Source organism: Zingiber officinale, chromosome 8B (assembly GCF_018446385.1).
Source record: "Zingiber officinale cultivar Zhangliang chromosome 8B, Zo_v1.1, whole genome shotgun sequence".
Lineage (NCBI taxonomy): Eukaryota > Viridiplantae > Streptophyta > Magnoliopsida > Zingiberales > Zingiberaceae > Zingiber > Zingiber officinale.
This window is the reverse complement of record NC_056001.1, coordinates 82,704,491-82,776,579: the sequence shown is the minus strand read 5'-3', so window position 1 is coordinate 82,776,579 and position 72,089 is coordinate 82,704,491. Positions and strand designations below refer to the sequence as shown.

Genomic DNA, 72,089 nt, shown 5'->3' with positions numbered 1-72,089 from the left:
GACAACCACAAACAATGAGATATACAACCATTTCTCTTGTATTTGTATAGTTTTGTTAGGAAGATTGAGCTTTAGTATTTAACATGTCTAGAGCCTTAAGTTCAGTTGTTGTGCTATTGCACATATTGGATATTTGTGTATATCAGATATAAAATCATGCCCTTAACATTTTGTTTGAAGAATCAAGTGCAAGTAAAGACATATACAAACAGCACTAGCTTTGGACACTGATATGACAGACAAATGGATTTGTTCTTGATTTCGTACAATTAACCTAGGACAATGTTAGGATCCTTTGAGGATTGTTGGTTACTTATAATCCTAAGTTTTCTAGTTGGAGCAACATTCGTTTTGAAATTGTTTGATGATTGGCAGTTGGTAATCAGGTCTTACAATGTTTGTAGATTTGGTAATTTCTTGTTGAGACACTGGACGACAATGCAATCCTGGTTTTCTCTTTGCTTTACAATTGTTTCAATGCTAATGCAGAAACAAAGCTACCAGAACTAAGTACAAATGAAAACCCCACTGATATAGAAAAAGAACCTACTGAGGGATCTAAAACTGAAATGGAACAAGGAGAATCACGAACAACAGAAGAACAACCTACTGAAACATACGAAGCTGAAAGAAAGGAAGCAGAACCTTGTGAAATTTAAGAACCTTCAACTGAACTATCTAAACCTGAGCAAATGCAGCAGAGCAACTTGAAATAGAAAACCAATCTTTAACTTGTATATATAAAAATCATACTGTTGAATGCTGGAGTAGCAAGAACAGCAGGCAATTCATACTGTTTTACTATCTTTAACTCATCTTTTCATGCATGCCATGATATGACAAATAAAATTTGCAACATGATAATTGACCAGAATTTCTTTAACTTACTTACATTAACTGATTCCCATATCAATTCTTTAACTTCATTTGGAACTTGTTTCCACGTCTTGTAAGATATCTTGACCTTTTCTCGAGCAAGCAAGCCAATGTAACTTTGCATTGCAATAGCAGCTCCTCCTACTGGCTGTCCAAGTTTATTAAATCTTACCTCATTTCGAATTCCTTGAACCCTTTGTTTAGTAAGCTTATCCAGATGGGTACGACCTCTAGATGTTCTTGTTGTTTCAGTGTCTGTAGATTCCAGCATTGTCTCAACCTGTAAACTGTTGTTAGTGGATGTAGATGCAATTTTTCCTTTGCCCTTCCCAATCGTTGCAGGTTGTCCTTTTCTCTTGCTTGAAGCATGAATTGTGTCATCACCATCAGATTTGATTTTAAGCTTTCCAAAGGATGCCATAGATCTCAAATTTAATCTATTGATAAAAAAGTGAAACAACATATCAATATTTAAAAAAAATACACAATAAGAAATTCACCTACAAAAGAAAATCAACATACATAGATAAAAATTTGAAATACCATCATGTGCACAAAATCATATTCAAAAACAAGATACATATCAATATTGTCTACAAACATATCTTCAAAAAAAAACTATAATTGGTTAAACATTTTCAACCCAAGTGCCATCACAATCTTCACGAAGGCATTGGGGTTCATTGTCATCTACTCCGTAAGCATCCATTGATGGTAACTCTCTGGTAAAAGATTGATAGTGGACTATAGTGTCTTCCAATTCATCCCCATTTGCATATTCAAATGACTCTCTAGTAGGAGTTGCAAGTACAATACTCCATACAGGATCTTCAGGATCTTCAATATAAAATACTTGCTTCGCTTGACTTCCCAAGATAAAAGAATCTGATTTGAATCCAATTCGTTTCAAATTTACCAATGTGAAACCAAGATCATCTACTTTTATACCATTATTATTCTCCACCCAATTACATTTGAACATTGGAATTTGAAATTTGTGGTAATCAAGTAACCATATTTCTTCAATAACTCCATAAAAAATCATGTCCGACACAATTGGATTTTTATCCTTTGCACTGGCAACTTGCATTGTCTTTGCGACTAAGCTTACTCCAGAATTTTGAGCAACTCGTACATCATCACGTTCTTTCGTAGCATAAGTAATCCCATCAATCAAATAACTAGAATACTTTAACACTTTCTTGCTAGGTCCACGTGCTATCCACTTTAATCTTTCAGATATTTGAAGGGTCGAATGGTCAACCGCACGTTCAACCTATAGTTAACAATATAATAAAATTTAAATTTTTGTGTAAGATACCAAGAGTTGTATGTATGCTAATACATAGTAGTTTTGGAACGTACAATATCATGCAACCAGTTAATAAATGTTCGGTTATGCTCATCTTGTAGCCACTTTTTGGACTTAGCTTTTTGAGGAAATCTTGCTCTCAACTCCACCATGTGTGCCCTAATAGAATTATTTTAAATAAATAAACCAATAGAATGAATTCAAATTGCATAAAAGTATTGATAAGTTAGAGAACATACTCGATATAAGGATCAATCTCATCATCATTCGTCAATATGTAACGATGTGCTTGTTGCAACTCATCATGCCTAGCGGAGTGCACTATTGCACCCGATAAAGGCTTAGTACGTTCTACTTTGTGATGACTTGATGGTATCCCAATTGTGTGGACATTAGATAGATAGTCTGAGCAAAATTCGACAGCCTCTTCAGCAATATAACATTCGGCTATACACCCTTCAGGCCGATTGTGATTGCGCACATAACCTTTCAAAATCTTCATGTATCTTTCAAATGGGTACATGTGTCTATACCAAACGGGTCCGCACAATTTGACCTCTCGCACGAGATGAACAGTTAAATGAATCATTATATCAAAAAATGAAGGAGGGAAATACTTTTCAAGCAAACACAATATCATTACAATCTCTCTTTGCAAGTCATCCATCTTTAAAACGTCTATTACTTTACTATATAACGCATTGAAGAAGAAACACAACCGAGTGATAGTATCTCTGACATGTTTTGGCAAGACACCACGAATAACCACTGGAAGTAATTGTTGCATTAAAGTGTGATAGTCATGTGACTTAAGGCCAACAAGTTTCAAATCCTTCATCAACACAAGGTTTTTAACATTAGATGAGTAACCTTCAGGGACCTTTATTCCTGACAAAGAATTACAAATACTTCTTTTCTCAGCTTTACTTAGAGTGTAACAGGCAGCTGGCAGAAACGTTCTTTTCTCCCCAATCCTTGGTGCCAGTTCAGTTCTTAAATTCATTTCCATAAGGTCTAATCTTGCTGCGACTCCATCCTTTGTTTTTCCTGGAATGTCAAATAATGTACCGATGAGACTTTCACAGACATTTTTTTCAATGTGCATCACATCAAGAACATGTCGAACATGTAGCTCTTTCCAATATTCAAGTTCAAAGAATATTGATTTCTTTTTCCAACATGTTTCTCCATCATTCCTCTTTGATGATAGCTTTCCGCTGATTTTTCCCAACTGATAATTATTTCTTTCAACTCTTTCCAAAACTTCATGGCCACTCAATGGCTTTGGTGCAAGGTTAAATTCTTGGTTTCCATTAAATGCCTTCTTTTGCCTTCGATAAGGATGACATAAAGGTAGAAACCTTCTATGGCCTGTATATGACATTTTTCTACAATGCTTCAACCTTGTTGAATAAGTTTTTTCTGCACAAATAGGGCATGCATGATATCCCTTCACAACACATCCTGACATGTTCCCATATGCAGGAAAATCATTGATTGTCCATAGCAGAACAGCTTTAAGAGAGAAACTTTCTTCTCGATATGCATCATATGTTTCGACACCTTTATCCCATAAACATTTTAAATCATCAATCAGAGGTGCTAAGTAAACATCAATATCATTTCCTGGTTGTCTAGGACCAGATATCAACAAAGTGAGCATAATAAATTTTCTCTTCATACACAACCATGGTGGAAGGTTGTATGTGATCATTAAAACTGGCCAACAACTATATGTAGACCTCAACAAACTGTGGGGATTAATCCCGTCTGCTGATATAGCCAATCTCAGATTTCTGGGCTCAGAAGCAAAATCAGGCCACATGCGATCAACTAATTTCCAAGAAGGTGCGTCAGCTGGATGACGTAAGTATCCATCATGAATTCTTTTATCAGTATGCCAGGTTAACTCCTTGGATATCGCCTTATTCCAAAACATTCTTTGAAATCTTGGCATGGGTGGGAAATACCACAAGACCTTTGCAGGAACTCCTTCTTTTATCTTGGATTTGTTGCTCAACTTCCACCTTGATGTCCCGCAAGTAGGGCAATTGGCAAAATCTTCATACTCCTTCCGGTATAAGATACAATCATTAGGACAAGCATGAATTTTCACGTAATCCATCCCTAATGCACGTAAGCTTTTCTTTGCCTCATACAAAGATAAGGGTAATTCATTGTCATCTGGAAGCATTTCTCCTAACAAAATAAGTAAATCGGTAAAACTTTTATCACTCCAACTATATTTTGCCTTCAAGTTAAATAATTTCACAACTGCAGATAACTTTGTGAATTTTGTGCATCCAGGATATAAACATTTTTCGGCATCTTCAAGTAGCTTATTGAACTCGCTTGGATTCTCAACATAACTATCATATACAGCTTGCACCATATCTATAGGCTCCTCGGCAAAATATTTGTATTCATCTTGCCCCACGCGATCATTACTGTTCATTGAGTTTTCTGTCATAGTTCTTTCCCCATGCCATATCCATGTATGATATGTCAAATCTATACCATTACAATACAAATGTGCCCTTATAGTTTCAACATTTTTCTTCTTTATGTTACCACATCTTGCACATGGGCAAGGTATTGCATTAGGATCGTTAGCGTTTTCCAGTGCAAATTGCAAGAAAGACTCTACTCCAATATCATATTCACTAGATAGTCTATCCTTTGACATCCATTCTTTGTCCATTCTTGTTATAAGTACTAATCAGCTAGAAATGAGATAACACCTACCTTCAAAACAATTGTACAGTATACAACAAGATCTTAACACAATGAACAAGAAACATAAGATATTCTTAGCATACAATCTATACAATCAAGTAACTAAATTATTAAAATAAGTGAATCTGCTAATAAGAGAAAAACTATCTATGGATGTGAAGAAAGGGAAGGGTTTAGTGCAAAAACGTGAAGGGTTCAAAACCACCTTAGATGAAAAAATATTTGAAATAAACTATAATGTGAACTCTAGCTCAAAGATAGGACTATTAATGAATACCAAAAGCAGATTAAAAATTTGTCAAGCAAGCAAGCATATTGAAAAACTTGAGGCAACTATTGTTTCATTGAAGAATAAAGAAACAGGAAGCTAGTCTGCAGGCAACTATGAGAAACTTGAGGTAACAATTTGTCAATTAACATTCAATATATGGTGAAATCCTCTAATATTCAGCATATTGAGAAACTACAAGAGGAAGCTATTCTACAAGCTAGGAGGTTGTCTAGTGCCACTGAAACTATTACATAGATTGCTTGACACTTTTAATTTTCCAATATCATACTGATCTTATTTTACATTCATAGATGACCAAATTCTTGTGCCTATCATGTTTGAATAACATCTAGTGTAGGTATATAAGAGCAAATCATTGACAAGAAAAACAAGCTCATGACACATCTTGAAATAAAAGAAGATAATGGAAATTCAGTGGAAACCCTGAAGGAAGCTAGGCAGGAACCATGCTCAAAGAAAGAGTCATCCATGCCTCAGAAATTTGTATCTGGGCTGGTAGTTGATGAAGATACAGATGAAATTGGAGGAAACTAAGATCAACCGAAAAGAAACTGGAGTTATGCTATATGAAGAACACAATAATGCAAAGCAGTCGGTGCTTTCTCACAAGATTGCAATGAATTCAGGGCAAATCAACTACCAGGTGAAGACCATAAGTATGATGAGATGCCATAGGCAGTTCATGATCCTTGTTTGCTGGAAAAATCTATGAAGCAAACAATGCTGCAAGGAGACAAGGAAGTTAGCAGAAATGAAAAGATTGAAAGGATCCTTGCAAACCCAGCAAATCCAGATGTTTCAGCTAGCAGTGACATTTTAAACATAGATTCAGATGCCAGGGGAAGCCTTCTGTTCAAAGATTTGGATGCCCACCCAGAAAATGATGATGATTTATAATTACAATTGGCTAAAGATGCTGCACACATTGACAATGTTGGGCCCTTAAAGTTTACTTCAAACTTTAAGAAGACAGAAGATAATGAAAGTGGAAGAATGGAAGATATATGTAATACATGGCACGTAGGTTTACTTCAAACTTTAAGAAGACAGAAGATAATGAAAGTGGAAGAATGGAAGATATATGTAATACATGGCACGTAGGTTCATGATGCTTCTGATGGTGTGTTCTTTGGCAGTGTGGTTTCAAGGAAATGATATATTGACTAAAAGAGAACAAGACACTTTTATGCCTCCGAGAAAAGCACAAAGAAGAGAGAAAAGCGTTCGGGAGCTATGATTCTTCACCAGATTAGAAGAAGAAAAACGCACCTCGGGACAAAATGAGCCACGGCGATCGCGAACTTGTGAACGGCGTGGACTGGAAGGAGAGAAGATGGCGGTCGCCGTCGGGGAGAAGATGGCGATTAGGGTTAGCGCGGGTTTTTGGTGGCGGTGCGCGCGATGTGGTAAAAAGAAAACGTGAAGTGTTGCTAATCCATCCATCTTAAAACCTAGTTTGATTAAAATCCATCCATCTTAGAGACAACATAGTTTAACATAGGCAAATAACTATGTTGATTAAACTGTTGATTAAAACTAATACACAACATAGTTTAACATAGGCAAATAACTATGTTGATTAAACTGTTGATTAAAACTAATAGACAACATAGTTTCAACATAGTTTTAAACAACACTAATAGACAACGGTTTATTAAAACTGTTGTCGTATGCCAAATAAAGATATCTCATAGACAACAATGTTTAAAAAACCGTTGTCTTTGACATAAAACCGTTGTCTTATGTATGTCAAAGACAACGGTTTTTTAAACATTGTTGTCTTTTTATAAAAAACATGACTAACAACAACAGTTTTCAACAAAATCGTTGTTAAATAACAAAAAGACAACAGTTTCTCAAAAAACTGTTGTCTATTAGGTGTGGTTAAATCTATAATTTCTTGTAGTGGATCAAGAATGAAGATGAACTTTGTGTCTACAAGAAGATTGTAGGGAATATAGTTATCTTCCTCATATTGTATGTGGATGACATACTGCTCATTGGGAAAGACATCCCTTTGCTGTCTGTCAAGACTTGGCTAGGGACTTGTTTCTCAATGAAGGACTTAGGTGAAGCATCCCGCATTCTAGGCATACAGATCTATAGAGATAGATCTAAGAGGTTGCTTGGCCTAAGTCAGAGTACATATATTGACAAGGTACTCCTTCGGTTTGCCATGCAGAACTCCAAGAAGGGATTTCTGCCGATGTCACATGGCGTGAGTCTTTTGAAGACTCAAGGTCCCTCTTCTAAAGAGGAGAGAGACCGCATGGATCAGATCCCTTATGCCTCAGCCATAGGATCTTTCATGTACGTCATGCTATGTACTCGTCCTGATGTCTCGTATGCTTTGAGCATGACGAGCAGATACTGTTAGTTAGAGCCCTAGAGCCAATAATTTGATGATTGTATGGACTCATGTATATCATATTCTTGTATATTAATAAAGGCTTTTGTTTGGTTATTATACTTATTTATATTAGTGCCAAATAGACTAAGTATAATAGCGTCCTTGAGTAGAAGGTTCATACCTATATCAATCGATTAGTTGAATCGATAGTGAGATGATATAGGGAACACTACTCTAAATCATTTCTAGTCGAGTATTAACATTCAGGGACAATGTTAATGCAATAAGACTAGCATGTAGGTCAGCTCGATGACTTGATCTCACAAGTCATGGATATGGAGATATCAAGTTGACACATGGGTATGCATTGGAGAATGTATACTGAATGACCCGCCATGAGAAAGTATCATGGATCGTTATATGAGTGTCATATACTTTCTCATGTGGCTATTAGTATGACTATTAGTCCTTAGACCTGAAGTCACCATGGATCCCTACATAAGGAGTTATGTACTTTAGTTTCGTCAAACGTCACCCGTAACTGGGTGGACTATAAAGGCGATTACTGGGTATGTAACGAATTATGCAGAGGGATGTGAGTGATGTAGATGGGATCTATCCCTCCCATATGACGGGAGCGACATCGCTATTCTTGATAGAGTGAGACCACTAAGTGCATGGCCATGCCCAAATGAGTCAACATTAGATGTTGAGCTCATTTGATCGAGTGCGTCTACTTGGAGTTCAAGATTTAGATTGATTAGAGGATGACACGGTCTATGCCTCACATTGATCAATCTAGATGTCTAGGATAGAAGGACATTTGTCACATATTTTGTGAGTAGTCACAATTGGTAGTCACAAGGTGATGTTGGATCTCAACATTCTTGTAACTTGGGTAGTAATGATGTGTTGCTAGATACCGCTCATTACTTATGCTCCTAAATGGGTTTAGGGCATTGCCAACGTTACAAGAACCTATAGGGTCACACACTTAGGACAATTAGATGGAGATTTGGTTCATATGATGAACCAAGAGGATTAGATTCATTTGATGAATCATATTGGATTAAGAGTAATCCAAATTGGGCTAATTGAGTTGGACTCAAGTTGATTCATGTTTAAATCAACTTAATTTAATGAATTAGATTCATTATATTAAGTTGGCTTGAATCATATGGTTGAATTAGATAAACCATGAGAGAGATTTGATCTAGTTTGACTTGATTTGAGAGGAAGAGAAAAAGTCATGTTTGACTTGACTTTTTGCCACATCACTAGTGAGTTGGCAAGATGTGGACCAATAGGATTGCTCCACATCATCAATGTGTGCCACCTCATGGAGGTTACAAGCCTCCATAGCATTTAATGTGGCCGGCCCACATTAAATGAGGAGGTTACACATGTTGCCATGTCATTTAGTGAGGTGGCAATATGTGGACCAATGGTGTTGATCCACATCATCCTAGAGTGCCACCTCATGGGGGTTACAACTCTTAATGGTTTCATATTAATTGCAATTAATGCAATTAATTTGGTGGTTTTACCATGGAGAGTGGCCGGCCACTTTGGGTGGAAAAAGGTGAATTTGATTTTTCATTCAAGTGGTGCATCTTCTTCCTCCTTCCTCTCAAGCTCTCCCTCTCCCTCTCCTCCTTACTTGGCCGAACCTTACCAAGGTGCTAGCACACCTTTGTGTGAGGTTTTCTCCACCTAAGTTGTCAGTGTGGATACTTCTAGAGGACCGGCGCTTGACGGTCTTGAGATCCGGCAACACCTTGGAAGAGCGGGATTCGCGTAGGGCGCGCATCAAGGGTAAACACTTTCTCCTCGTAGATCTAAGTAGTAGATCAGTTTTTGAACTCGTACAAGAAATAGTTTTTCGAATTTTGTATACGAATCTTTGCACGGATCTACGGCTTTGGGTCCTTCGGGGTTTCCGCGACGCGAAAAAGCGGTTTTCGCGGCTCGAAGAACCCAACAGATACAAGTCAGATTCAGGTGAAAGTCACTGGATAGCGGTCAAGAATATTCTTAAGTTCTTAAGAAGGACTAAAGAATATTTCTTGATATATGGAGGCAATGATGAGCTAGCTGTAAAAGGTTACAGTGATGCCAGCTTCCAGACCGATCAGGATGATTATCGATCGCAGTCAGGGTTTGTGTTTTGCATTAATGGTGGTGCTGTGAGCTGGAAGAGTTCGAAGCAGGACACAGTCGCTGATTCTATAACAGATGCCGAGTATATTGCTGCATCAGAGGCAGCAAAGGAGGCAGTTTGGATCCGCAAGTTCATCACTGACCTTGGGGTGGTTCTTAGCATTGCTAACCCTATTGAGCTCTATTGTGACAATAATGGAGCTATAGCATAGGCGAAGGAACCTCGCTCACACCAGCGGACCAAACACATACTACGGCGCTTCTATCTCATTCGAGAGATTATCGAGAGAGGAGATGTGAAGATTTGCAGAGTACCCACAGAGGTTAACATCGCAGATCCCTTGACCAAGGCTTTGGCACAGAGGAAGCATGATGGTCACACTAGGTCTTTGGGGCTTAGAGCCTACACTGATTGGCACTAGTGCTACTGGGAGATTGTTAGTTAGAGCCCTAGAGCCAATCATTTGATGATTGTTGTATGGACTCGTTGTATCATATTCTTATATAAATAAAGGCATTTGTTTTGATTATTATACTTACTCTTATTAGTGCCAAATAACTAAGTATAATAGCGTCCTTGAGTAGAAGGTTCTTACCTATATCAATCGATTGGTTGAATCGATAGTGAGATGATATAGGGAACACTACTCTTAATCATTCCTAATCGAGTATTAACATTCAGGGACAATGTTAATTCAATAAGACTAGCATGTAGGTCAACTCGATGACTTGATCTCATAAGTCATGGATATGGAGATATTAAGTTGACACATGGGTATGCATTAGAGAATGTATACTGAATGACCCGCCATGAGAAAGTATCATGGATCGTTATATGACTGTCATATACTTTCTCATGTGGCTATTAGTATAACTACTAGTCCTTGGACTTGAAGTCACCATGGATCCCTACATAAGGAGTTACATACTTTGGCTTTGTCAAACGTCACACATAACTGGGTGGACTATAAAGGCGATTACTGGGTATGTAACGAATTATGCAGAGGGATGTGAGTGATATAGATGGGATCTATCCCTCCTATATGACGGGAGCGACATCGATATTCTTGATAGAGTGAGACCACGAAGTGCATGGCCATGCCCAAATGAGTCAATATGAGATATTGAGTTCATTTGATTTAGTGAGTCTACTTGGAGTTCAAGATTTAGATTGGTCAGAGGATGACACGGTCTATGCCTCACATTGATCAATCTAGGTGTCTAGGATAGAAGGACACTTGTCATATATTGTGAGGAGTCACAATTAGTAGTCACAAGGTGATGTTGGATCTCAACATTCTTGTAACTTGGGTAGTAATGATGTGTTGCTAGATACCGCTCATTACTTATGCTCCTAAATAGGTTTAGGGGCATTGCCAACGTTACAAGAACCTATAGGGTCACACACTAAGGACAATTAGATGGAGATTATGTTTATATGATGAACCAAGAGGATTAGGTTCATGTATTGAACCAAATTGGATTAAAGTAATCCAAGTTAGGCTAATTGAGTTGGACTCAAGTTGATTCATGTGTTCAATGAGTCTAATTTAGATTATGACTCATTGAATCAATTTAATTAAATGAATTAGATTCTTTATATTAAGTTGGTTTGAATCAAATGGTTAGATTAGATCAACCATGAGAGAGATTTGGTCAAGTTTGACTTGACCATTTGCCACCTCATTTGTGAGTTTGCAATAGGAGGACTAATGATGATGTGCCACATCATCAAAGCAAGCACATGTGTGTGCCACATCATGGAGGTTACAAACCCCTTTCCATTTAATGTGGCCGGCCACATTAATTGTAAGGGAGTTACAATTGTGGCCGGCCACTCAAAATGAATGAGAATGAATTTTTTCATTCAAGGCATTCATTTTATTCTTCTTCCTCCTTGAGCTCTTTCTTCTCTCCCTCTCATCCTACCTTGGCCGAACCCTTCTAAAGTGCTAGCACACTTTAGTTTGGTTTTCTCCCTCTTTTGTTCGTGTGGATACGTGTAGAGGATTGTCAACTTTGACAATCTTGAGATCTGGCATCTTGGACGAGCGGGATTCGTGAAGGGAGCGCATCAAGGGTAAAAACTCTTAACCATCTAGAACTCTAATGTAGATCTAGAGTTAGTAAACTCATACTCGAAGGTTTTTCGAAATTTTATTCTTCGCACGGATCCGATGACGGGGGTTTCGGGGTTTCCGCGACGCGAAAAAAGCGGTTTTCGCGGCCAGAAAATCCCAACACAATAGCTCCAAGAGAGGGATGAAACCGGCCACTAAAGAAGAAGAGAAGAGGAGAAGAGCAAGGTCTAGGGCCGGCTACCACCAAGGAAGAGAGGGAGGAAAATAGAATAGAGTTGTGTCTCATGAAGAAACCCCTACCCCCTCTTTTATATTCCTTGGTCTTGGCAAATATGGAAAAATTAAATAAAACCTTCCGTATTTCCTTTGCCATGAAAAGGAAAATTTAATTGATTAAAACCAATTTCCTTTTTCTTAAATATCATGGCCGGCCACCTCATAGTTCCAAGCAGGGAAAGTTTTAATAACACAAGAATTAAAACTTCCTTATTTTTTTCTGGAAATTTTTAAATAAAAATTTCTCTATTAATTTTCCCTTCATGGTTGGTTATAAAAGGAATTTTATAAATTAAAAATTTTCTATTAAAACATGTGGATGATTTCCAAAATGGAAAGTTATCTTTAAAATTAAAATCTTCCTCTCAAATATACAAATAAGGAAAGATATCAAATCTTTTCTTAATCTTTTGTAGAGACTTATAAAAGTAAAAAATTTATAATTTTAAAACTCTCTTTTAAATTATTAATATGGTTACAAAAAAGGAAAGTTGTCTCAAAATTAAAATCTTTCTTTCAATTTACAAATAAGGAAAGATATCAAATCTTTTCTTAATCTATAAAAGGGAAGATTTAAATTTTAAACTCTCTTTTAAAACCATGAAATCCACATAAGATTTTTTTTCAAAAATGTTAAAATCCTTTTAATTTGATGTGGCCAGCCACACCAAGCTTGAGTTCAAGCTAGGGTCGGCCACAACTTGGCTCATCCTATTTGCTTTGTCGGCCCAAGCTTAGGTTCCAAGCTTGCTTGGTTGGCCACCTTAGGATGGGTATAAAGGTGGGTATAGGTGGGTATAATACTTTATAAATAAGAGGCTACGATAGGGACCGAGAGGAGGAATTGGTTTTGGTCTCCCGATGAAATTAAGCTTCCCGTGTTCGCCCTGAACACCCAATTTAATTTTATCAATAATAATTCATACTACCAAAAAATTATTATTGAACTACCGCACCAATCCCAAATTACATTTTTGAGCTTCTTCTTATTATGAGTGTGTTAGTCTCCCTGTGTTTAAGATGTCGAATGTCCACTAATTAAATGAGTTACTGACAACTCTCTTTAATTAATATCTTAGTCCAAGAGTAGTACCACTCAACCTTATTGTCGTGTCGGACTAAGTCCACCTGTAGGGTTTAACATGACAATCCTTATGAGCTCCTCTTGGGGAATTATCAACCTAGATTACTAGGACACAGTTTCCTTCTATAATCAACAACACACACTATAAGTAATATCATTTCCCAACTTATCGGGCCTATTGATTTATCGAGCTAAATCTCACTCTTTGATAAGTCAAAGAAATAAATACTAAATATATGTGCTTGTTATTATATTAGGATTAAGAGCACACACTTCCATAATAACTAAGGTCTTGTTATTTTATTAAGTCAGTATAAAAAGAACTTACCTTAAATGGTCTTGCTCAATACACTCAGAGTGTACTAGTGTAGTTTATCAGTCAAGATAAACTAATACCTAATTACACTACGACTATTGCAACGGTTTGTTCCTTTCCATCTCAGTCGTGAGCTACTGTTTAGAATTTTTAAGGAATTGATAACATGATTTTTTGTGTGTGACACCACACACCATGTTATCTACAATATAAATTAATCGAACAACTACATTTAACTTATAAATGTAGATATTTGACGAATATGATTCTTATTTCTATGTAAATGTTTATACAAAAAGCTAGGCTTTTAGTATACATTCCAACAATCTCCCACTTATACTAAAAGACTATGCTGCCATATATCCTGCCATACATCTGATTCTCATCCCTTCAACATGCCCATCAAAAGCTCTTACCTTAAGGGCCTTAGTGAAAAGATCTCTCAGGTTATCACCTGATGCAATCTAGGTGGCAACAACTTCTACTTGTGCTCTATTATGTTTACTTGCCTTATGAACTTATGGTTTCTTTGAGTTTGCTACTGTACCACTATTATTATAATAAATTGTAATAATTTTTGGGCAAACTAGAAATCATGTCTAAGTCCATCATGAGGTTTCTGAGCCATTCAGCTTCTATGGTGGAATCCGAAAAGCACCAATGCTTAACACTCTTCCATTGTTATGGCTTCACTTCCTAAAGTAAACACAAAACCCCGAGGTCGACTTACTATTGTCCCTATCTAATTGGAAGTCAAAATCTGTGTATCCCATAGGGAGCAAATCATCTGCCTTGTAAACTAGCATATAACCTCTAGTCCCTCTAAGATACTTTAATATATACTTTACGGCAGTCCAATGTCCCTGACCAGGGTTACTTTTGATATCTGCTAACCATGCCCATGGCAAAGTAGATATCCGGTCTCGTGCATTGCATACATTAGGCTTCTGATAGCCGAAACATAAGGAACTGCCTTCATGTCCTCTATCTCCTTTGATGTCTTCGGAGACATTTCTGTAGATAAAGTTGCTCCATGTCTAAAAGGTAGAAAACCTTTCTTGGAGTCTTGTTTGCTAAAACGAGCTAGGATCGTATCGATATATGAAGCTTGGAATAATCATAATATTCTTTTCTTGCGATCTCTTATTACATTGATCCTAAGAATATGTGCATTCTCCCAAGTCCTTCATATCGAATTATTTGGACAACCATACCCTTACTTCCTACAACACTTTGATATTGTTTCCAACTACCAAATATGTCATCTACGTATAGTACAAGAAATACCACTATATTTCCATCACACTTCTTGTATACACAAGACTCATCCGGACAGTGAATAAATCCATAGGTCTGGATTACTTCATTAAACCGGATGTTCCAAGACCTTGAAGCTTTGCTTTAGTCATAAATAGACCGATTGAGCTTACATACTAGATGCTCTTTGCCCTTTGCAATGAACCCTTCTAGTTGCTTTATATGGATGCTTTCTTCAAGACTTCCATTAAAGAAAGTTGTCTTGACATTCACTTGCCAAATCTCATAATCCATATGAGCAACAATAGATAAGAGTATCCGGATAGACTTAAGCATGGCTACCGGTGAAAATGTTTCCTCATAATCGATACCCTTTTCCAACAAGCCTTGCTTTGAAAGTTTTTACCTTCCCGTCTGTCCTTCTTTTTCTATTGTAGACCTATTTTCACCTAATGACTTTTACACCATTTGGTGGTTCTTCAAGCTCTCAGACATTATTAGAATACATAGATTCTATTTCTGTATTCATTGCTCTTTGCTAAGATGTTGCATCTTTATCTTGGAGTGCTTCGTCATATGTCTGGGGATCAGGTTCATGTTTTCCAGGGATCAAGTCCAAAGACTCTCTCAAAACATGAATCTTTCAGGTTTCTTAACAACCCTCTCACTACGACAAGACACTGTCTGTAATTGTGCATTATTTGTGACACGTGTTGCAGTTTCTTATGGTATCTCATCTTGTACTGTTGGTACTAGATTAGACATGTCCTTTATTATTTCCTTAAGAACAAATTTACTTATGGGCTTCTGGTTCATTACATAGTCCTCTTCTAAAAATTGGGCATTGGTGCTTACAATGACCTTCTAATTTTTAAGACTATAAACCTCGTTTCGTTTCTCTAGGATAACCCATAAACAAGTGAACTCTTGTTCTTGATTCCAACTTTATCAGTGTCTCCCTTCAGCACATGTGCTGGACTACGCCAAATCTGAATATGTTTCAGACTAGGTTTACGCTCATTCTACAATTCTATGGGAGTAGAGGGTTCTGACTTTAGAAGGTACTATGTTCACTTCCATTTCCAAAGTATATCCTCAAAACAAATTTGGTAATTCTGAATAACTCATCATTAATCTAACTATTTCCATAAGAGTCCTATTCCTTCATTCTACTACACCATTTTGTTGGGGTGTACCAGGTGCAGTCAGTTGGGATTGAGTCCCGACTTATGATAAGTGACTCCTAAACTCTCCTAAGAGGTACTTGCCACTACGATCTCATCGTAGTGTCTTGATACTTTTACCTTGACGTTTCTCCACATCAGCCATGCACTCTTTGAAATCATCAAAGCACTTAGACTTGCGGTGCATCAAGTAAATATACCTGTATCTCGAATAGTCATCTATAAGAGACGAAATATTCAAAACCACCTCTTGCCTGGATAGTCATAGGTCCACACAAATAAGAATGAACCAATTCCAACACTTCTTTAGCTCTATACCCCTTAAACTTAAAAAGCCTCTTGGTCATTTTTCCTTCTAAGTAAGACTCCAGGTTGGAAAGTTTTCCACCACCAATGAACCCAAAAGTTCATTGGCTATTTTCCTTTGAATCCTACTTAAGTCAATATGACCTAGTCTTAGATTCAAAAGATATGATTGATTCATTTCCAAAGGTTGCTTTCTCTTATTAAAGTTAGAAGATGTGTTATTAATTACCGTTTGTTGCATCGTGGGAGTTATTGGATTATAAATTGTCAATCAATGTACCAGAATAGATAACTTTCCTATTTATCTTGATAATAACTTTGTTATCAAAAATAGAATATCAAGTTATTTGAATAGTTTAGAAACTGAAATCTAGTTCTTTCTAAACTTGCTACGTAAAGACAATTTCTCAAAATCCATGTTTTATTTCTATCAGAGGATAAACATCTCCCACTACAACAACTGTTACTTTTGCAGTAGCGCCCATGTAGACAGTGATTTTCCCTTCATATAGTTGTCGGGTTTCCTGGAACCTCTGCAATGAATTGCAGACATGATTAGTGGCTCTTGCATCTACACACTAGGTACCGGTAGATAACACCACTAAACATGTTTCAACAACTAATGAATAAAATACACTTTTATTGTTATCATTTCTGAGAGGACAGTCCACCTTAGAGTCCAAGTTTTGTTTCCAATCATAATTGGAACTACTAAGTCTAATCTATAGTATAACAGCTAGGGGATTGACTAACATTTGCAATCCTAAGCATCACAAAAATATTTGGTTAAGACAAACACGTTAAAATCCCCGTGAATTTTATATGTCACGATAGTGTGGACTGTTGGGTTCGTCGGGCCGCGAAAACCGCTTTTTCGCGTCGCGGAAACCCCGAGTCACCCAAAGCCATGGATCTCGTGCAAAGATTCGTAAACAAAATTTTTCGAAAAACATTTTTCTTGTACGAGTTTGTAAAAACTTTAGATCTACACTAAAGTTAAGATCATTACCCTTGATGCGCGCCCCACGCGAATCCCGCTCGTCCAAATGGTGCCGGATCTCAAGACCGTCAAGCGTACGGTCCTCTAGAAGTATCCACACAGACACACTAGATGGAGGTGACTAAAAACCAAGGTGTGCTAGCACCTATGTGGTTCGGCCAAGGAAGGAGGAGAGGGAGAGAGCAAGAAGAACTCTAGGAGGAAGAAGAAGGAATGAATGATGGAATAATTTTCAAAATGAAAATTATTCTCCTCATTCAAGTGGCCGGCCACCTTCTCATGTCTAACTCCCATTTCCACATTAAATGCAATTAATGTGGATCCATTAAAGAGTTGTAACCCCCATGAGGTGGCACTCTAGGATGATGTGGATCAACACCATTGGTCCACATCTTGCCACCTCACTAAATGACATGGCAACAAGTGTAACCTCCTCATTTAATGTGGGCCGGCCACATTAAATGCTATGGAGGCTTGTAACCTCCATGAGGTGGCACACATGGATGATGTGGAGCAATCCTTTTGGTCCACATCTTGCCAACTCACTAGTGATGTGGCAAAAAGTCAAGTCAAACATGACTTTTTCTCTTCCTCTCAAATCAAGTCAAACTTGATCAAATCTCTCTCATGGTTGATCTAATCCAACCATATGATTCAAGCCAACTTAATATAATGAATCTAATTCATTAAATTAAGTTGATTTAATGAGTCATAATCTAAATTAGACTCATTGAATACATGAATCAACTTGAGTCCAACTCAATTAGCCCAATTTGGATTACTCTAAATCCAATATGATTCATCAAATAAATCTAATCCTCTTGGTTCATCATATGAACCAAATCTCCATCTAATTGTCCTTAGTGTGTGACCCTATAGGTTCTTGTAACGTTGGCAATGCCCTAAACCTATTTAGGAGCATAAGTAATGAGCGGTATCTAGCAACACATCATTACTACCCAAGTTACAAGAATGTCGAGATCCGACATCACCATGTGACTACTAATTGTGACTCCTCACAATATATGACAAGTGTCCTTCTATCCTAGACATCTAGATTGATCAATATGAGGCATAGACCGTGTCATCCTCTAATCAATCTAAATCTTGAACTCCAAGTAGACTCACTCGATCAAATGAGCTCAACATCTAATGTTGACTCATTTGGGCATGGCCATGCACTTAGTGGTCTCACTCTATCAAGAATACCGATGTCGCTCCCGTCATATGGGAGGGATAGATCCCATCTACATCACTCACATTCCTCTACATAATTCGTTATATACCCAGTAATCGCCTTTACGTTTGACGAAACCAAAGTACATAACTCCTTATGTAGGGATCCATGGTGACTTCAGGTCTAAGGACTAATAGTCATACTAATAGCCACATGAGAAAGTATATGACACTCATATAACGATCCATGATACTTTCTCATGGCGGGTCATTCAGTATACATTCTCTAATGCATACCCATGTGTCAGCTTGATATCTCTATATCCATGACTTGTGAGATCAAGTCATCGAGCTAACCTACATGCTAGTCTTATTGTATTAACATTGTCCCTGAATGTTAATACTCGACTAGGAATGATTTAGAGTAGTGTTCCCTATATCATCTCACTATCGATTCAACCAATCGATTGATATAGGTAAGAACCTTCTACTCAAGGACGCTATTATACTTAGTCTATTTGGCACTAATATAAATAAGTATAATAACCAAACAAATGCCTTTATTAATATACAAGAATATGATATACATGAGTCCATACAATCATCAAATGATTGGCTCTAGGGCTCTAACTAACAATCTCCCACTAGCACTAGTGCCAATCAGTATAGGCTCTAAGGCCTAAAGACCTAGTGTGACCATCATGCTTCCTCTGTGCCAAAGCCTTGGTCAAGGGATCTGCGATGTTAGCCTCTGTAGGTACTCTGCAAATCTTCACATCTCCTCTATCGATAATCTCTCGAATGAGATGGAAGCGTCGTAGTATGTGCTTGGTCCGCTGGTGTGAGCGAGGTTCCTTCGCCCGTGCTATAGCTCCATTGTTGTCACAATAGAGCTAAAGCGATGCTAGGAACCACCCCAAGTTCGATGATGAACTTGCGGATCCAAGCCTCCTTTGCCTCTCGATGCGAATATACTCGGATTCGTAGAATCTCATCCTCGCTCGAACTCTTCCACCTACCATTAACGCAAAATACGAACCCTGACTGCGATCGGTAATCATCCTGATCGGTCTGAAAGTGGCATCACCGTAACCCTTTAGCTCATCATTGCCTCCATATATAAAGAAATATTCTCTAGTCCTTCGTAAGTACTTAAGAATATTCTTGACCGCTATCCGATGACTTTCACCGATCTGGTATCTGCTCGTCATGCTCAAAGCATACGAGACATCGGTCGAGTACAAGCATGGCGTACATGATCGATCCTATGGCTCCATGCGGTCTCTCTCCTCTCTAGAAGAGGGACCTTGAGTCTTGAAGACTCACGCCATGTGACATCTGCGAAATCCCTTTGGCAAACCGAAGGAGTACCTTGTCAATGTATGTACTATGACTTAGGCCAAGTAATCTCTTAGATCTATCTCTATAGATCTGTATCCCTAGAATGCGGGATGCCTCACTAAGTCCTTCATTGAGAAGCAACTCCCAGCCATGTCTTGACAGATGAAGCATAGGGATGTCCTTCCCAATGAGTAGTATGTCATCCACATACAAATGAGGAAGACAACTATGTCTACAACCTTCTTGTAGACACAAGGCTCATCTTCATTCTTGATGAAACCAAACATTTGATCGCATCATCGAATCGAAGATTCCACTCCGAGATGCTTGCTTTAGTCCATAAATGGACCTATGCTGCTTATCTTGTGGATCAACAAAACCCTCAGGTTGTGTCATGTACACATCCTCGAGTAGGTTTCCATTCAGGATTTTGATATCCATCTGCCATATCTCATAGTCATGGTAGGCTGCAATAGCAAGCATGATCCGAATGGACTTAAACATCGCTACTGGAGAAAATGTTTCATCATAGTCAATACCATGAATCTGCTTGAAACCTTTAGCTACCAAGTGACTCTTATAGATAGGTCCATCCATGTCAGTCTTTCTCTTAAAGACCCACTTGCACCCAATGAGTTTTACCCCTTCAGGTGGATCAACCAAAGTCCATACTTGGTTGGTGTACATGGATTCCATCTCGGATCTCATGACTTCTAGCCATTTCTCGGAATCTGGTCTCATCACAGCTTCTTGATAGGTGGTAGGCTCATCCTCTATGAGCACAATGTCATCATGGTCAGACAAGAGAAATGAGTATCTCTCAGGCTGACGACGTACCCTATCAGACCTGCGAAGAGGTATGTCTACATGAACCGGTTGTTGTTCCTCAACTCCTTGTGGAACAACATCATCCACAACACTTTGTGGTTCTAGTTCAATTTCAATCGTGGCAATAGTGCTATTGTTCGCATCTTGAACTTCTTCAAGATCGAACGCGCTCCCACTAGTCTTTCTAGAAACAAAGTCCCTTTCTAGAAAGACCCTAGTCTTTGCCACAACTACCTTGTGCTGACTGGGAATGTAGAAGTAATATCCCTTAGTTTCCTTGGGATATCCGATGAAATAGCACTTGTCGGATTTGAGTCCTAATTTGTCTGAGACTTGACGTCGTACGTAAGCCTCATGAAAGACACCGGGCATCTCTCCCATCCATATCCTATATGGTGTCTTTATCACGACCTTTAATGGAACTTGGTTGAGTATGAAAGCTGCCGTGTCTAGAGCATATCCCCATAGAAGATCTGTGTGACTCATCATAGATCGTACCATATCTAATAGGGCACGATTCCTCCTTTCGGATACACCATTCCACCGTGGTGTTCCAGGAGGAGTGACACACTCAGCTTGGTAGTCACGAAACTCATGGCTAAGGAATTCTCCACCTCGATCCAAGTATCTTAATACTCTTGCCAAGTTGGTTCTGTACTTCATTCTTAAATTCTTTGAACTTTCAAAGGATTCAGACTTATGTGTCATCAAATACACATAACCATATCTCCTGAAGTCATTAAATGTGATGAAGTATCTATAACCGCCTCTAGCAGCAACATTGAAAGGGCCACATACATCACTATGTATGAGTCCTAACAAATCAGTTGCTCTCTCGCTGTGCCCACTAAAGGGAGTCTTGGTCATCTTGCCTCGTAGGCATGACTCACATATATCATATGATTCAAAATCAAATGAGTCTAGCAAACCATCCTTATGGAGCTGGGATAAGCGCTTGTCATTTATATGACCTAAGCGACAGTGCCAGAGATAGGTGTGGTTCATATCGTTCGATTTGAACCTCTTAGTACTAACGTTATAGATAGAGCTCTCAAGGTCTAGAATATAGAGTCCGTTCATCAGAGGTGCACTACAATAGAACATATCATTTAAATAGACAGAACAACATTTGTTCTTTATTATAAACGAGAATCCTTTCTTATCCAAACAAGAAACTGATATAATGTTCTTAGTCAATGCAGGCACATAACAACAATCTTCTAACTCTAGTATAAGCCCAGAGGGCAGAGATAGGAAATAAGTCCCTACAGCAACAGCAGCAACCCGTGCTCCATTGCCTACTCGTAGGTCTATCTCGCCCTTTGTCAATGCTATGCTATTTCTCAGTGCTTGTACATTAGTACAAATGTGCGAAGCACATCCGGTATCTAATACCCACGTCGAAGAAGACTTCTATAACATTTATAAGTAGAAATCTTATTTCTCTTAAGATCTTCCAGGTGTCCTGTGAAGTTTCTCTTCCAGTGCCCTGCTTGTCCTTGATATAGTTGATGAAGATGTGCAACCATATCATAAGCACCCATCAACTCATGTTGCTTCTGAAGCTCAGAGTTCATGGTTGCGAGCATTAGACAGGACACATCTAATGCGTCATCTTGATGCTTCTTATAAGCATCCCGGTCAGCTCGCGTGGCAGTATTCTCAGGTTCCTGTACCAGTCCAGGAAATTTGCTCCGTTGAGCTTGTCCTTCTTAAGGACAGATCGCAGAGAGAAAGTGTTCATATTCGACGTCATGGATATTCTACAATAGAAATAAATGCAGAAATAAATATCATATTGTTTTAAAATCATTTAATTAGGCCTTTAATTAAATGATGCTCCCACTGAATTCTATAATTCTTATGGGACAAGATCCACATCATACTAACCCTTGAGTTAGCTTTGGCTAATACGCCCAAGGCTTAGTATGATCGGTAGGTAACGATTACCAATTACATCTCTATGCAACTCTTGTTTATAGAATCAATATCCGCATTTATATTGAAACTCGAGTTAGCTTTGGCTAATACGCCCGAGAGTTAATATAAACGTGATTTTGTCCTACCTTTCCAACTATTGGAAGAATGCCTATAGTTGACTCGATCCAACTGAGTAACTAGGAATACTCAATCTAATTGAGTTTGTATTCACCCATGCGTTGATAGGCGGGACCAAGATTGTCCCTCCGTACCCTACCAAGATAATATGTATTGCTCTGCTTTGGCAGATTCAACAATACATGTGATCGAGGTAGTGATAGGTATCACGGCACGGTTAGGCATTTAGAGTTGGTTCGATCTAGATCTAATCTAATCGAGAAGGATGCATCTTGTGCACGACTTAGATCTAATCTAATCGCAAGGGTGCATCATGTGCACGACTTAGATCTAATCTAATCGTTAAGGCACTAATTAATTAATTAATTATTAAACATGCATCAGATACATAACAATTAATTAATTAATCTATTTGTGATTTAGTCGTGGCCCTACTACGATCTTCTCAAGCCAATGAGAAGATCTAATGGTCAACCTAGGGTCAACAGCTTCTCCAAGCTCCTCCCTTTGACCACCTTGTGTTGCTCGTGCCCGCCTCGGAACTCCGTCTCGTATGGACCCTCCACCGCTCCAATTTGTACATTACAATTTGAAACTCGAGTTACATTCGAGTCTAAATCTAATTTACAACCAGAATAAGAGAAAAGCACGACGCACAGGCCGTGGGAAAAAAAATAAAATACAGCACACACAATCATATGACGGCACGCAGGCCGTATTATGAATTACAACACAAATCCAATCTTATTGGGTATTTTGGGCCATGACTATCACAAATTAATATATAATTCAAAATTCTATATTTTTCATAATTTTTCTGTAATTTTAAAATAATTTTTACAATTTTTATGAATAAAATTTCCCGGCGGTCCCGTTTAGCGGTTTGGGCGAATTGATGAACGGATCCCTGCGGGGCCAGGGCAGCGCCCTACCTGCGATCTAACCATCGCGAGGGTTCCTTTAGATCCAACAGCGCCTAAACCCGCTGTCCCAAAGCGATTTGGGTCGAGACATTGCCGTTTGGAAAAATCTTCCGGCGGGTTCGTTTTTAGCGATTTCGGTGCAATCGTGGAGCAAATTCCCTTGCGGGGTTAGGGGCTATGCCCCTACCCACGATCTAACCATCGTGAGTTGCTCCTTTGCGATCTAATGGCACCCGACCCCGCTGTCCCAAACGGATTTGGGGCAAAACGAAGCCGTTTAAAGGAAAACTTTCCGGTGGTCGAAGCCTACAAGTGTCGAGACACTTTCGCTTCTACGGAAAAATTACTCATAAAACTCTAAAAACTCAATTTTTACAGAAAATTACAGAAGGTTTATTTTCATAAAAATACAAACGAACTCGTACAAGTCTTTGCACGTGGCTCGATACCCTGTTGGGTTCGTCGGGTCGCTGAAACACGCTCAGGCGGAAACCCCGAGTCACCCAAAGGCATGGATCTCGTGCAAAGATTCGTAAACAAATTTTTTTGAAAAACCTTTTTCTTGTACGAGTTTGTAAAAACTTTAGATCTACACTAAAGTTAAGATCATTACCCTTGATGCGCGCCCCACGCGAATCCCGCTTGTCCAAATGGTGCCGGATCTCAAGACCGTCAAGCGTACGGTCCTCTAGAAGTATCCACACAGACACACTAGATGGAGGTGACTAAAAACCAAGGTGTGCTAGCACCTATGTGGTTCGGCCAAGGAAGGAGGAGAGGGAGAGAGCAAGAAGAACTCTAGGAGGAAGAAGAAGGAATGAATGATGGAATAATTTTCAAAATGAAAATTATTCTCCTCATTCAAGTGGCCGGCCACCTTCTCATGTCTAACTCCCATTTCCACATTAAATGCAATTAATGTGGATCCATTAAAGAGTTGTAACCCCCATGAGGTGGCACTCTAGGATGATGTGGATCAACACCATTGGTCCACATCTTGCCACCTCACTAAATGACATGGCAACAAGTGTAACCTCCTCATTTAATGTGGGCCGGCCACATTAAATGCTATGGAGGCTTGTAACCTCCATGAGGTGGCACACATTGATGATGTGGAGCAATCCTATTGGTCCACATCTTGCCAACTCACTAGTGATGTGGCAAAAAGTCAAGTCAAACATGACTTTTTCTCTTCCTCTCAAATCAAGTCAAACTTGATCAAATCTCTCTCATGGTTGATCTAATCCAACCATATGATTCAAGTCAACTTAATATAATGAATCTAATTCATTAAATTAAGTTGATTTAATGAGTCATAATCTAAATTAGACTCATTGAATACATGAATCAACTTGAGTCCAACTCAATTAGCCCAATTTGTATTACTCTAAATCTAATATGATTCATCAAATAAATCTAATCCTCTTGGTTCATCATATGAACCAAATCTCCATCTAATTGTCCTTAGAGTGTGACCCTATAGGTTCTTGTAATGTTGGCAATGCCCTAAACCTATTTAGGAGCATAAGTAATGAGCGGTATCTAGCAACACATCATTACTACCCAAGTTACAAGAATGTCGAGATCCGACATCACCTTGTGACTACTAATTGTGACTCCTCACAATATATGACAAGTGTCCTTCTATCCTAGACATCTAGATTGATCAATATGAGGCATAGACCGTGTCATCCTCTAATCAATCTAAATCTTGAACTCCAAGTAGACTCACTCAATCAAATGAGCTCAATATCCTATATTGACTCATTTGGGCATGGCCATGCACTTCGTGGTCTCACTCTATCAAGAATTTCGATGTCGCTCCCGTCATATAGGAGGGATAGATCCCATCTACATCACTCACATCCCTCTGCATAATTCGTTACATACCCAGTAATTGCCTTTATAGTCCACCCAGTTACGGGTGACGTTTGACAAAATCAAAGTACATAACTCCTTATGTAGGGAACCATGGTGACTTCAGGTCTAAGGACTAGTAGTCATACTAATAGCTACATGAGAAAGTATATGACACTCATATAATGATCCATGATACTTTCTCATGGCGGGTCATTCAGTATACATTCTCTAATGCATACCCATGTGTCAGCTTGATATCTCTATATCCATGACTTGTGAGATCAAGTCATCGAGTTAACCTACATGCTAGTCTTATTGTATTAACATTGTCCCTGAATGTTAATACTCGACTAGGAATGATTTAGAGTAGTGTTCCCTATATCATCTCACTATCGATTCAACCAATCGATTGATATAGGTAAGAACCTTCTACTCAAGGACGCTATTATACTTAGTCTATTTGGCACTAATATAAATAAGTATAATAACCAAACAAATGCCTTTATTAATATACAAGAATATGATATACATGAGTCCATACAATCATCAAATGATTGACTCTAGGGCTCTAACTAACATGGACGTATACAAAATCAAAGAGGAGATTTTATGCATTAATTTTATTATCTTGTCAACCTATCTTTATGACAAATAAAATTAATAGTTGGTCTATCTCTGATCAAATATATGGTCAAAACTTTGAATTTAAAATAATATTGATTCCTCAAAACAATATTATTTAAACTCATCAACACCTCTAACACAGGGAATTTTGCATGCCACGTTAGTGTGGACGTATACAAATTCAGACATTTGTAAGAGGAGGGTTTTACCCATTAATAACCTTATCGACCTATCTTTATGACAAATAAAATTACCTTAAACATCGTAAATTTTGTATGCCACGATAGTGTGGATGTATACAAATCCAAACATTTGTAAGAGGGGGTTTTACCCATTAATTTTATTATTTTGTCAACTTGAAAAATAAAATTACCTCAAACACCGTGAATTTTGTATGCCACAATAATGTGGATGTATACAAAAGCAAACATTTGTAAGAGGGGTTTTAATTTAATTATCTTGTCATTCTATCTTTATGACAAATTAATAGTTTGTTTTCCTTCGGTCACACAAATAATAGCAGTGACTCCGATGGGGAGGATACTATTAAATGTGCCTAAGTGTATACCATTACTTGATACTTAGTCCATTAAATAAGATTATACCCCTTCCAATGGGGAAGATCACACGCTCCTAATTAATTTCCTATAATCATCCAAAATGGAAGTTTGATCTAGTGATCCGCAAACAAACTCATCCGATATGGAGGAAGGCACTTAGAGCCAACGTGCAAGTTTGTTTGCATCACTTACAAACCAGTAATGGAGGCCGTTGAATTTATTTAAAAAATTCCTCTCCCACTTAGTTATTTAAGGTGAGGAATTTTAACCTAACAAGCATACATCACATGCACACACACATCACAGTAAATAAAAGCAATAAATATGGAAATTAATTTTCCAACTATTATGACCTTTTCCATCACTGTCCTTTGCGTGCTGCCAGCCCTAGGGTTCATGCCGTCGGGCCCATCGAGCTTCCTTTTTCGCTGCGCTTCTGGTCCTCTAATAGCACCACGCCTCGCAAGGATACGATCTGTGACAAAAAAAATTAAAATTTTACATACATCGATCCTATATTCTATAAGGGAATGTACATCAAGTCTAGATCGAACATAAATGTAAAATTCAAGGGCTAATACAGCTCCTGCTATATTAGTTAAATACAATCATGCACATACAATAAAATACCCTTGATATGTCCAAGGGTCTAATCACACATAATAATTATAAGAAGCCATAATAATTGGAGTCTGCAACCACAAAATTAGCACATCCTACTATTATCCTACATAAATTATGTATGACATGTACATAATTAAACTGAAAACCAAAACACACAGAGGCAAACCCTAGCTTTGATACCAATTGTCGGTTGGTCCTAGGAATATCGTACCGGTTCCACTTTACAAAAATTTTGTACAAGTCCTGAACCTTTCCTAACAACTTATTGTGTTCTTTAGAAATTAAATTCGGAATCGCAAACGGAACTTAACATTATTGATTCTAAATTTAACTTATTTGTTCTTAATGGTTTAGACTTGGATCGCAAACGATGCTTAACATTATTGATCCAAATCCACCTATGTTATAAATTCAATTAAATATTAATTTCTAAAATTGGCTTCCAGGACTGCATGGTGAGACACTAGTCCTTCTTGGGTATGGGATCATCCACCACCGCCTAGATAAAGCCTTTTCAAGAAATCTAATATTTAATTTCCTTATATAACTCTAGGTTTAACCAAAAGGAACAATCGAATCACAAATTTGAAAAACATAACTTCGAATATCTAATCCGAAAATCTAGAATCTCTATCCTCTTGTGTTTGGAATTCATACAAAGAAAATCTAGTATGATGCGGAAAAGAATTACTAGTTATACCTTTCTTTGTATGCAACGACCTCTTGATCTTCTACCGTATTCCTCTTCTTATCTCGAACGTTGTGTGGGCAACGATCTACCGAGATGAGAACCACCAAAGCCCTTCTTCTTCCTTCCTGCAAGTTTCGGCCAAGCACTTCTCTTTGGAATGAAGAGTTTCGGCCACCACCACCAAGCTCCAAGGGATGCTAGAAACAAAACCTCTTTTCTCTCCTTCTTCTCCTAGCTAGAACCGGCCGCCAACAAAAGCTCCAAGAGAGGGATGAAACCGGCCACTAAAGAAGAAGAGAAGAGGAGAAGAGCAAGGTCTAGGGCCGACCACCACCAAGGAAGAGAGGGAGGAAAATAGAATAGAGTTGTTTTCTCATGAAGGCACCCCTACTTCCTCTTTTATATTCCTTGGTCTTGGCAAATAAGGAAAAAATAAATAAAACCTTCCTTATTTCCTTTGCCATGAAAAGAAAATTTTAATTGATTAAAACCAATTTCCTTTTTCTTAAATATTATGGCCGGCCACCTCATAGCTCCAAGCAAGGAAAGTTTTAATAACACAAGAATTAAAACTTCCTTATTTGTTTCCGGAAATTTTTAAATAAATATTTCTCTATTAATTTTCCCTTCATGGTTGTTTATAAAAGGAATTTTATAAATTAAAAATTTTCTATTAAAACATGTGGATGATTTCCAAAAAGAAAAGTTATCTTTAAAATTAAAATCATCCTCTCAATCTACAAATAAGGAAAGATATCAAATCTTTTCTTAATCTTTTGTAGAGACTTATAAAAGAAAAAAATTATAATTTTAAAACTCTCTTTTAAATTATGACATGGTTACAAAAAAGGAAAGTTGTCTCAAAACTAAAATCTTCCTTTCATTCTACAAATAAGGAAAGATATCAAATCTTTTCTTAATCTTTTATTGAAAACTATAAAAGGGAAGATTTAAATTTTAAACTCTCTTTTAAAACCATGGAATCCACATAAGAATTTTTTTAAAAAATGTTAAAATCCTTTTCATTTGATGTGGTCGGCCACACCAAGCTTGAGTTCAAGCTTGGGTCGGCCACACAACTTGGCTCATCCTATTTGCTTGGCTGGCCCAAGCTTGGGTTCCAAGCTTGCATGGCCGGCCACCTTTGGATGGGTATAAAGGTGGGTATAGGTGGGTATAATACGTTATAAATAAGAGGCTACGATAGGGACCGAGAGGAGGAATTGGTTTTGGTCTCCCGATGAAATTAAGCTTCCCGTGTTCACCCCGAACACCCAACTTAATTTTATCAATAATAATTCATACTACCAAAGAATTATTATTGAACTACCGCACCAATCCCAAATTATATTTTTGAGCTCCTTCTTATTATGAGTGTGTTAGTCTCCCTGTGTTTAAGATGTCAAATGTCCACTAATTAAATGAGTTACAGACAACTCTCTTTAATTAATATCTTAGTCCAAAAGTAGTACCACTCAACCTTATTGTCGTGTCAGACTAAGTCCACCTGCAGGGTTTAACATGACAATCCTTATGAGCTCCTCTCGGGGACATTATCAACCTAGATTACTAGGACACAACTTCCTTCTATAATCAACAACACACACTATAAGAAATATCATTTCCAAACTTATCGAGCCTATTGATTTATTGAGCTAAATCTCACCCTTTGATAAGTCAAAGAAATAAATACTAAATATATGTGCTTGTTATTATATTAGGATTAAGAGCACACACTTACATAATAACTAAGGTCTTGTTCTTTTATTAAGTCAGTATAAAAATAACTTACCTTAAATGGTCCTTCTCAATACACTCAGAATGTACTAGTGTAATTTATCAGTCAAGATAAACTAATACCTAATTACACTACGACTATTCCAATGGTTTGTTCCTTTCCATCTCAGTCGTGAGCTACTATTTATAATTAATAAGGAATTGATAACATGATCTTCTATGTGTGACACCACACACCATGTTATCTACAATATAAATTAATCGAACAACTACACTTAACTTATAAATGTAGATATTTGACCAATATGGTTCTTATTTCTAAGTAAATGTTTATAAAAAAAGCTAGGCTTTTAGTATACATTCCAACACCCCTTTCTTCTTCAGAGCCTACTCTCTCTTCTCTATATCCTGCTCTTGCTTCCTCCGCTTCTCAATAACTGGAAACCCCTTCGCTTCCGAGCATCAACCTCGATCCTGCTTTTGCGATGAATCTTCCTAAATTTAATTTCCCCCCACTTTCTGTAACTTAGGGTTCTACTATTCTTATTTTTTCCCCTCTTTCTCTTGATAGTTCCTTATTGTCCTCTTCCATGTCTGTCCCTACCTTCCTAATATTACTAGGAGGTTCTTTAATGACAACCTGGCCAGTGGCTTGCAAGGAAATTGAAAAACTTACTTCTATTGAATGGGCTGATCAAGCTTCTTTTGAGGAAACTAAGGTAACCTAATTTTTCCACATTCACTTTCATTAATGCAATATAATGATAATCTTTAAATAGCAATGGATCACCAATATGAACATGCATCGGCACATGTACAAACTAACCCAAGAAGTGGCCAAGCTCAGGTTACAAACTCCTAAGACCTCCTCCTCTCAAGCTTCTAAAGAATTATCTCTCCAGCTGCTAGAAACTCGCCAACTTCTCGAGGCTGAACTCCTAAATTCCATAGAATGGAAGGTCTCTTTAGAAGATTTTGAATCCCAACTTAAGGAAGAGACCCTTCTTCGCACTGAATTGGCATCCAAAGCAGATGCATATGCTACCGAAAATGCTCAGTTGTTATCCGAACTACAAGCGTTGAAGGCGGACATAGCAGCCAGGGATGCTACTCTAGAATCCAAGAATTCCAAAATAACTTCCCTGAACTCATCCCTGGCCTCAATTAAAGAGGAGCTGGTTTCCAAGGAGCTTGAGTCAAAGGCTTCCCAGGATGCTTTAGTGGTTTATCAAGCAGGGGAAGTGGAGCGATTCGAGAAGAGGATGAGGGCCCTCCTGGAATCCTCTGAGTTCAATGCCCCTATTGCTACCTGTATTGCCAAGGCTTTTACCCATGGGGCTGAGGGTTGCCAAGACAGCTGAAAAAAAGGACTACTTGTTTCTGATCCTCTTGCTAACTTCTTAGACCGTCGCGAGCTACTGGCCACCATACCCCCTGATCTATTTCCTAACTTGCTGGCAGTTTGTGTTTTTACTATCAACCCTGAGTGTGAATCATGGGTTTCCTTTGTTGTTGCGTATGTTTAGTGAATATTTAGCGGGTTTGTATAGCTTTTAATGTTGCCTTTGTTTGCCTAGGAACATTTTGTTACCTTATTCCTTATCAATTTGATAGCTTTGCCCTATTTCTCGTAACTATACAAAATCACACCTATGTTGAATTTTATCTAGGCTCAATGCTATCTCCATTTAATATTCGGTCGGTTATGGGAAGCCATTCAAGTTTAATTATATGCTTCAATATCGTTCATCGCCCGACCGATTCTTAATGATCAATCAGACTTATTCATATGTTTATATCAGAATTCAACACCCGACCGATCATTAATGAACGATTGGGTTTGTGTTATGGTTTCCTCTGAGCTTCATGCCCGGCTGGACCTTTGATGATCATCCAAGTTCATTGTCTATTTTTATTTTTCATACTTGGTCAGTCTCTATTGACTGACCGAGTTTATGTTTGAACTAACCCTAAATTTTGATTAACTAGCATTACTTACCAGAGCAAGGAATCCTTCTCGAGTTCTCCGAACTTTTTAAACTTACCCTTAGCAATGATTTTGACATCTTGGGAATATAACTTTTCATATTATCTACCCATACTATTTTCTTATTGGTAACACATCTACCTATGACGTCTGGCATGTACCTGACTCACTGCATACGTCGCCTTAGTATTTCATCCAATGGTTCTCCTTTAATCCCGCTTTTCTTATACTCTTTATCTAACGTTTCTACTTAAATTACTCTTTTCGATGCCCTACCCCAACTTTTAAAGGGAAAATAGAAGAAATCCCTAATCGCTTCGTCTTCTTCCTTGTGTCTGTGTTTTGCTTACTCTATGTTCTCCTTTACCTATTCTCATTTCTCTTATCTTTTTCTATTGACAATGTCAACCTCTTATGAATGGTACTCCCAATGTGTTTCTGAGTATTCTGAAGCAGAAGCCTATGATCTTCAGTGGAATTACGACTTCCCTACATATGTGGTCACTCCTAAGAGTAGGGATCACCCCCATCTTCCTCCTTCTGCAAGCGTGGCGATCTTTTGGGAACAGGTCCTATGCGGTTTTAGGTTTCCCATTCATCCTTTCTTTACTGATGTCAGTATATATTTTGAACTACCCCTAAATTAACTCATTCCTCAGTCATTTTCGATCATGGTTGGTTTTGTTATCATTTCTTGTTTACTAAACTTTCCCTTGTCGGCTCGACTCTTTCACCATTTCTTTATTCCCCGCTGAGTGGAAGAGAGTGTTTTTAAGTTTCAATCTCGCCCTAAAACTCCCCTATTATGTAGAATTCCTCCTCAAGGGGAATAGAGTAAATTTTTCTTTAAGCGTCTCCCCTCTCCACCTCCATATCCCATAGGTTGGCATCTAGAGCTTCCCCCTATTCCTGCATTGGACAATGTCTCGGAAGACCCTACTCTCCGTTCTGCGTTGGGGAAGTTGAAGAGCGCAAAGTTTAATTTACCTGCCTTAATCGCTGAAGGCTTACTATTTATTTTTGGGCTTAGCATAGTAGAAGCGGCCTTGGATGTTCCCTTTGGTAAGATTATCTTTTCTACTCATGTTTGGAACTTGTTTCTTGTGTTATGGTTAACGCAAATCCTTCCTTTCTCTCCAGCTGATGTTATTCTTCCTGCCCTCATGTACAAGAATACTTGCTTGTCGAGGGTAGTTTTTGTTAGTTAGAGCCCTAGAGCCAATCATTTGATGATTGTAAGGACTCATTGTATCATATTCTTGTATATTAATAAAGGCATTTGTTTAGTTATTATACTTATTTGTATTAGTGCCAAATAGACTAAGTATAATAGCGTCCTTGAGTAGAAGGTTCATACCTATATCAATCGATTAGTTGAATCGATAGTGAGATGATATAGGGAACACTACTCTAAATCATTCCTAGTCGAGTATTAACATTCAGGGACAATGTTAATACAATAAGACTAGCATGTAGGTCAGCTCGATGACTTGATCTCACAAGTCATGGATATAGAGATATCAAGCTGACACATGGGTATGCATTAGAGAATGTATACTGAATGACCCGCCGTGAGAAAGTATCATGGATCGTTATATGAGTGTCATATACTTTCTCATGTGGCTATTAGTATGACTATTAATCCTTTGACCTGAAGTCACCATGGATCCCTACATAAGGAATTATGTACTTTAGTTTCGTCAAACGTCACCCGTAACAGGGTGGACTATAAAGGCGATTACTGGGTATGTAACAAATTATGCAGAGGGATGTGAGTGATGTAGATGGGATCTATCCCTCCCATATGATGGGAGCGACATCAATATTCTTGATAGAGTTAGACCACGAAGTGCATGGCCATGCCTAAATGAGTCAACATTAGATGTTGAGCTCATTTGATCGAGTGAGTCTACTTGGAGTTCAAGATTTAGATTGATTAGAGGATGACACGGTCTATGCCTCACATTGATCAATCTAGATGTTTAGGATAGAAGGACAATGTCACATATTGTGAGGAGTCACAATTAGTAGTCACAAGGTGATGTCGGATCTCGACATTCTTGTAACTTGGGTAGTAATGATGTGTTGCTAGATACCGCTCATTACTTATGCTCCTAAATGGGTTTAGGGGCATTGCCAATGTTACAAGAACCTATAGGGTCACACACTAAGGGCAAATAGATGGAGACTAGGTTCATTTGATGAACCTAAATGATTAGGTTCATATGATGAACCAAATTGGATTAAGAGTAATCCAAAGTAGGATAATTGAGTTGGACTCAAGTTGGTTCATGTGTTAAGTGAGTCTAATTTGGACTTAGACTCATTTAATTAATTTAATTCAATGAATAGAGATTCATTAAATTAAAATTGGCTTGAACCAATGGTTAAATTAGATCAACCAAGGGATAGAAGTGGTCAAGTTTGACTTGACTTAAGTAGGAAGATGAAGAGTCATGTTTTTGACTTGACTTTGACTTGACCAATGCCACATCATCAAGGCCTCTTCATTTGGTCAAGTTTGACTTGACCAAATGCCACCTCATGGGAGTTACCAAGAGTTGTGACTCTTGATATTCCATGGGGGTTACAATGTTTAATGTGGCCGGCCACTTTGAGTGAAAAGAGGAATGTTTTTATTTTTCATTCAAGGCTAATTGATTTGATCTTCTTCCTCTTGCTCACAATTCTTCTCTCCCTCTTCTCCTTCTTGCCGAGACCTTGCTTGAGTGCTAGCACACTCTAAGGTTTCTTCTCCATCTCTTGCTTGTGTGGATACAAATAGAGAAGTGTCTACTTTGATACTTTTGAGATTCGGCGAACCAAGGACAAGCGGGATTGCGAAGGGCTTCACTACAAAGGTATAAATGGTTTATCCTTATGTAGATCTACTGTAGATTAAAGTTTTCAAACTCGTACTCGTATTTTCATTCGGTTTTACCTTGCACGAGATCCGTGGCTTGGGCGATTCGGGGTTTCCGCGACGCGAAAAGCGATTTTCGCAGCCCGAAAAACCCAACAGTGGTATCAGAGCCACGTGCAAGGCTTGTACGAGTTTGTTTTTATTTTTATGAAAAATAAAACCTTCTGTGATTTTCTGTAAAAATTAGTTTTTTATGATTTTATGGGTAATTTTTCCGTAGAAGCGAAGCACAAGTGTCTCGGCACTTGTAGCGGAAAGATTTTTCCAAAACGGCTTCGTTTTGCCCCAAATCTTTTGGGACAGCGGGCTTGGGTGCCATTAGATCGCAAAGGAGCAACTCACGATGGTTAGATCGTGGGTAGGGTACTGCCCTAACCCCGCAAGGGGATTTGCTCCGCGATTGCACCCGAAATCGCTAAAAACGAACCGGGAAGATTTTTCCGAAACGGCAATGTCTCGCCCAAATCGCTTTGGGACAGCGGGTTTAGGTGCTGTAGGATCGCAAGGAACCCTCGCGATGGTTAGATCGCGGGTAGGGGCCCTGCCCCTGGCTCCGTGATTGCGCCCGAAACCGCTAACCGGGACCGCGGAAATTTTACTTGTAAAATTGTAAAAATTATTTTAAAATTACAGAAAATAAGAAAATATATAATTTTGAATTATATATTAATTTTGTGATAGTCATGGCCCAAAACCCAATATGATTGGTTGTGTTGTAATTCATAATACTGCCTGCGTGCCGTGATGTGTTTTCGATGTTGTATTTATTATTCGCGACCTGCGCGTCGTGCCTCGTCTTTTATTCTTGTTGTAAATTAGATTTAGACTCGAATGTAACTCGAGTTTAAAATTGTAATGTACAAATTGGAGCGGTGGAGGGTCCACACGAGACGGAGTTCCGAGGTGGGCACGAGCAACACAAGGTGGTCAAAGGAAGGAGCTTGGAGAAGCTGTTGACCCTAGGTTGACCATTCGATCTTCTCATTGGCTTGAGAAGATCGTAGTAGGGCCATGACTAAATCACAAATAGATTAATTAATTAATTATTATGTATCTGATGCATGTTTAATAGTTAATTAATTAATTAGTGCCTTAACGATTAGATTAGATCTAAGTCGTGCACATGATGCACCCTTGCGATTAGATTAGATCTAAGTCGTGCACAAGATGCATCCTTCTCGATTAGATTAGATCTAGATCGAACCAACTCTAAATGCCTAACCGTGCCGTGATACCTATCACTACCTCGATCATATGTATTGTTGAATCTGCCAAAGCAGAGCAATACATATTATCTTGGTAGGATACGGAGGGACAATCTTAGTCCCGTCTATCAACGCATGGGTGAATACAAACTCAATTAGATTGAGTATTTATAGTTACTCGGTTGGATCGAGTCAACTATAGGCATTCTTCCAATAGTTGGAAAGATAGATCAATATCACATCTATATTAACTCTCGGGCGTATTAGCCAAAGCTAACTCGAGTTTTAATATAAATGCGGATATTGATTCTATAAACAAGAGTTGCATAGAGATGTAATTGGTAATCGTTACCTACCGATCATACTAAGCCTTGGGCGTATTAGCCAAAGCTAACTCAAGGGTTAGTATGATGTGGATCTTGTCCCACAAGAATTATAGAATTCAGTGGGAGCATCATTTAATTAAAAGGCCTAATTAAATGATTTTAAAGAATATGATATTTATTTCTGCAAATTTTCTGTTGTAGATAACCATGACGTCGAACACGAATTCCTTCTCCCTGCGATCTGTCCTTGAGAAGGACAAGCTCAACGGAGCGAATTTCCTGGACTGGTACAGGAACTTGAGAATAGTTCTCACCCAGGAGCGTAAGCTGTACGTTCTGGAGCAGCCCATTCCGGAGGCTCCTCCTGCCAATGCCCCGCGAGTCGACAAAGATGCTTACAAGAAGCATCAAGACGACGCATTAGATGTGTCCTGTCTAATGCTCGCGACCATGAACTCAGAGCTTCAGAAGCAACATGAGTTGATGGGCGCTTTTGATATGGTTGAGCATCTTCGCCAACTATATCAGGGACAAGCGAGGCATGAGAGATTTGAGATCTCGAAGGCACTGTTTCAGTGCAAGATGTCAGACGGGTCTCCTGTAGGTCCTTATGTACTCAAGATGATTGGGTACATAGAGAACCTACAAAGACTAGGGTTCCCACTTGGCCAAGAGCTGGCCACTGACTTGATCTTGCAGTCCTTGCCAGATAGCTATAGTCAATTCGTTCTCAACTATAACATGAACGAGATTGACAAGCCACTGCCCGAGCTACTTAGTATGTTACGAACTGCTGAGATTAACCTTAAGAAGGTTAAGCCCATTCTGATGGTCCAGAAGCACAAGGGCAAGGGCAAGCCCAAAGGTAAGGGAAAGTCCCAAACCAAGGGCAAAGGCAAGGCACTGAAGCCTAAAGGAGGGGTCGCCAAGGATGCTACCTGCTTCCACTGCGGTCAGACCGGGCACTGGAAGAGGAACTGCAAGGTATACTTGGAGGAGAAGCGAAGTGAGACTTCCACTTCAGGTATATATGTTATAGAAGTCAATCTATCTATTTCTACATCATGGGTATTAGATACTGGATGTGCTTCTCACATTTGTACTGATGTGCAGGCGCTGAGAAATAGCAGAGCATTGGCAAAGGGCGAGGTGGACCTACGAGTAGGCAATGGAGCACGGGTTGCTGCTGTTGCTGTAGGAACTTATCAGCTATCTCTGCCCTCTGGGCTTGTATTAGATTTAGATGATTGTTGTTATGTGCCTGCTCTTACTAAGAACATAGTTTCAGTTTCTTGTTTAGACAAGAAAGGATACTCTTTTATAATAAAAGACAAATGTTGTTCAGTTTATTTAAAAGATATGTTCTATTGTAGTGCACCACTAATAAACGGACTCTATATTCTAGACCTTGAGAGCCCTATCTATAACATTAGTACCAAGAAGTTCAAGTCAAATGACATGAACCAAACATACCTCTGGCACTATCGCTTAGGTCAAATAAATGACAAGCGCTTATCCCAGCTCCATAAGGATGGTTTGCTGGACTCATTTGATTTAGAATCATATGAGATATGCGAGTCATGCCTACGAGGCAAGATGACCAAGACTCCCTTTAGTGGGCACAGTGAGAGAGCGACTGATTTGTTAGGACTCATACATAGTGATGTATGTGGCCCTTTCAATGTCGCTGCTAGAGGTGGTTATAGGTACTTCATCACGTTTACTGATGACTTCAGTAGATATGGTTATGTGTACTTGATGATACATAAGTCTGAATCATTTGAAAAGTTCAAAGAATTCAAGAATGAAGTACAGAACCAGCTTGGCAAGAGTATTAAGATACTTCGATCTGATCGAGGTGGAGAATACCTTAGCCATGAGTTTCGTGACTACCTAGCTGAGTGTGGGATTCTATCCCAACTCACTCCTCCTGGAACACCACAGTGGAATGGTGCATCCGAAAGGAGGAATCGTACCCTATTAGATATGGTACGATCTATGATGAGTCACACAGATCTTCCGACATATCTATGGGGATATGCTCTAGACACGGCAGCTTTCATTCTCAACCGAGTTCCATCCAAGGCCGTGATAAAGACACCATATAGGATATGGACTGGGAGAGATGCCCAGGTGTCTTTCATGAGGATTTGGGGTTGTGAGGCTTACGTTAGACGTCAAGTCTCAGACAAATTAGGACCCAAATCCGACAAGTGCTATTTCATCGGATATCCCAAGGAAACTAAGGGATATTACTTCTACATTCCCAGTCAGCACAAGGTAGTTGTGGCAAAGACTAGGGTCTTTCTAGAAAGGGACTTTGTTTCTAGAAAGACTAGTGGGAGCGCGTTCGATCTTGAAGAAGTTCAAGATGCGAACAATAGCACTGATGCTTCGATGGAAATTGAACTGGAACCACAAAGTGTTGTGGATGATGTTGTTCCACAAGGAGTTGAGGAACAACAACCAGTTCAAGTAGACATACCTCTTCGCAGGTCTGATAGGGTACGTCGTCAGCCTGAGAGATACTCATTTCTCTTGTCTGACCATGATGACGTTATGCTCATAGAGGATGAGCCTACCACCTATCAGGAAGCTGTGATGAGACCAGATTCCGAGAAATGGCTAGAAGCCATGAGATCCGAGATGGAATCCATGTACACCAACCAAGTATGGACTTTGGTTGATCCACCTGAAGGGGTAAAACCCATTGGGTGTAAGTGAGTCTTTAAGAGAAAGACTGACATGGATGGACTTATTTATAAGGGTCGCTTGGTAGCTAAAGGTTTCAAGCAGATTCATGGTATTGACTATGATGAAACCTTTTCTCCAGTAGCGATGTTTAAGTCCATTCGGATCATGCTTACTATTGCAGCCTACCATGACTATGAGATATGGCAGATGGATGTCAAAACCGCATTTCTGAATGGAAACCTACTTGAGGATGTGTACATGACACAACCTGAGGGTTTTGTAGATCCACAGCATACTAGTAGAGTATGCAAGCTGCATAGGTCCATTTATGGACTAAAGCAAGCTTCTCGGAGCTAGAATCTTCGATTTGATGATGCGATCAAACAGTTTTGTTTCATCAAGAACGAAGATGAGCCTTGTGTCTACAAGAAGGTTGTAGGGGACATAGTTGTCTTCCTCATACTGTATGTGGATGACATACTACTCATTGGGAAGGACATCCCTATGCTTCAGTCTGTCAAGACATGGCTAGGGAGTTGCTTCTCAATGAAGGACTTAGGTGAGGCATCCCGCATTCTAGGGATTCAGATCTATAGAGATAGATCTAAGAGATTGCTTGGCCTAAGTCAGAGTACATATATTGACAAGGTACTCCTTCGATTTGCCATGCAGAACTCCAAGAAGGGATTCCTGCCGATGTCACATGGCGTGAGTCTTTCGAAGACTCAAAGTCCCTCTTCTAGAGAGGAGAGAGACCGCATGGATCAGATCCCTTATGCCTCAGCCATAGGATCGATCATGTACGCCATGTTATGTACTCGACCAGATGTCTCGTATGCTTTGAGCATGACGAGCAGATACCAGTCAGATCCAGGTGAAAGTCACTGGATAGCGGTCAAGAATATTCTTAAGTACTTATGAAGAACTAAAGAATATTTCTTGATATATGGAGGCAATGATGAGCTAGCTGTAAAGGGTTACAGTGATGCTAGCTTCATCGACCGTAGATGACTATAAATGAGTTTATTTTTATTGCATTAATGGTAAGGTTTATTTAGGTGGATTGATAAGAGCTAATTCTACAAAAGCATTTTGCATGATGAGTGGCGGAGATTTCAAATCCACAAGTTTATCATCGAACTTTGGGTGGTTTGCCTAATTGAGCTCTATTGTGACAACAATGGAGCTATAGCAAAGGAACCTCGCTCACACCAGCGGACCAAGCACATACTACGGGGCTTCCATCTCATTCGAGAGATTATCGATAGAGGAGATGTGAAGATTTGCGAGTACCTACAGAGGCTAACATCGCAGATCCCTTGACCAGGGCTTTGGCACGGAGGAAGCATGATGGTCACACTAGGTCATTAGGCCTTAGAGCCTATACTGATTGGCACTAGTGCTAGTGGGAGATTGTTAGTTAGAGCCCTAGAGCCAATCATTTGATGATTGTAAGGACTCATTGTATCATATTCTTGTATATTAATAAAGGCATTTGTTTGGTTATTATACTTATTTGTATTAGTGCCAAATAGACTAAGTATAATAGCGTCCTTGAGTAGAAGGTTCATACCTATATCAATCGATTAGTTGAATCGATAGTGAGATGATATAGGGAACACTACTCTAAATCATTCCTAGTCGAGTATTAACATTCAGGGATGATGTTAATACAATAAGACTAGCATGTAGGTCAGCTCGATGACTTGATCTCACAAGTCATGGATATAGAGATATCAAGCTGACACATGGGTATGCATTAGAGAATGTATACTGAATGACCCACCGTGAGAAAGTATCATGGATCGTTATATGAGTGTCATATACTTTCTCATGTGGCTATTAGTATGACTATTAGTCCTTTGACCTGAAGTCACCATGGATCCCTACATAAGGAATTATGTACTTTAGTTTCGTCAAACGTCACCCGTAACAGGGTGGACTATAAAGGCGATTACTGGGTATGTAACAAATTATGCAGAGGGATGTGAGTGATGTAGATGGGATCTATCCCTCCCATATGACGGGAGCGACATCAATATTCTTGATAGAGTTAGACCACGAAGTGCATGGCCATGCCCAAATGAGTCAACATTAGATGTTGAGCTCATTTGATCGAGTGAGTCTACTTGGAGTTCAAGATTTAGATTGATTAGAGGATGACACGGTCTATGCCTCACATCGATCAATCTAGATGTTTAGGATAGAAGGACAATGTCACATATTGTGTGGAGTCACAATTAGTAGTCACAAGGTGATGTCGGATCTCGACATTCTTGTAACTTGGGTAGTAATGATGTGTTGCTAGATACCGCTCATTACTTATGCTCCTAAATGGGTTTAGGGGCATTGGCAACGTTACAAGAACCTATAGGGTCACACACTAAGGGCAAATAGATGGAGACTAGGTTCATTTGATGAACCTAAATGATTAGGTTCATATGATGAACCAAATTGGATTAAGAGTAATCCAAAGTAGGATAATTGAGTTGGACTCAAGTTGGTTCATGTGTTAAGTGAGTCTAATTTGGACTTAGACTCATTTAATTAATTTAATTCAATGAATAGAGATTCATTAAATTAAAATTGGCTTGAACCAATGGTTAGATTAGATCAACCAAGGGATAGAAGTGGTCAAGTTTGACTTGACTTAAGTAGGAAGATGAAGAGTCATGTTTTTGACTTGACTTTGACTTGACCAATGCCACATCATCAAGGCCTCTTCATTTGGTCAAGTTTGACTTGACCAAATGCCACCTCATGGGAGTTACCAAGAGTTGTGACTCTTGATATTCCATGGGGGTTACAATGTTTAATGTGGCCGGCCACTTTGAGTGAAAAGAGGAATGTTTTTATTTTTCATTCAAGGCTAATTGATTTGATCTTCTTCCTCTTTGTCACGCCCCGGAGGAGTCTCTGTCCGAAGAAATTTCGGCAGCATCTCCCCTGTACGGCGGACAATCTGAAACTTTTCTACAAGCACTATATACCTCAGCCACATGCGGCTGGAATAATAACAATAAAAGAAAACAAACACCACGCAGTTAATATCAAATTCAGCCTTTGGCTGACACAACCACGCAGTAAAAAAAATAAATCAGCCCACTCGGCTGTACCAAAACCAAAACACAAAACTGCTAGCCGGCTAGACTTACACAACCAACAACAAATACAAATACCACATAACAACATCAACACTCCAAAAATAAAACCGGAGTACAGAGCTAAACAACTGATACAATAAACAAACAAAACATATGTGAAACCGATAAGTCTTCTGATGTGACGTGGGGACCAGCAGACAGGATGCTCCAAGCGACACCATAAATAACCTGGTACCTGAAAAGATAGTGTCAACGGGGGTGAGTTCAACAACTCAGCGAATACCAATGGACATGAGTAGTAAGATATATCTAACAACAACAAACATGGAATACAGCTTCCTAATCATATATAGGAAAAATACAAAAGTAACTGAGGAAGCTGTACTCACCAGGAACTCCTATCCAGACAAAAGAAGTCGTCAAACCGAAAGTGTCAATAATCCCGTATGCAGGTCAAAAGTATGTATCCAACCAAAATGCAACAAATGCAGCAAAACACAATCATAAAAATATAAATGCAACAATGCATATGATGCTAATGATGCGTCCCGGTCACCCCTGACGCAGTTATCTCACACACAAATGGTGAGACCGAGTGGGTAGGGTTGTGACAACCTCGTCACTACTCACGATGAGTGACCGAGTGGACGGATGCTGTACTCCTGTCCTGTGACCCCAAATCATAAATGGGGAGCTCAATGCTCTCATCTCCCAGACACGATGACGGAAATCTCTGCCGGCTACCACGCTGAGTCACCGACCAACGGAGCCAAACAGAGTCCACCGTCTGCCGGCTACTACGCTGCTACACTAAATGCTGAGCCAAACAGAGGAACGATCGCAGCTACCACGCTGAGTCCTCGCCAACGGAGCTAAAATAGTAACCGCCACACACCGCTTGATATACCACTAAACCATGAGTGGGGTGTGTGCAGTACATGTAACTGGCGATGAGCTCAACCATAGTGGAGCCGACAATCGCACAGCATGCAATCATGATGCATGTCACTATGCATAGCAAAAACTGATCAACATAACCATATCCATATATACAAAATGGGTACTGTAAAAGTGATGGTCACATACCAAAATCTAAAGTACACAGGTCAGATAGAATATCAAAAACCTATGTCCTGAACATAATAAGTATGGAATATCCTGATCAGCATAGAAAAATCCATATATACATAATATGGGTACCACAGTATCAGTAAGCCAAATCCACGGATCTAGGGTATACAAATCCTCTAAGGTATAACAACCTAGACCCAAATCATATCCCTCTTCTATAGCATATGTACCAACAATATACACAGATCAAAGAATCAGGGTCTAAACACCCGAATCATATATGATATACAAATAGAGGTACACAAATCTGATATGACACAAAAACCTAAGTATCAGATAATCTAGATATATAGGCCAGAAACAACAATCCAAATCCTAGTCCTAACCTCAGTAAGCATGGTATGTCACTCTAGAAACAAAGATACTCATGGTAACAAGATAATCATGGCAACAAATCACGAGATATAAGCACGGATACATCACAGGTGACAAACCTAACATGCTAAGGATATCAAACAGTGACATACCAACGACAAACATGTTCATTGCATGTAGTTATAAAATACTATGCATATCCAAAGACATTATCATAAAAGATAAGTCAAGAGGTACCCGCCTCCGATATAGATCGAACCGAACCAATCCGATGTCGAGACGCCTGTCTCGAATCACAGTCCTCAACACCAAAGTCTCTTCTGTTGGTCCACAACAGGTGGTTCCTGTCGGAATAAGGGCAGCCGCTAATTTGTCCTCCTCTGTTGAATCACAACTGGAGAAGTTACTGCCAGAATAATGCTCGGAGCTAGGTGGAACCGCTAACCTCCAAATCCAACACTACAATTCCCAAATCCTGCTGTATAGGTCAAATAGGTCAAATATCCATCATATAGTTTACAATTCCAGTACAAATCATGAAGTCAAATCCTATAAATCCAATACCTTGCAAGCTTCACCCCCAAACCAGATTCACATCTGCCGAAGGAGACCCCAAGTGCAGCCGAAGCAACCGAACACCCTTGGAAACCACAGACCAGAAGCTAGGGCTCGGCTGGAGTGCTGCCAAATCGCAACAGAGGGGCTAGGGCATGACTTCCGCGATAGAGGGACTCTGCAACTCCGGCAATAGCAGACGGCGTTGTTGATCGGAGAAGAATCGGAGATCAGCAGATGGGAGAAGTGCGGAATCGGGCGGTGTCGGTGCTGTGAACCCAAACTAGCGCACAGGGAATCGGCCGGAGACGAGAGCTCGGTGGCAAGCGATCGGCCGCGACGGCTGTGGCGTCGGGAGTGGGTCGTCGACGCTAGGGCAGAGGCAACGGTGCTGGCTTCCCTGTGGCCGGTGATTGGCGCACGACTCGGCATGGATGAGGAGAGGAAGAAGATGAAGAGGAGAAGGTGGAACCGTCGCGTGAGAGGAGAAGAAGGAAGGCGTCGGCGCGAGGTGGTTAGGGCTCGGCGTCGCAGGGGGAAATCGGGAGGAAAGGCACAGTTCGGTGAGGATAGGGAAAAGAAACGAGAAAAAGCAATAAAAGAAAAAGAAAAGAAATAAATAAGGAAAATAAAACATTTCCTCAATTAAATGGGTAGCCTAAACTGGCTTTTTTTTCCGGGCCCTATCTTATCCCCGTAAATCCCCGTAAACTCGTCCATATGAGCTCCGAAAAATTCCCGAAAAATTTCTAAAAATTCCGGAAAAATCCCTTATCACTATTCGCTAATTTTCAGTATTTTACATTCTCCCCCACTAATAAAAATTTGGTCCCCAAATTTCGTTATCTACCATCAGCAAATACTAACAACTGGTAAAGAGTATAAATGCTGAACGATAAATAATATCACACACCTCAAGTGAAAAGATGGGGTATCGTGCTCGCATAATATCCTCGAGCTCCCAAGTTGCCTCCTCGTCTATATGATGCTGTCATCCGACATCAACCAGCCGGATAGTCTTGTTTCACACCTGACGCTCTTTCCGGTCCAGTATCCGTACCGGAATCTCCTCATAAATGATGTCGAGCTGAACAGAACCGAGATATCTGTCAGTTCATGTGTCGGGTCGAGTAGGTATCTGCTTAACATAGACACGTAGAACACATCGTACACGCCTACCAATGATGGTGGTAGTGCTAACCAGTAAGCTACCGCTCCAATCCTCTCCAAGATCTGAAAAGGACCAATGTATCGCGGAGCTGGCTTACCTCTGAGGTCAAATCTCTTCACCCCTTTCGTGGGTGGAACTCGCAGAAATACATGGTCGCCAATAGAGAACGCTAGGGGTCTGCGTCTCTGATCAGCATAACACTTCTGGCGATCCTGCGACTCTAACATCCTCCGTCTGATAATACGGACCAACTCTGCCTCATACTGAGCTCTATGAGGTCCCAACAACTGGGCCTCCCCAACCTCATCCCAGAGGGTGGGTGTCCCACAAAACCTACCACCGGCTGCAGACTCTGACAGAAACGAGTCGTGAACCGGGGGTCTCTATCCAAAATAATACTCAAAGGAACACCACGTAATCCGATGATCTCTCGGCAATGCAGATCTGCCAATCGATCCAGAGAATCAATCTTCCGGATCGCTAAAGAGTGTGCAGATTTGGTTAATCGATTAACGACTACCCAAATCGCGTCATGCCCTCGTCGTGTCCTCGACAAACCCACCACAAAGTCCATGGTAATAAGTTCCCATTTCCACTCAGAAATAGGAATCTGCTGAATTAAACCGGCAGGTCTCTGGTGCTCATACTTCACCTGCTGACAAACAAGACATCTAGCTACAAATTTCGCGATGTCTTTCTTCGTACCGTTCCGCCAGTAGGAACGCCTCAAATCTCGATGCATGCGGGTCCCGCCTGGGCGGACCACAAATCGAAAGTGATGAGCCTCCTGAAGTAGCTCCTGTAAGACCGGATGAGACTGAGGTACGCATAATCTGCCTCGGAAGTGTATAACACCCTCTTCGTCTCGTGTGAACTCGGTCTGCTACCCGGAAGCTATCTGGCTGCAAATAAACTGCAAATACTGATCAGCAGCTTAGGGCTCTCGGATCCTCATCCTGATTAACGACTGAGCAAGCATGGTAACCAAAGTACCCTGCTCTGTCTGTCCTATCCTCTCAAGGCCCCAAATCGGAGAAACCTTGAATCAAGTCTGTGACCACAACTCGGTGGCAAGCTAAAGTCCCTCTGGACTTCCGGCTAAGTGCATCGACAACCACATTAGCTTTTCCTGGGTGATAGCTAATGGTACAATCAAAATCCTTCAGGAACTCCATCCATCTCCTCTGTCGGAGATTTAAGTTCCTTCTAAGCGAACAAATATTTGATACTCTCATGGTCCGTGAGAATCTCAAATGTAACGCCGTATAGATAAGGCTACCAAATCTTCAAGGCACAAAATAATGACGGCCAGCCACAAGTCATATACTGGTAGTTCTACTCATGCTCCTACAACTGTCAAAAAACATAGAAGACTACCGTGTCGTGCTGCACCAAAATAGCGCCCAAACTCTGTAGTCATGCGTCGGTATAGAGCACGAATCTGTCCTCTTCAGAAGGTAAAACCAAAATCGGAGTCACCCCTAGTCTCCGCTTCAGCTCCTCTAAGCTGGTCTCGTAGTCCTCGGACCACGTGAACTTCACGCCTTTCCTGGTCAGGCGTGTAAATAGCATAGCACTTCGTGAGAAACCCTCAACGTATCTCCGGAAATATCGAGCCAAACAAAGGAAGTTGCGAGCCTCTTATATCGACTCCGTCTACTCCCAACGGTAACAACCTCGATCTCCTGTGGAACCACGGTATACTCCTGCTGGTGACCGTGTGTCCTAGTCATCATCACATAAGACAATCCAAATAAGCACTACTGGTCATCACATATAGATGTTCTCGTCGAAACATCTCTAGATCTAAGCAAAGGTGGTGTACGTGACTCACCGCGGATCCGAAATAGATCACAACATCGTCAACAAAGACAATGGAAACCGATCCAAACATTCTAGGGATACCCAAATCATCGAGTCCATGATAACATCTAGGGCACCGCAAGCACTAATGGTAAAACCAAGACACATACTGTCCGTATCACAGACATTCCTAACAATAAGATCCCCAACAATAAACAGATCTAATCACCAACGATATATAATCACCAAAGAATAGAACCTCCAGTGTGAGAGCAATGATCTATCACACGAAATACCACATATGTGGGAGCAACGCTCTACCACAAGAAATCCTCCATATGTGGGAGCAACGCTCCACCACAAATAATCCAAAATATATATCCACAATAAATATGGGAGCAATGCTCCGCTACAAACAATCCGCAATATGTAGGAGCAACGCTCCACTACAAAACAATCCCTAATTAGGTGGGAATCCAGAATATGTGGAAGCTACGCTCTACCACAAACGATCCATAACATGTGGGAGCTGCGCTCTACCACAACAATACATAAGTGCCCAAAGCACCTAACTATCTAGCTAGAGACTGCACAAGATCTCTCTACCACAGATCAATGTGGGTAGCCTAGGGTATAACAACTCAGTACGCAAATCAATTCCATAGTCAACTTTATCATCATCCTAGTGGGTCGATCACCCACTTATAGGATAATTATTTGACAGGGTAATATCACAAATGTCATAATGTAGACCCTCAACATTCTACATTCAACATAGGTAGAATCATCATGATGCTACCAATCATAGACCTGACACACGTGCACACACAACATAGGTATGATCAACTTAATTCTTCAATTATTATACATCAAACACACACACAACTCAGGTATATTCAGTATGATACCTCCAACAATACACACCGAACACGTGTGCAAAAATCAACGTAGGTATAATCTGCAATACACCTCAAATAATACTCACAACAAATACCAAATGAGTATAATCACTTAATACTTCCAATAAAGCATACTAAACCCAGGTGCACTCACAAATTACACATAATCAACAAGATACCTCAGATACCACACCAAACTCATATGTATATATCACAACACTGATGTAGTCGACAAGATACTTCCAACATGACACTCACACCCATGTGCACATACCACAACACAGATTTAAATCGATAAGAATCCTCCAATATGTCAATCAGGCACGTACAGCTAACTAAATAGCTTTAATCCACAAGGAACCTACAATAACCATATCTAGATGGAAATACCCACACTATTTACAAATGAACTATCCATCATAGAACTCCTTCAACTCATAACAATCATATGTACACTTCATATATATGCATAATCAGCATATTTTAAATCCAATCTACCACATAAACCCTACGCCCCTTTCTAAGTTATCCTACAAGATACAAACAGTCTAAATTTAAGGTACCCACGGAAAAGGATAAATCAATCCTCTAAAGACTGACCAAAATCGACAATGATATACCATCAACTCAGTCTTTTCCACGTCAGTACAAAACATGTACTCAAATGTGCTCTAGATACCAAACTAAGCACAAACAACCCAAAGATCAGCATCTCCATAAAAATAAGGTATGATGGTCCTCTACTGATCGGTCCAACAAAACTAAATCGGTCATCTACCAACTAATCAAGATTACATTAATCCCCTTCAAGCAACTATGGTAAATCAACTTCTACTGACCGATCTAACAAGAGTAGATCAATTATCTACTAATGAAATTAACTAAGATAACATGGTATACTACTGGCCAGGTCAACATAAAGATATAAATACTATCCACTACCCAACTATTAAAAGCAGAGGCTGGTATGTGCCTCAATCTGCTAACCAACTAGTAATAACATAAGCTAAAAACTACTAGTGTATGATATGATAAATCACCAGAAACTGTAACCCTTAATCTCTACCAAGGTCGATCATCATCAGTGGCTAACCTAAAACATAAAATATATGCTACAACAACCAGACAGGCACTAGTAAAGAGTGCTAATACATGTCATAGACTGTAATAATGAACAGGGCATAAACTAATCAAAAAGGTAGGATAACATATACCAACATACCTCCTATAGCTTGGAGATGTCCTGCTTCTGCCAAGTCCCAAAATCCAAAAAGTCACATCGAGAAGACTAAAACATGAAATCCGAAACACGAGAAATAAAACTCGTAAGCCGATCTCTGATACCAAATAAATTGGTATCAGATAAATCTCAAAAATCCAGAACACATAGCAAGTATCGTATACCTGCTCTGATACCACTAAATTGTCACGCCCCGGAGGAGTCTCTGTCCGAAGAAATTTCGGCAACATCTCCCCTGTACGGCGGACAATCTGAAACTTTTCTACAAGCGCTATATACCTCAGCCACAGGCGGCTGGAATAATACAATAAAAGAAAACAAACACCACGCAGTTAATATCTAATTCAGCCTCTAGCTGACACAACCACGCAGTTAAAAATAAAGCAGCCCACTCGGCTGTACCAAAACACAAAACTGCTAGCCGGCTAGACTTACACAACCAACAACAAATACAAATACCACATAACAACATCAACACTCCAAAAATAAAACCGGAGTACAGAGCTAAACAACTGATACAATAAACAAACAAAACATACGTGAAACCGATAAGTCTTCTGATGTGACGTGGGGACCAGCAGACAGGATGCTCCAAGCGACACCATAAATAACCTGGTACCTGAAAAGATAGTGTCAACGGGGGTGAGTTCAACAACTCAGCGAATACCAATGGACATGAGTAGTAAGATATATCTAACAACAACAAACATGGAATACAGCTTCCTAATCATATATAGGGAATATGCAAAACTGAAAGGTAACTGAGGAAGCTGTACTCAGCAGGAACTCCTATCCAGACAAAAAGGTCGTCAAACCGAAAGTGTCAATAATCCTGTATGCAGGTCAAAAGTATGTATCCAACCAAAATGCAGCAACCAAATGCAACAAACAATCATAAAATATAAATGCATCAATGCATATGATGCTAATGATGCGTCTGGTCACCCCGACGCCATACCATCTCACACACAAATGGTGAGACCGAGTGGGTAGGGCTGTGACAACCGTGCACTCTGTCGTCACTACTCCCGATGAGTGACCGAGTGGACGGGATGCTTGTCGGAGTACTCAGTCCTGTGACCCCAAATCATAAATGGGGAGCTCAATGCTCTCATCTCCGGTACACGATGACGGGAGGAATCTCTGCCGGCAACCACCAACGGAGCCAAACAGAGTCCACCGTCTGCCGGCTACTACGCTGCTACACTAAATGCCAGCGGAGCCAAACAGAGCGGAACTGACTGCCGGCTACCACGCTGGGTCATATGACCAACGGAGCCAAACAGCAGAACCGCCACACACCTGCCTGATATACCACTAAACCATGAGTGGGGGTGTGTGCAGTACATGTAACTGGCGATGGGCTCAACCATAGTGGAGCCGACAATCGCACAGCATGCAATCATGATGCATGTCACTATGCATAGCAAAAACTGATCAACATAACCATATCCATATATACAAAATGGGTACTGTAAAAGTGATGGTCACATACCAAAATCTAAAGTACACAGGTCAGATAGAATATCAAAAACCTATGTCCTGAACATAATAAGTATGGAATATCCTGATCAGCATAGAAAAATCCATATATACATAATATGGGTACCACAGTATCAGTAAGTCAAATCCACGGATCTAGGGTATACAAGTCCTCTAAGGTATAACAACCTAGACCCAAATCATATCCCTCTTCTATAGCATATGTACCAACAATATACACAGATCAAAGAATCAGGGTCTAAACACCCGAATCATATATGATATACAAATAGAGGTACACAAATCTGATATGACACAAAAACCTAAGTATCAGATAATCTAGATATATAGGCCAGAAACAACAATCCAAATCCTAGTCCTAACCTCAGTAAGCATGGTATGTCACTCTAGAAACAAAGATACTCATGGTAACAAGATAATCATGGCAACAAATCACGAGATATAAGCACGGATACATCACAGGTGACAAACCTAACATGCTAAGGATATCAAACAGTGACATACCAACGACAAACATGTTCATTGCATGTAGTTATAAAATACTATGCATATCCAAAGACATTATCATAAAAGATAAGTCAAGAGGTACCCGCCTCCGATATAGATCGAATCGAACCAATCCGATGTCGAGACGCCCGTCTCGAATCACAGTCCTCAACACCAAAGTCTCTTCTGTTGGTCCACAACAGGTGGTTCCTGTCGGAATAAGGGCAGCCGCTAATTTGTCCTCCTCTGTTGAATCACAACTGGAGAAGTTACTGCCAGAATAATGCTCGGAGCTAGGTGGAACCGCTAACCTCCAAATCCAACACTACAATTCCCAAATCCTGCTGTATAGGTCAAATAGGTCAAATATCCATCATATAGTTTACAATTCCAGTACAAATCATGAAGTCAAATCCTATAAATCCAATACCTTGCAAGCTTCACCCCCAAACCAGATTCACATCTGCCGAAGGAGACCCCAAGTGCAGCCGAAGCAACCGAACACCCTTGGAAACCACAGACCAGAAGCTAGGGCTCGGCTGGAGTGCTGCCAAATCGCAACAGAGGGGCTAGGGCATGACTTCCGCGATAGAGGGACTCTGCAACTCCGGCAATAGCAGACGGCGTTGTTGATCGGAGAAGAATCGGAGATCAGCAGATGGGAGAAGTGCGGAATCGGGCGGTGTCGGTGCTGTGAACCCAAACTAGCGCACAGGGAATCGGCCGGAGACGAGAGCTCGGTGGCAAGCGATCGGCCGCGACGGCTGTGGCGTCGGGAGTGGGTCGTCGACGCTAGGGCAGAGGCAACGGCGCTGGCTTCCCTGTGGCCGGTGATTGGCGCACGACTCGGCATGGATGAGGAGAGGAAGAAGATGAAGAGGAGAAGGTGGAACCGTCGCGTGAGAGGAGAAGAAGGAAGGCGTCGGCGCGAGGTGGTTAGGGCTCGGCGTCGCAGGGGGAAATCGGGAGGAAAGGCACAGTTCGGTGAGGATAGGGAAAAGAAACGAGAAAAAGCAATAAAAGAAAAAGAAAAGAAATAAATAAGGAAAATAAAACATTTCCTCAATTAAATGGGTAGCCTAAACTGGCTTTTTTTTCCGGGCCCTATCTTATCCCCGTAAATCCCCGTAAACTCGTCCATATGAGCTCCGAAAAATTCCCGAAAAATTTCTAAAAATTCCGGAAAAATCCCTTATCACTATTCGCTAATTTTCAGTATTTTACACTCTTGCTCACAATTCTTCTCTCCCTCTTCTCCTTCTTGCCGAGACCTTGCTTGAGTGCTAGCACACTCTAAGGTTTCTTCTCCATCTCTTGCTTGTGTGGATACAAATAGAGAAGTGTCTACTTTGACACTTTTGAGATCCGGCGAACCAAGGACAAGCGGGATTGCGAAGGGCTTCGCTACAAAGGTATAAATGGTTTATCCTTATGTAGATCTACTGTAGATTAAAGTTTTCAAACTCGTACTCGTATTTTCGTTCGGTTTTACCTTGCACGAGATCCGTGGCTTGGGCGATTCGGGGTTTCCGCGACGCGAAAAGCGGTTTTCGCGGCCCGAAAAACCCAACAGTTTTAACTAGAATGGGTGAGGAACTGCTGAGAGATCGTCCTCCTCCTTCTACTCTTGGTTTGCTATCCCCTTTTGAACAACTTCAAGAGTCCTCCCACTCCTCAGAGTTAGAGGGTCCTTTTGTAGTGAAATGTCAGCCACCCTGTGTTAGAATTTTTCGGGCCACGAAAACCGCTTTTCGCGTCGCGGAAACCCCGAAACACCCTAGCCAAGGATCTCGTGCAAAGAAAAAAATCCGATTCGAAAAATTCCACGTATTTATATCATGCTTAATACCCGAATATGTTAGATCTACTCCTAGATCTATAGTTTAAAGAAAAACTACCTTTGATGCGTGCCCTTCGCTTATCCCGCTCAACCAAGGTTGAAGTTGGATCTAGAGGGCACAAAGTAGAGCCCCTCTATATGTGTCCACACAAGCAATTAGGTGGAGAAGATGACCGAAACAAGGTGTGCTAGCACCTATGTGGTTTTCGGCCAAGAAGAGGAGGAAGAGAGGGAGAAGTTGCCGAGAGCACCAAGGAAGAAGAAGAATAAAAAAAAATTGAATTCAAAAATTCAATCAATCCACCATATCATGTGGCCGGCCACATAAATGTCATTAAGTGGGCAATTAATGCTCTTAATTGCCCCCTTAATGTGGCCGGCCACTCATGGGTAACCTCCCATGAGGTGGCAAGCATGAGGTGGCATGGTGATGTGTAGCATCCCCATTGGTTCTCCCATGCCACCTCATCAAATGTGGTGGCATCCAAGTCAAGTCAATATTGACTTTCAACCTTCCTAATTTGGCCAAAGTCAAACATGACCAAATTAACTCCCTTAATTGATTTATCCAACATTTGGATCATACTTGAGTCTAACTCATAGTCAAGTCAAACTTGTGGATTTAGGTCAAGTCAAACTTGCCTTTTATAGACTTTCCATATTTAGCCAAGTCAAACTTGACTTCATCTTTCCTCTTGGTTCATCATATGAACTAGTCTCCATCTATTGCTCTATGTGTGTGACCCTATAGGTTCTTGTCAACGTTGGCAATGTCCCTAAATCCAATTAGGGACATAAGCAATGAGAGGTATCTAACAACACATCATTGCTACCCAAGTTACAAGAATGTTGAGATCCAACATCACCAATATGACTAATAATTGTGACTCTCACAATATGTGACATTGTCCTTCTATCCTTGATATCTAGATTGATCTTATATGAGGCATAGACCGTGTCATCCTCCAATCAATCTAAGTGTCTTGAACTCCAAGTAGACTCACTATAATCAAATAAGCGCAATATCACATATTGCCTTATTTGGGCATGGCCATGCACTTAGTGATCTCACTCTATCAAGACTATGAGATCACTCCCGTAATATAGGAGGATAGATCCCATCTACATCACTCACATCCCTCCGCATAATTTGTTACATACCCAGTAATCGCCTTTATAGTCCACCCAGTTACGGGTGACGTTTGACGAAACCAAAGTACATAACTCCTTATGTAGGGAACCATGGTGACTTTAGGTCTAAGGACTAAAGTCATACTAATAGTCACTTGAGAAAGTATATGACACTCATATAACGATCCATGATACTTTCTCATGGCGGGTCATTCAGTATACATTCTCCAATGTATACCCATGTGTCAACTTGATATCTCATATCCATGACTTGTGAGATCAAGTCATCATGTTGACCTACATGCTAGTCTCAATGCATTAACATTGTCCTTCTATGTTAATACTTGACTAGGAATAATTAAGTGTAGTGTTCTCTATATCATCTCACTATCGATTCAACTAATCGATTGATATAGATATGAACCTACTACCCTAGGACATTATTATACTTATTTATATAGCACAAATACACACAAGTATAATAATCACAATGCCTTTATTTATATATCAGAAATATATGTACAAGAATATGATACAAAGAGTCCAAAAAGTAACCATCACATGATTGGCTCTAGGGCTCTCACTAACACCCTGCACTTCAGATCCTTGTCCTATCTCGCACACCATAGGCACACCATAGCCACTTTTGAACAAATTCCCATTGTTCCTGCTGACATCTCATACTCTAAAGGTAAAGAACTTGCTCCTACTACACATGCTTGTTCTAATTTTGCATTACTTATGATGAAACCAGGACTCCTCATTCCTGCCTCTCCTGTATCAGAGGAAGCACCTATTGCTCCTAAGGCCACGCTGCCCCTTCTCCCAACTCTACCTTCCTCTTCTACTAGGCCCCGGGCTAAAAGAACTTGTAGGAGGTCCATTACTTCTGGACCTGCCATAGTACCCACTGAGCAAGATCCTCCGTTAGCTAGACTCCCATCTCCCAATCCTCCTTTACCAACCTCTGAACATCTTCCCTCTCCTTCCTCACCATTTACAAATTCTCCTAGTCCTTCCTCACCATTTACAAATTCTCCTCGTCCTTCCTCACCATTTACAAATTCTCCTCGTCCTTCCCTTTTATTCCAACAAGGCCATAGTCTACCATCTTTGCTTGGCTAATCTCCCACCCTTTCTTCATCTGGATTGCTATAGCTAAAAGGGGCATTAGCTGAGTCTTGGTTGCAATCTTAGGAGCTCTTGAGGACAAGCATCTACATTGAGCACGCCGACGACCATACTCATCAAGCCACTGCAGTGAGTTTTTAAATTCAACTTTCTTGTTTGATACTTGCAAAATATAATCTTATTGCCATTTCCCTTAGCTATATGCTTCGAGTCTACAGTTGGGCAAGGTGGTTGTGGATCTGGAGAGGACCAATCAAGTTTCAAAGAACAAGGTAGTAGAATTACAAGCTGCATCCAATCTCCTCAATAATGAACTTCTCGAGCTATGGGATAGGGTGAAATCACAAGCTGAGTTCACTACCAATTTTGAGAAGACTCTACAAGATACCCACCAGATGTTACAATCTAAAGAGGAGGAAAGAAGGAACATGGAACTATAGCTAGAGGAGCTTAATTCAACACTTAATGTGGAAAAGGCTTTAAAAGATAAAGCCCCCTCAGAAATCACTCACCAAACTTCTCTACTGAACCAGCTAGAATAGTCACAGGGTTCAGGCTCTTATGATTTAGCTCCAGAGTTGGATTTTAAGTACTTTGCCTTGCTCCAGCAACAAGAAACAATATGAGCACAAGATCTACAAATGAGCTCGCTCCTAAAAGAACTAGAGGATATTAAGGAGGAGAAGACCACTCTACAAGAGGAAAGAGATAACCAACAATCTAAATTGCAAGCATTTAAAGTAGGTGACGAAGAGCGATGGCACACCAAGCAAAAGGCTTATTTAAAGTCCCCTAAATTTGGTGAGGAGTATGTTAGACGAATTGTAAGAACTCTCAATCACTCAGTGAAAGGAGTGATACAACAGTTGAAGGAAGGGAATTATCTATCTGAGGTTCCTCCTCCCTCATTTATAGATTGTCGGAGACTTAACCAAGAACTCCCCCAAGACCTTTTGAAAGAGTTCGAGTAAATTTGGGATTTTATGTTGGCATTCAATAACAATTTATAACTGATGGCGTATTTTATTGTTTTGAAAATGTTACTGAGAATTCATACTTACTTGCTCTTCCTTGCATGATTTGTTTGTCTTTAGAACCACCCAAGTGTTTGTATAAATGATCTTTCCCAAGATGTTGACCATGTGTAGAGAGATCCTCTGGAAAGATTTTAACCAAAGGAAGTAGGTCCCATAAATATATGATGATGAATAAACTTATTTCCTGATGTTCTTTAGGCTTCTATGATAAATTAAGTATCTTGCTCAGATATGATATACTTCTGGCCCACCATAGGAACCGACGGACCCATATTCTCGAGTGAGATTAATTACTACATATGTGCTCCTTTAGGGTTTCCTGTATAGAAGATCGGTCGGATCTACTTGTCCGAGCGAAATTGAATATATGTTGAATAAGCGTTCCTTTGGGCTTTCCCGACTGTATAGAAAATCGGTTGGATTTGCTTGCCCGAGCGAAATTGAATATATCTATATAAATGTTCCTTCGGACTTTACCGCCTTCATAGAAGACCGATCGAGTATGTTCACCCGAGCAAAATTGTCACACCCTAAGTAGTCCCTGCCAGAAGAAATTTCGGCAGCATCTCCCCTGTACGGGTGACAATCTGAGCCATTTCTACAAACACAATATACCTCAACCACAGGCGGCTGGAATATACATACAACCACGCAGTTTATATGCAGCCTACTCGGTTGATACAAGAAAAACACAACCACGTAGTTATATGTAAATCTAACAGCCCACTCGGCTGTACCAAAACAAAACACAGCGGAAATACAATGGACAACACATACAAACTAAAAACGAAGACTGCTAGCCGGCTAGGCCTACACCACACAACAAAACAACACACCAGAAACAAAACCGGAGCACAAAGATAAATACACTGATACATAAAACAAACAAAACATAAATGGAAACGGTAAGTCTTCTGATGTGACGTGGGAACCGATAAGCAGGATACTCCAAGCGACTCCATAATACAACCTGGTACCTGAAAAAGATAGTGTCCACGGGGGTGAGTTCAACAACTCAGCAGATACCTAGTTAACATGAATAGTAAACTATAACAAATAGTAATAACTATGGAGTACAGTCTCCTGGACAAAAGCTGGAAATGCACCATAGAAAAGGTTGAAGGGAACTATACTCACCAGGGCCTCCTATCAGAATAGTTAGGTCGTCAGACTGAGAGTATCATAAATCCTGTATGCATGTCAAACATATGCATCCATCCAAATGCAGCATATAAGTGCAACAAACACAATCAGTAAATGCATCAATGCATATGATGCCAATGACATGGTCACCCCTAACGTCAGTCGGCCATCTCACACACGATGGTGAGACAGAGTGGGTAGGGTTGTGACAACCGTGCACTCTGCCGTCACTGCTCCTGATGAGTGACCGACTGGACGGGATGCTGTCGGAGTACACCTATCCTCCTACCCCAAAGCATAAGTGGGGGAGCACAATGCTCTCATCTCCCGGTACACGATGACGGGGAGGGATCCCTGCTGGCTACCACGCTGCGCCACACTACCCATGAGCGGACCAACGGAGCCAAACAGAGCAAATTGTCTGCCGACTACCACGCTGCGTCTCTAAACCAACGGAGCCTAACAGAGCAGAACTGTCTGCCGGCTACCACGCTGAGTCACCGGACTAACGGAGCCTAACAGCAGAACTGCCACACACCTGCCTGACATACCACTAACCCATGAGTGGTGGTGTGTGCAGATCCATGTAACTGGCGATGTGCTCGACAATAATGGAGCAGACTATCGCACAACATGCAATCATGTGAGATGATGCATGACACTAAGCATGACAAAATCCTGATCAGCATAGCAATATCCATATATATATATAATGTGTACCATAGGACAATGAACCAAATCAAAGGTACACAGATCAGATAAGGTATAAAAACCTAGATCCTGAACATAATAAACACATGGTCGTGTCACTACCCCTATAAGCATGTATAATCAGGTGGGTACTAACATGAAGTGCATAATAAGTAAACAAAACAAGCATGTAACAGGTATCGGGTAGTGACCAACCGAAACAAAGACGAACATAATCATTACTAAAGGTTATAATAACTTACTAAACATATCAACATGACATTATCAAAGATAAGTCAAGGTACCCACCTCAAATAGCAGGTCCAACCTAGTCAAATCCAACGTCGAGATGCTTGTCTCGAATCAGAGTCCTGTAATACATGGTATCTAGATTTAGCTAATTACATATAAATAAATTAGCTAAATCAAATCCTCGAGAAGCTAACATAAATCCAAATCCAATTATAAACCCTAATTGGATCATCTAACTCCTCAATCGATTCTAACTAATCCAGTCGAATTAGGACTTGCAATAAGCATAATCAATCATAGCATCTTACCCAATTTAGCCCTAATTCAACACATATATCAAATCCTTATGCCTTACCTCAAATCACAGCCTTGTTCTAGTTGCTGGAACAATGGAAGCTGCTGGTTGGAGTTGCTGCCGGAATAAGTGCTGCCGGCTGCTGCAACGATTGGCTGCCAGAATAGGGTAGCCGCTGGAAACCAAGTAGTACCTTGCGTTTCACTGTCCAAATCAAAGAGATCAAGAAACCAACCAAGAAATCTTTCCACCACTACAATCCAGCAACAAAAATATAATTTCCCTTACCTCTTCTGTTGGTCCACAACAGGTAGTTGCTGCCGGAAGAAGTAGCTGCTGGAAACAAAACAAGCAAACCCAAATCAGTAATTTCCCTTCCAAACCATGTTCCCTAATAATCCTGATTTCAAATCTAAATTTCCAATAGCAAGAACTAGATCAAAACACAATTTGGGCAATCAACACTTACCCTAATGTCACCAATCCTCTACTCCACCAGAAGCAACTAGCTGTTCTGAAAGCCACCCAACACAAGTGCTGCTCATGGTAGGACAAGAATCAGAGCACAAAATTGAAAAACCAAACCCTAAGCCCTTACCTTCAATCACACAGCCGGATTACTACTGCTCGCTGTCACCTTCTCTGGCTCTCATCTTCCGTCAATCTAAGGTACAAAGCGCCAGCAACAAAGCAACAGGGAACGAAAGCAAAGCAGAGGAGGCGATCGTCGTTAGGGCAAAAGGGAAGACTACTGCCAGCAATGTACGACTCGGGAGGCTTGGATCTTTGCCTCTGGTTGAAAGCCCACTCATGTAAGGGTGGCAATGGACCAAGTTTAGGGCACGACTCAATCCAGTGTCAACAGGCGATGGGCAGAGGAAAGGTGGCGCCGTGAGATCGAGAGGAAGATGATCAGTGGTGGGGCAGCAAAGAATCGAGGAAAACAGGCGGCATATCGACGTCGATCGGAGAGGAAGGGGAAGATCTAGGGCTCGGGTTCGTGTACGAGAGGAGGGAACATGACTTCCCTGGCCAACAACTTTTGTTCACGGGGAGGCAATGAACTGTCAGCGCGAGGAGGTTAGGGCACGCGGGTGGTTCGACGAGGGAGAAAGGAAACGACGTGTGGGGAGAAGGAAAAAGAAAATAGAAAATAAATAAATAAATTCAACTTTTCCTCACTTAAATTGGGTAGCCAAAACAGGCTTTTCCGGGGCCTCATTTTTATCCCCGTAACCTGAGGCATATGAGCTCCGAAAAATTCCAGAAAAATTTCTAAAAATTCTGAAAAATTCCCTTATCATTATTTGTCATTTTTTCGGTATTTTACATTCTCCCTCACTAATAAAAATTTGGTCCCCAAATTTCGTTATCTACCATCAGCAAGTACTAACTACAAATAGAAAGTATAAATGCTGATTGGTAAATTAAATCACATACCTCAAGTGAAAAGATGGGGTATCGAGCTCGGATAGTATCCTCGAGCTCCTAGGTAGCCTCCTCGTCCGTATGATGTTGTCATCCGACTTTAACCAGTCAGATAGTCTTGTTCCACAACTGACGCTCTTTTCGGTCTAGATTCCGTACCGGAACCTCTTCATAAGTGACGTCAGGCTGAACGAGAACTGAAATATCTGTCAACACATGTGTCAGGTCGGGTACGTATCTCCTCAGCATAGATACGTGGAATACGTCGTGAACGCCTGTCAGGGACGGTGGTAGTGCCAGACGGTAAGCTACCGGTCCAATCATCTCCAGGATCTGGATAGGGCCAATATATCGTAGAGCTAGCTTACCTCTGAGGCCAAAGCCCTTCACCCATTTCGTGGGTGAAACTCACAGAAATACATGATCGCTTGTAGAGAACTCGGGTCTGCGTCTCCGATCAGCATAACTCTTCTGGCGGTCCTGCGCCTCTGACATCCTCCGTCTGATAGTACGGACCAACTCTGCTTCATGCTGAGCTCTGTGAGGTCCAAACAACTAGGCCTCCCTAACCTCATCCCAGAGGGTGGGTGTCCGACAAGGCCTACCATACAACGCCTCAAACGGTGCCAGTTGGATAGCCGAATAAAAGCTGTTGTTGTAGGTGAACTATACCAATGGAAAATGGTCCTCCTAACTGCCTCCAAACTCCAATACACATGACCTCAGCAAGTCCTCTAGAGTCCGAATGGTCTGCTCTAACTGTCCATCTATCTGCGGATGGAAGTTGTACTGAAACGGAGCTGAGTGCCCAAGGCCTGCTGCAGACTCTGCCAGAATCGAGACGTGAAACGAGGGTCTCTATCCGAAATAATAGTCAAGGAAACACCATGTAATATGATGATCTCCCGGCAATACAGATCAGCCAATCGATCCAGGGAATCAGTCTTTCGGATCGCTAAGAAGTGCGCGGATTTGGTTAATCGATCAACGATTACCCAAATCGCGTCATGACCTCGTCGTGTCCTCGGCAAACCCACCATAAAGTCCATGGTAATATGTTCCCATTTTCACTCGGGAATAGGAATCCGCTGAAGTAAGCCGGCAGATCTCTGGTGCTCGGCCTTCACCTATTGACAGACAAGTCATCTAGCTACAAATTTCGTGATATCTTTCTTCATACCATTCCACCAGTAGGAACGCCTCAAATCTCGATACATGCGGGTCCCGCCCGGGTGGATCGCAAATCAAGCGATGAGCCTCCTGAAGTAGCTCCTGCAAGACTGGGTGAGACTGAGGTACTCATAATCTGCCTCAGAAGTATATAATACCCTCCTTATCTCGTGTGAATTGGGTATGCTACCCGGAAGCTATCTAGCTGCAAATAAACTACAAATGCTGATCACCGGCCTAGGCCTCTCGGATCCTCATCCTAATCGACGACTGAGCAACCATGGTAACCAGAATACCCTGCTCTGTCTGTCCCTGCTCGTTAAGGCCTAACTCAGAAAGACCCTGAATCAAGTCTGTGACTGAAGTCCGGTGGCAAGCCAAAGTCCCTCTGGACTTCCTACTGAGTGCATCGGCAACCACATTACCTTTTCCCGGATGGTAGCTAATGGTACAATCATAATCCTCCAGGAACTCCATCCATCTCCTCTGTCGGAGATTGAGTTCCTTTTGAGTGAACAGATATTTGAGACTCTTATGGTCCGCAAGAATCTCAAAGGTAATATCGTACAAATGATGCCGCTAAATCTTCAAAGCAAAGATGATGGTGGCTAGCTCCAATCATGTACTGGGTAGTTCTTCTCATGCTCCTTCAACTGACGAGAAGCATAGGAGACTACTCTGCCATGTTGCATCAGAACAGCGCCCACACCCTGTAGAGAAGCGTCGGTGTAGAGTACGAATCCGTTCTCTCCAGAAGGTAAAACCAAAACTGGAGCCGACACTAATCTCCGCTTCAGCTCCTAGAAGCTGGTCTCACAGTCCTCTGTCCAAGTGTACTTCACGCCTTTTCTGGTCAGGCGTTTCAGCGGCATAGCAATGCGGGAGAAACCCTCGACAAAACGTGGGTAATATTCGGCCAGTTCCAGAAAACTACAGATCTCCTGCACTGACTTCGGCTGCTTCCAACTGGTGACAGCCTCGATCCTCTGAGGGTCTACTGAAATACCTCTGCTAGAGACCACGTTGTTAGTTAGAGCCCTAAAGTCAATCATTTGATGATTACTGTATGGACTCATTGTATCATATTTCTAATGTATATAAAGGCATTTGTTTATGATTATTATACTTACTTGTATTGGTGCCAAATAACTAAGTATAATAGCGTCCTTGAGTAGAAGGTTCTTCCTATATCAATCGATTGGTTGAATCGATAGTGAGATGATAAAGGGAACACTACTCTTAATCATTCCTAGTCAAGTATTAACATTCAGGGACAATGTTAATACGACGAGACTAGCATGTAGGTCAACTCGATGACTTGATCTCACAAGTCATGGATATAGAGATATCAAGCTGACACATGGGTATGCATTAGAGAATGTATACTGAATGACCCGCCGTGAGAAAGTATCATGGATCGTTATATGAGTGTCATATACTTTCTCATGTGGCTATTAGTATGACTATTAATCCTTTGACCTGAAGTCACCATGGATCCCTACATAATGAGTTGCATACTTTGGCTTCGTCAAACGTCACCCGTAACTGGGTGGACTATAAAGGCGATTACTGGGTATGTAACAAATTATGCGGAGGGATATGAGTGATATAGATGGGATCTATCCCTCCTATATGACGGGAGTGACATCATTATTCTTGATAGAGTGAGACCACTAAGTGCATGGCCATACCCAAATGAGTCAATATGAGATGTTGAGCTCATTTGATTAAGTGAGTGTACTTGGAGTTCAAGATTTAGATTGATAGAGGATGACACGGTCTATGCCTTACATTGATCAATCTAGATGTCTAGGATAGAAGTGTTGGTGCAACCTTAGGTCACGGTTGACCTGGTTGACCCGACTCGAGGTGACTTGACTCGAGTTGTATTTTGATGTTTGACTTGGGAAGATTGTCGGTGCAACCATAGGTCAAGGTTGACCTAGTTGAGTTGCATGTTGATGTTTGACACTCGTGAGATAGTTCTATTCTTGATGTGAGACAAGAATAGATGGTTGGGAGTTTATTGGTCCAACCCTAGGTCAAGGATTGACCTGGTTGACCTGAAAAGTCCAAGTATGGAGACTTGGCACTGGGAAAGTCCAAGCAGGGAGCTTGGCACGCGAAAAGTCCAAGTATGGAGACTTGGCACTGGAAAAGTCCAAGCAGGGAGCTTTGCAGGAAAAGTCCAAGGAGCTTGCAGTGGGAAAGTCCTAACGAGGATGGCAGTTGGAAAGTCCCGTGAGTGAAGCCGTGCAAGGGGAAAGTCCTAACTGATGTTAGGTAATGGGAAAGTCCTAACGGGATGTTAGGCAAGGTGGAAAGTCCCGTGAGTGAAGCCAGGAAGTGAGAAAGTCCTAACTGGATGTTAGGCAGGTGAAACCCTAGTGAGTGAAGCTAGGTGAAAGTCCCGTGAGTGAAGCAAGGGAAAATCCAGATGGATCAAGGTGATCGGACATCTGGTGATGGGAAGTACAAGTAGGTCATAGGAGTGACCGGATACTTGGTATGGAGAGAAAAGTCTAAGTGGGTCAAAGGGATTGACCGGACACTTAGCGGGGAGTCCTAGCAGGTCAAGGGAGTGACCGGATGCTAGGCGCAATGTACCAACAGTCAAGATTGACCGGATGTTGGTTTGGACTTGGTTTGGGCGAAAACCATGAGTTGGATCGATCTGGTGATCGATCCAGTGATACCGCGAATATTCTGATCGGTCCGGTGACCGATCAATACACTGAAAATGTCAGTATAAGTGTCAGTATCAGAGACGATCGGGCTACAGCCCGATCAGGAGAAGATGGATCGGTCGACGGACCGATCAAAAACTTCCCGATCGCTGTCGGTAATCTGATCGCATAGGGTTCCTCTGATCGGTCCATGGACCGATCAGGGGTTCTAACTTGGGCTTACTGTTCGATCTCGATCGGTCTACGGACCGATCAGGTAGTTCCCTGATCGGTCCGAAGGAGATCGAGGCTTTGGTGCAATGGTTCTTCTTCTTTCTTTTCTTCTCTTCTGCTGAAGATTTGTGGGCTGTGATAAGAGCTCTGTTTGAGTTCCTTCCGAAAGCTTCGCGTGAGCTTCCCCGACTGGAACAGTTGCTGCTGTTAGGGTTTTTGAAGCTGCTGTTTCATCCGGACTCCAGTCGACGAGAAAGCAAGATTGGTAGAGTGCTTGTGTATTCTTATTGTATTTCTTGCTTATTCTTTGTACTTGTACTCCTGTTTGCTGTTGCAAACAAGTGTGGCGAGGTTTCTCCACCCAGAAGGAGTTTTTATTAGCCGGTTTTCCGGGGACTCATCCACCGACGGATTGATTGGGTTCGTCCACCTTACGGACACGCCGAGGAGTAGGAGCATCATCTCCGAACCTCGTACATCGCTGTGTTAAGGTTTGGTATTCTTCCTTTCGTTTCTATGTTATTTTTCCGCTGCGCTAACGAATTGTAGGAAGAAACGAGCGATTTGGGGCGGCTATTCACACCCCCCCTCTCTAGCCGAGTACGAACGATCCTAACAAGTGGTATCAGAGCAAGGTCGCTCTTCGCCGGATTAACACCCGAGGGAGCACAAGCTAGAGATGGATCAACTCGGAGAAGACATCACCATTCCACCCTTCTACGATCGCGACGACTTCACGTATTGGAAGGTAAGGATGAAGTATTTCCTTATGACTAACATTGAAAATTGGACTTGTGTATAATTAGGTTTCACTCTTCCGATGGATAAAGAAGGAAAATCTCTTGAGAAGAAGAAGTGGACGAAGGAGCAAATCCACCAAACCACAATCAACGACGAGGTAATGAAAATATTTGAATTCTCATTACCTAACGATATATTGTGTAGGATAGATGGATACAACAATGCCAAGGAGTTGTGGAACAACTTGGCTAAGTTCCATGAGGGGAACTCCACTTCAAGCCATGAAGAGGAGTCAAGTGAGCCAAGTAGCTCACATCATGGAGAAGAGGAATTAGAAGTTGAGGGCTACTCAACATCTAAGGAAGAAGAGGAGTAGAGTTCTTCTTCAAGAATGGAGCAAGAGGAAGAAGCTTCTATCTCCGGAAGGGATGAAGAAGAAAGCATACATCCCACCTCAACCCTAGGTAACTCAAGCGTTTCAATTTCAAATAAATTACACATAATGTGCTTTGAGTGTAGGGAGTATGGACATTACAAGAGTAAATGTCCAAAGAGGGTTAGAAAGACTCCACCGGCACCAATGGTCAAGGAAGCCGGAGTCCCAACACGCAAGGGCAAGGAGCACGTGGTGTGCTTCCAATGCAAGCGAAGGGGACATTATCGGAGCCAATGTCCGAGAGGGAGGCAATCTCACAAGGACAAGAGATCGAGCACATGTATAGGGGGAGTTAGGGCAAACCCTAAGGTAATCTCTAAGGCACATTCTTACAATTCTAGTAGGATGCATGCTAGTAGCCTTATTGCTATTGTCAAGAATGATAAGCATGTTAATTATAGAAATCGATACACATGCTTAGGTGCCAAACATGTGAGCCTAGATAAGGATAACACTAGGAAAGCCAACCCTAGAATTAACTCATCTAAGGCTAAGGAAAATCTAGGTAGAAATCCCAAATCATCTAGACATATGCCTAGGAATACCTCAAAGAAAAATGATAAATTAAAGCTTGAGGTATTAGAGAAAGAAAATCAAGTCTTGAGGTCAAGACTTGACTCTCTAGAAAAGGCACTTGGGGATTTGACTCTAGGGTTTAAGGGTCAAAAACCAATGTCCAAGGACAAGGAAGGTTTGGGTCACAAACCTAAGTCCCAAGTGGTCAAACCCACTTATCATAATGTTCCATTCGATTATGGAACAAAATCTAGGGCTAGGAAGACCATCACCAAGGTCACAAGGGGAGTCACCCCTAGAGTTGATCTTGATGAGTCCCAAATGACCAAGGCTTCAAAGCCTAGGAGGGTCATTAGAAGGGTTGCTAGGGAAGTCATCCCTAGTGAATACTTAGTGAACCCAATGAGCTCCAATAGGTATTGGGTTCCTAGGAGCGTGATTTCATCACGCTAGATGAGTTAGGGTGTGCCAACCTTACTTGAATAGGTAGTTAACCTAATCATGGCAAAAGGTGGCACCTTAGGAAATTTCAAGGTGCAATCAAGCCTTGAAAATGAAAGTGAATATTATTCCTAAGGTGATTAGAATGTGCCAACCACATTTGAGGAATTTTCTAGAATCAATCTAGTTGGCACATAGTGATCTAAAAGTCTTGAGGATATGATTTTAGGTCTATTACACTTAGGAATATAGAAATTATGGCAAAATGGTCAAAATTATCAAAAATGGCAACTAAGGCTAGAATTAGGTATTTTCTATACCTTTTTGTGCTATTTGCCATATATTGTTTGTCATATGTCATGTCATGACATCATATTTATTTTATGATCATTTAAAATGTCATGATAATGCTTAGGTTATTTATATGTCATGTTTTATTTAAGTTTCATACTTTTTGCCATGACATCATGACATTGGCACATGTTATTATGTATGATATCATTTTATGCCATGTCATCATTTCTTGCATTAATAATCAATTGAATTGATTTAAGGATGAAAAACACATTTTGATATTCAGATCAAATTTGTGTTTAGAAAATGCATGAGACCTTAGTCTAAGATACCTAAACCCATATCTCACATCAAAATTGCCATGGATGTGTTTGATACACTTTAGATGTGTGTGAGATATTAGGATCATGAATTAGGATCAAGGTGCATAGTTCTTGTACCTAGATGAGCCTAATTCAAGAAATGGAGGATCATAGGGAAAACTTGTGTACAAGTCATGTACATATAGTCCTAAGATTATGATCCTAAATTAAAGGGTTTAAAATCATTTCAAAATTGATTTGAAAAACCTTGATGAAGCTTTCCTAGTGATTGCATTCATCATTGAACATTGTGATACAAAGTTGAGTTAAACTTGAACTATTTCAAAGTTTTTGAACTTTGTATCAAGATTGAAAAATGGAAGTTATTTTCATAGAAAACTATTTTTCCATGATAGTGTATGATATGAGGAATGTATCCTCAAAGTTTCGTAATTTTTAGAATTTTCTTGAATTTATTAGGAGTTTCTGATTTTCCGGAAGGGGAAATCAGAAGTTCTGATTTCAGTGGCTGGATCGGTCCGGGGATCGATCCAGGGAACTGGATCGGTCCGCAGACCGATCCAGTGAGTTCCAGTAGCACGAGTGCGATCTGGTGAAGGGCTGATCGGTCTGGGGACCGATCACGGCGTGCCGAATTTCTGATTTTTCAGCTGTTGTCTGAAATTTCAGTTATGGAAGTGATGTTTTTGGATTTCTAAAGGTTTGGAACTCTCAAAGACATTGTTGGTGCAATGGTCAAAGGGGGAGTTGACCTTTAGGGGAGTTTTACCTAATTGTCAAGGGGAGTTGACTTTAGGGGAGTTTTACTCCTTAAGACTTTTGAGGATTAGTGATATGGGATTATCACTAAGTTGATTGTTGAGTTTAGTATCAAGGGGGAAATTAAGAGTTTCAATGAAAGGTATGGGACTTTCATTAGGAAGAAACTCTTGACCTTGATACCCTCCTTTTTCTTTTTGATGTGTGTCAAAAAGGGGAGAGTGTTCATTGGAGAATTATTGGAGAACCCAAGTTAGGTTATCGGGTTAACCTAAGCTAGGGGAAGAATGTCAAGGAATGTTCGAGGAAGAACATTGGAATTCTTTTTGATGTGTGTCAAAAAGGGGGAGAATTATTGGAGAACCCAAGTTAGGTTATCGGGTTAACCTAAGGGGAGAATGTCCAGAGAATGTTCAAGGAAAGAACATTGGACATTGGAAGATGGTTGGAAAACCTAAGTTAGGTTATCAGGTTAACCTAACTTGATTATGGGTTTTGTCAAATATCAAAAAGGGGGAGATTGTTGGTGCAACCTTAGGTCAAGGTTGACCTGGTTGACCCGACTCGAGGTGACTTGACTCGAGTTGTATTTTGATGTTTGACTTGGGAAGATTGTCGGTGCAACCTTAGGTCAAGGTTGACCTAGTTGATTTGCATGTTGATGTTTGGCACTCGTGAGAGAGTTCTATTCTTGATGTGAGACAAGAATAGATGGTTGGGAGTTTATTGGTCCAACCCTAGGTCAAGGATTGACCTGGTTGACCTGAAAAGTCCAAGTATGGAGACTTGGCACTGGGAAAGTCCAAGCAGGGAGCTTGGCACGCGAAAAGTCCAAGTATGGAGACTTGGCACTGGAAAAGTCCAAGCAGGGAGCTTGGCACGGGAAAAGTCCAAGCAGGGAGCTTGGCAAGTGGGAAAGTCCTAACTGGGATGTTAGGCAAGGGAAAGTCCAGAGGTGAGGCAAGGGAAAGTCCTAACTGGATGTTAGGCGGTGTGGAAAGTCCCGTGAGTGAAGCCAGGCAATGGGAAAGTCCTAACTAGGATGTTAGGCAAGGTGAAAGTCCTAACTGGGATGTTAGGCAGGTGGAAAGTCCCGTGAGTGAAGCCAGGAAGTGAGAAAGTCCTAATCGATGTTAGGCGGTGAAACCCTAGTGAGTGAAGCTAGGTGAAAGTCCCGGTGAGTGAAGCAGCAGGGAAAATCCAGATGGATCAAGGGTGATCGGACATCCGGTGATGGAAGTCCAAGTAGGTCATAGGAGTGACCGGATACTTGGTATGGAGAGAAAAGTCTAAGTGGGTCAAAGGGATTGACCGGACACTTAGCGGGAGTCCTAGCAGGTCAAGGGAGTGACCGGATGCTAGGCGCAATGTACCAACAGTCAAGATTGACCGGATGTTGGTTTGGACTTGGTTTGGGTGAAAACCATGAGTCGGATCGATCCGTGATCGATCCAAAGGATACTCGCTGAATATTTTGATCGGCCCGTGACCGATCAAGAACACATCGTAGCATAATGTGTGATAACCGATCGGTCCGTGACCGATCGAGTCGATCGTGGCCGAACAGAGCGAGGCGAGAGGGCTGACGGTCGTGGACCGACAAGATAAAGCCTCGATCGGTCCCCGCATCGATCAGAGCTGACGGCCGTGACCGATCAGAGGTTCCTCGATCGTCCATGGACCGATCAGTGACGAATAGTAAGTTGCTTTTTCCCGATCGGTCCACGCCGATCGGTTCTAGCTGCTGCGACGCAACCGCCAGTTTCTTCACTGCTTTCTTCAAGTATAAAGGATCGAGGGCATCTTCGGTGCTAGGTCACTCTTCTTTTCTTCTCTTCTGCTGAAGATTTGTGGGCTGTGATAAGAGCTCTGTTTGAGTTCCTTCCGAAAGCTTCGCGTGAGCTTCCCCGACTGGAACAGCTGTTGCTGTTAGGGTTTTTGAAGCTGCTGTTTCATCCGGACTCCAGTCGACGAGAAAGCAAGATTGGTAGAGTGCTTGTGTATTCTTATTGTATTTCTTGCTTATTCTTTGTACTTGTACTCCTGTTTGCTGTTGCAAACAAGTGTGGCGAGGTTTCTCCACCCAGAAGGAGTTTTTATTAGCCGGTTTTCCGGGGACTCATCCACCGACGGATTGATTGGGTTCGTCCACCTTACGGACACGCCGAGGAGTAGGAGCATCATCTCCGAACCTCGTACATCGCTGTGTTAAGGTTTGGTATTCTTCCTTTCGTTTCTAGTTTATTTTTTTGCTGCGCTAACGAATTGTAGGAAGAAACGAGCGATTTGGGGCGGCTATTCACACCCCCCCTCTCTAGCCGAGTACGAACGATCCTAACAAGAAGGACATTGTCATATATTATGAAGAGTCACAATTAGTAGTCACAAGGTGATGTTGGATCTCAACATTCTTGTAACTTGGGTAGTAATGATGTGTTGCTAGATACCACTCATTACTTATGCTTCTAAATGGGTTTAGGAGCATTGCCAATGTTACAAGAACCTATAGGGTCACACACAAAGGGCAATTAGATGGAGATTAGGTTCATTTGATGAACCAAGAGGATTAGGTTCGTGTGATGAACCAAATTGGATTAAGAGTAATCCAAAGTAAACTAATTGAGTTGGACTCAATTTGGTTCATGTGTTAAATGAGTCTAATTTGGACTTAGACTCATTGAGCCAATTTAATTCAATGAATAGAGATTCATTAAATTAAAATTGACTTGAACCAATGGTTAGATTTGATCAACCATGGGAGAGAAGTGGTCAAGTTTGACTTGACTTGAGAGGAAGATGAAAGGTCAAGTTTTAGTTTATCATTGCCACCTCATTTGTGAGTTGGCATTAAGTGGACTAATGATGATGTGCCACATCATCAAGTCTAGCACATGTGTGTGCTACCTCATGAGGGAGATTAAGAGTTTTGACTCTTGATATCCCATGGAGGTTTAAAAGTCTTCCTTGGAGTGGCCGGCCACTTAACTCTTGTGTGAGTTTCATTTTGTTTTTGTAACCTCCTTCTTCTTGCTCCCCTCATATTCTTCTCCCTCTCCAAACCTTCAAAGGTGCTAGCACACCTTTTGTATGATTTTTCTCCACCTAATTATTTGTGTGGATACGTATAGAGGAGTGATCCGGCAAACTTGGACGAGCGGGATAAACGAAAGGTTTCGCATCAAGGGTAATCTCTCTACCATGTAGATCTAGAGTAGATCTAGGTTTAGAAACTCGTACATGTAAAGTTTTTGAAATTATTTTCTTCGCACGGATCCAGTGGCATGGGATTTCGAGGTTTCTGCAACGCAAAAAAAAAGAGGTTTTTGCAGCTCGAAAATCCCAACAGTGGTATCAGAGCCACTTGCGAAGCGTGTACATGTTTCGTTTGTATTTTTATGAAAAATTACAGATCTGTAACTTTCTGTAACTTTGTGATTTTTATGTATTTTATGGGTATTTTCTCGTAGAAGCGAAGCAACAAGTGTTTGGACACTTATAGGTTTCGACGACTGAGAAAAACCTTCCGAAACGGCAAGGTCTCGCCCAAATAAATTTATTTTTGTTTGGGACAGCGACTTAAGGTGTTGTAGGATCACTTAGGAACACTCGCGATGGTTATATCGCAAGTAGGGGTGCTGCCCCTAACTCCGCAAGGGGCTTTGTTCCGCGATTGCGCCCGAAAATCGCTAATCGGGACCGTCGGGAAGTTACGACTCATAAAATCGTAAAAATATTAGAAAAATTACAGAAATTTTTGGAAATCACATAATTTAGAATTATGTATTATTTTGTGATGGTCATGTCCCAAAGAACCCAATTTGATTGGAAATATGTGTTGTAATTCATAATATGGCCTGCGCGCCATTTTGTGTGTTTGTGTGTGTTGTACTTGATTCGCGACCTGCGCGTCGTGCCCTTATATTTATATTCCTGTTGTAAAAGAGTTTTAGACTTGAATGTAACTTGAGTTTCACTTTTTGTAATGTACAAAATGAGGCGGTGGAAGGTCCACTCGAGGAGGAGTTACGAGGAGGGTGCGAGCAACATATGGCGGTCAAAGAGAGGAGCTTGGAGAAGCTATTGACCCAAGGTTGACCAACCGATCTTTTCATTGGCTTGAGAAGATCGTAGTAGGGTCATGACTAATCACAAAATTTAATTAATTGCTTGTGTGTGTGTATGTGATGCATGCTAGATTAGTAATTAATTAGTGCCTTAACGATTAGATTCGATCTAAATCGCGTACTTGATACACATTGTCGATTAGATTAGATCTCAATCACGTCAACTCGAAATGCCTACCATGCCATGATACCCATCACTACCTCGATCACATGTTGTTGTTGAATCTGCCAAAGCAGAGCAACACATATTATCTTGGTAGGGTGCAGAGGGACAATCTTGGTCCCGTCTATCAACGCATGGGTGAGTACAACTCAATTAGATTGAGTAACTAGTTAACTCAATTGGATCTAGTTTAACTATAGGCATTTTCCAATGGTTGGTAGATAGGTCAAAATCACATTTATATTAACTCTTGGGCGATTTAGCCAAAGCTAACTCATGTT

At 40.8% G+C, this 72,089-nt stretch overlaps 1 protein-coding gene across 1 annotated transcript in view; it reads right to left on the bottom strand.

Moving 5' to 3' along the window:
• LOC122013997 overlaps positions 1–1,297 on the bottom strand; it is a 4,359-nt gene extending 3,062 nt beyond the window's left edge. Inside the window, exon 1 of the mRNA XM_042570196.1 lies at positions 893–1,297. Coding sequence (XP_042426130.1) covers positions 893–1,297 — 405 coding nt within the window. The remainder of the gene's footprint in view (positions 1–892) is intronic.
• Between the last annotated feature and the right edge of the window lie 70,792 nt (positions 1,298–72,089).